The sequence below is a fragment of the Bidens hawaiensis genome, unplaced genomic scaffold (assembly GCF_021521415.1).
Source record: "Bidens hawaiensis isolate Kalapana, Puna unplaced genomic scaffold, B.hawaiensis_p1.1 tig00042962_1, whole genome shotgun sequence".
Classification (NCBI taxonomy): domain Eukaryota; kingdom Viridiplantae; phylum Streptophyta; class Magnoliopsida; order Asterales; family Asteraceae; genus Bidens; species Bidens hawaiensis.
Window position 1 is genome coordinate 68220 of NW_027497619.1, and position 72089 is coordinate 140308.

At 33.6% G+C, this 72089-nt stretch overlaps 3 protein-coding genes across 3 annotated transcripts; all 3 read right to left on the reverse strand.

Annotated features, from left to right (window-relative positions):
- Positions 1-25057: 25057 nt before the first annotated feature.
- On the reverse strand, positions 25058-25930 carry LOC143593979 (uncharacterized). Its single transcript, XM_077073420.1, has one exon. The coding sequence runs from the start codon at positions 25928-25930 to the stop codon at positions 25058-25060; it is 873 nt and encodes a 290-aa protein (XP_076929535.1).
- Positions 25931-27026: 1096 nt separating this feature from the next.
- LOC143593980 (uncharacterized) lies at positions 27027-55776 on the reverse strand. Its single transcript, XM_077073421.1, has 20 exons — positions 55624-55776; positions 55276-55521; positions 55037-55182; positions 54834-54961; positions 54670-54740; positions 54416-54550; positions 54163-54305; positions 53988-54051; positions 41948-42088; positions 41749-41808; positions 41404-41640; positions 38683-38752; positions 38570-38608; positions 37571-37678; positions 36903-37031; positions 36535-36792; positions 29223-29387; positions 28950-29127; positions 28543-28832; positions 27027-27634 (listed from the first exon to the last, which is right to left on the reverse strand). Exons 1-20 carry the CDS (start codon positions 55774-55776, stop codon positions 27027-27029), a joined length of 3369 nt encoding a protein of 1122 aa, XP_076929536.1.
- Positions 55777-64605: 8829 nt separating this feature from the next.
- On the reverse strand, positions 64606-65849 carry LOC143593981 (uncharacterized). Its single transcript, XM_077073422.1, has 3 exons — positions 65291-65849; positions 64939-65111; positions 64606-64824 (listed from the first exon to the last, which is right to left on the reverse strand). Exons 1-3 carry the CDS (start codon positions 65847-65849, stop codon positions 64606-64608), a joined length of 951 nt encoding a protein of 316 aa, XP_076929537.1.
- Between the last annotated feature and the right edge of the window lie 6240 nt (positions 65850-72089).

The following is a 72089-nucleotide window of genomic DNA, read 5'->3' on the forward strand; positions in this document are numbered from 1 at the left end:
TAAATGTTTTGCTAAATTCCAATAGTTGTAAGCTGAGGAGTTGTTCATGTATCTTGGTCAATCGCATTCTAGGTTAGATTAGTGGCAGTATTCTTGCTTGGTTATAGTGTTGATCTGTGTTCATGATGTCATGTTTAGTTTATCAAGTTATCTAGGGTTTAGTGTTTCGTGAGATTGCTTGCTTTAGATACTACTAATTAACCCTATTTGATAACTGTGAGGAAATCAATCCAACTGATTGCTTAAATATCTAATATTCATTCGTTAGGATTTTACTTGATGCGATTGAGGGTTCTTTAGGGTTTGTTAGATGAATATATTTAGAAATCAGTTTCCATATCAGTTTATTTGTCCATTGCTTGATGATTGTTGATACAAGGGATTCTTACCTGGGTAGATTCCTTCTCTTATTGGTTTCAATATTGTGATTTATTGCTTGTTTCTTGTTTACTTGTTTATTTAATTTCTTAGTTTAATATTAGTTTAAAAACCCTGTTAAAACATTAATAATAAATAACTGTGTCGTAAGTTGAGTCTAATTAGCTAATTAACGTAATTTATAGAGTCTTGTGGGTCCGATATTCCGGACTTACTTAGCTTTAATACAATTGATCGGTTCACTTGCCGGTGTTTTGTGTAGTTGAGTCTTAGGTCTAGTTTTTATTACTTGTTTAATTTAGTTAATAATTAATTGACTGTTTTCATCACATCAAGTTTTTGGCGCCATTGCCGGGGACTCTTGGCAATTATGTTATTTGCGTTAGTTGGACTTATTTGATACATACGTGCTATTTGTTTTATTTTCGTTTGAGTCGTAGGAGTCTAATTAAATATTAGTTTATTTTTGTTTTATTTTTTATTTTTAGTCTACTCACTTGCTCCGTTGCGTTTTTCATGTTTATGCCACATCTTCGTTCGCAAGGACCACCGCTAGAGAATCTAGAATTTTCCCCATTGAAGAACGAGGCTAGTTCATCAGCAGAAAAACAACTGTCAGAAGCCAGCTCTACACCAAAGTCGTCACCATCTAGTTCACCACAAGAAAGTCTGAGAAGTCAACCAGACGTTCAAATGGCCGACGATAGAACAATTGCTACTCAAGCATTCGATGGCTTAACCGGAAACCAGTCATGCATCGTCGTTCTCCAGATAGACAACCCCAACTCGTGGAAAATTCCGTCATACGTCATGAACAACATCGTTCAAACAAATCAGTTTCATGGGCGTGATGACGAGGATGCACCGGCTCACATTAACCGACTTTACCGTGTTTTGAAAACTTTTAATTTACAAGGTGCTACTGAAGATGCTATTTCCTTACATCTATTTCCGTTTTCACTTGCAGGTAAAGCTGCTCTTTGGCTTGACACTCAACCACCTAGCACGTTCACTACTTGGGAGGCGTTACGTTCCTCTTTTATTAAGAAGTACTTCTCACCTGCTAAAGCGGAAGTACTTCTTCGTGATCAAATTCATTCTTTTCACATGGAACCAGGGGAAAAAAATTGTCATGCTTGGGAGCATTTTCAGGACATGCTAGCCCGTTGCTCACAGAATGGTCTCACACCATGGGCTCTCGTGGAAAAATTTTACAATGGGTTGAACTACGTAACCTAAGTTCGGTTTGACACAGCCGCGGGGGGAAGTTTACTAGCAAAGAAGAATGTCACCGAATGTAACAAGATGTTTGAGAGCTTTGCTCAATACGATTATGCCAAAGAGCCACATCGCGGGAATTCTTCTCCCGTCACTAGTACATCATCGCCCACTCGAGGTGTACACCAGGTTAATCTGGATACTAGTGTGGCTGTTGCTTTGGAATCACTAACCCAAGAGGTGAAGGAACTTAAGGCCAAGGTGGACAGGTGAGAGTTTTGTAGGGGTGGACATGACACGTTGGAGTGCCCAGTGATGAATCAACAGGTCGATTTTGTTGCTGGTCAGAATAGGTTTCCCAAAACCTATAATAACAAGAGTCAGAGTTGGAACACCTACAAGACCCCAAATCAGAATAATTTTAACTGGCGTCCGTCGGGTGCCCCACCCAGATTTCAAAATTCTTATAATCAAGACACGGTCAGTATTTCAATAATAATAACACCGATGGTACAAATGTTCAAAATAATGTGTAGGATTCGAACGGTGGAATTGGGCATTTGGAAGAGATGATGAAGCAAATCCGGGAGAGAGACCAAGCTACACAAAAGAAGTTCAGCATGACCTCCTTTTTAAGAATCAACAATCTGCTATTCTTGATATTCAAAGGACTGTTGGTGATATTGCTCGTCGATTAGAAGAAAGGCCCCCAGGTCAGTTTTCGGGTATCCCTCAAACTAATCCGGCTGCTAAATTGAAAGCCATCTCCACTCGTAGTGGTAGGGTTTTTGGTCTAGAGGAAGTTAGTAGAGAAATTGGGAAAGATGGGGACGATGAGTTGGTAGATGAGGGGAAAGAGGTAGAAGCTCCGGGTAAGTCACAAAGTACAACACCAATCATAGAGACGCAAGTTGAGAAGAAGCCGGTTGGAGTTCGGCCACCACCACACACCATTGACCTTGCCTATGTACCATACCCCGCCCACCTAAAGAATCAAAGGTACAGGAAAGATTATGGACATTTTCTCAATATATTTAGCCAATTGAATGTCAACCTCCCGTTTGTCGAAGTCCTCCAGCATATGCCTAAATATGCCAAATTTTTGAAAGACCTTCTTAAAGAAAGGATAAGTTGGAGGAGCTGTCAACTGTTTCACTAAATGGAGAGTGTTCCGCGGTGGTTCTTAATAAAGTTCCGGAAAAATTACCCGACCCCGGTGTTTTTACCATTCCATGTCTTTTCGGAAGTGATACGACGTGCAAGCATTGGCTGATCTTAGAGCTAGCATAAACCTCATGACGTATTCTTTATATGAAAATCTAGGCCTATGAGAGCTCACCCCTACTCGTATGACGTTGTCTTTAGTCGATCATTCCGTTAAGTATCCAAGGGGTTTCGTGGAGAATCTGCTCATTAAGGTAGATAATTTGGTTTTCCCAGCAGATTTTGGATATGGAGGCCGACGAGAGAGTTCCTATCATTTTAGGTCGCCCGTTTTTACGTACTGCTAGGGCGGTCATTGATGTGTTTGAAGGTAACATCACTCTTAGAGCCGGTGATGAAAGTGCCACTTATTTGCCGAAGTCCATGAGATATCCGAGTGGTCAAGACGGTCTTATTGATCCATGTCACCCAGTTTACTCGATAGAATCATTTATCTCGGGTATGGGCTCTAGTCTTGACGATTCCCGTTCGGTGAGTATTGGTTTGAAAAAGGAGCAAAAGGTCTCTAGTTCTCGAGTAATGGTGAAGTGTGTTAGAAAAAGAGGTGGTGGAAAACACAAGTTTGAGAAAGTTTGTGGAGTTAGAAAGAAGAAGACCAAGATTGACGAATGGTCAGATCTTGATTCAATATCTTTGAGGGCATTGGAGTTCTACCGAGTTGGAGGGAGCTCCACTCAGTCAGCCACGTGATCCGCATAACATGGGTTCTTGAGTGAAAACTCAAGTGTAGAGTTTGTAGATTTTCCTTTATTTTATTATTATTTTTCTTTGAGTCATTAACAATAGTTTTTGTAGTTTCGTTGCATCTTCGAGTCGTTTCAAGGAATCATCACCATCATGATGAGAGGTTTTGACGAGATTTCAAGAGATTCCAATTTTGCAAGTTTGGAGTTTGTATGAGCTAGAGAGGTGATCCCCAAGGAAGACTTTAATGAAAACGACAAGTGTGGGGATGGAGTAGCAATGGAGCCGTATACTTCATGTTTATTTATTTTCTCCGGATTATTATATTATATATATTTTTTGGTGAAAATACTTTGAATTTGTAATATCTATCAGTTTGATAAGATACATATTAGATATGTTTGTTTTTGTTTTGCCGCTTACATTCGTGTGTGAAAGGAGGAGTTACCATTTGTTGAGCACGTTTCGTAGTTGGAGGACATTCATGAAAGAAGACCTTGGCATCATGTTTCATTCGCATATTACCAGCTAAGTCTTTTCCATTATCTAGCTTATTAACTTTTTATTTTGCTTTTGTTTTTAATTTTTAGATTTTTAGTATTTTGTAGTCCGACTTTATTTATATTTTATTTTTGTATTAAGTCGTCCTTATCCTTGCATTGAGGACAATGCAAAATTTAAGTGTGCGGATAGGATATTTGAGTCATAGTTTAAATTGATTTTTCTTTAAAAAAGTTGAAAAATGATTTAAAAATGTCCCTTGAATTTAGTTTTTTGCGTTAAAGTGGGAGATGATGATACTTATCGGAAATCGGTTTCTCAACTACTAATAATATGAAATAAATAATAGAAAATACACTTAACTTGGGATGTGTCGGTAGGCTTAGCCTTGAAAATGAAAGGGCAATTTGATAAAATGGTTAAAACGGAAATCTTTTGTGGGTAAAGCGTTTTGTCCGTGGAAGATAAGTAATGAAAGGTCGGGCCATACTCAAGCGTCAATTTTTGGTATGAAAAAGTGGAAATATCAGGAGTTTTAAAAATCTGAATACGTTATCATATGATGCTTGGGTAGGTTTAACGTTAGAGTGTGCCGTGTAGCCTGTGATATAAATCTTAAATTGCTTAGTTTAGTGTTTTACACCCCATTGGCGTATGGTTTTATAACCTTAAATCTTATATTGATGGGATGCTTCGGGTCCGGAGACCATGGGTCTGTATGCAATCTATTCATCTGGGTATTCACAATTCCTTAGTGGGGTTGTGGATATTTTAAATAAAGCTAAAAAAAAGCAAACACTTATAATTCTATAAACCATGATCACAAAAGTACAAAAGTACAAATACACTACAGACTTGATCATCCACGCTATTAGTCATGTGGGGTCCCCTTGCTCGCGTCTCATTACCATTAAGAAATGGACCACAAGGGACACGCTACATGTAAGCCCTACAGATGAAATTTAGCATGCTCACCTATGGTGATGGTTTCGGGGTATTGCTTGATAACGGGGGTATGTCATGTTGTGGGGAACACTAGCTATTAATTAAATCTACCTTAATCATATCTAATGGCTGTTTGGTAGACTTTGATGCTTAAGCTTAGGTGGATAAACAATACCCTTGATCGTCTTAACTATTCATGAAAAAAAAGAGCAAAAAAAGTTTTAATTCTGCTAATTTTGAGGTTTAAGTCAATTTGGGGTGGTCTGGTCCGGTAAAAGCTGAAAATAAGCGGGTCTTAAATGTGTAAACCACTGAGTAATATAATTGTCGGATCTTATTTGTCCCGGTAAAGATTAAGGCATGGGTTTAAGTGGACAACAATATCGGTGATACACGAAAACCTAATGATTAATTCAGTCTTATCACGAGAACATTTTAGCAAATTAAAAGTATAAAGGTTATTAATTTGACTTTCAATCAACATCGAAATTTGATATACATTTATTTATACATCTCGAATCCCTTGTAAAGTTGTATTTATTTAATTTTTTGAGTTCAGTTTAGTTCGTGTTTCGTTTATCTTTTATTAATTTAGGTTTTGAGTCAAGTATTTTATATTTATCATGTATTAAATCGTTTTGGTGTTTTGCATGTTAAATCAAATTCTTTCTATCATTTCATATGAAGTTTAAGTTCGTTTTGCTCATCAGTAGTTACATGATTACTTCACTAATGTTTTGTTATGTTTTCATATAGATGACGGCTTAAGAGCTAACGAAAATAACTTCTAGAAATTTATCATCGTTGCTTGGAGTTCAAGAAAGAAATTTATCAAGCTCTAGCATGTTTATATAATAAATAAAAAGAAAATCTCGAACTCCTCTTCTGGTACACGCCGCGCCGTTCGACGGGGGAGGCTAGACCCCGTCGCGCGGCGCCTAGGGCTTCTGATCAACGAATTTTGAAAGTTATTGGCCCAGCTCGCGTTATATAAATATAATTGTAAACCTAAACGAATTAACAACACAAGCCAGCCGTTTTTGGAGATATAAGAGCCAATATTGAAGGTGTTTTAGAGGCTAGGAAGAGAGAAGATCATCAATCTTTCATACGGTTTTCAAGGGTCGATTAAGACGGGTTCTCTCGTTCTTTTTCATTGTTCTTGTTCATTAACTATCATGATTTTTCTCTTTGTTCTTGGTTCTAGTTATTTGTCTTTAATTATGACTATGCTAAGCTAGACTTCATGTATACCTAGGTTTGATGAACATGTTTTAATTTGATTCTTGCTTTGGACTATTGTTTTGATTATGGTTTTGTTGATTTAATAGTAAAGACTTGATTTTTGTTTTCATGATGCATATGAATGTTTGTTATCTTTATTGATTATTAACTATTGTTTCGCATAGATATTTTATCTCTTGATTGTGTTCTTTAGATTTAGGGTTTACGTTTAATCATTACTTGGTGTTTAGATTATTGTGATTGAAAAGGCCTATTAGATCATAGAAGCTTGTTGATAGTTGGTTAGGGTTTTAAATGTTCTGCTAAATTCCAATAGCTATAAGCTGAGGAGTTGTTCATGTATCTTAGTCAATCGCATTCTAGGTTAGATTAGTGACAGTATTCTTGCTTGGTTATTGTGTTGATCCATGTTCATGATGTCGTGTTTAGTTTATCAAGTTATCTAGGGTTTAGTGTTTCGTGAGATTTACTTGCTTTAGATACTATTAATTAACCCTATTTGATAACTGTGAGGAAATCAATCCAACTGATTGCTTAATAATCTAATATACATTCTTTAGGATTTTACTTGATGCGGTTGAGGGTCCTTTAGGGTTTGTTAGATGAATATATTTAGAAATCAGTTTCCATACCAGTTTATTTGTCCATTGCTTGATGATTGTTGATACATGGAAGTCTTACCTAGGTAGATTCCTTCTCTTATTGGTTTCAATCTTGTGATTTATTGATTGTTTCTCGTTTACTTGTTTATTTAATTTCTTAGTTTAATATTAGTTTAAAAACCCCTTTAAGACATTAATAATAAATAGTCGTGTCGTAAGTTGAGTCTATTTAGTTAATTAACGTAATTTATAGAGTCCTGTGGGTTCGATATTCCGGACTTACTTAGCTTTAATATAAATTGATCGGTTCACTTGCTGGTGTTTTGTGTAGTTGAGTCTTAGGTCTAGTTTTTATTACTTGTTTAAAATAGTTAATAGTTAATTGACTTTTTTCATCACATCAAAATTCAAAAGAGATGGTAGGCGGTGGCAGAGAGCAGGGGGACGAGAGGTAGAGAAGTAGGGTATAGTATGTTTATTCATTGAGTTTTGGATTACGATCGGTGGAGTAGGGGCTTGGGACGGGCTGTATGCCGGTGGAGGAGCGAGGGGTGGTGGCTAGGGTTGAGAGTCTGCGAATGAGATTGATGGTTTATGAGGTTAGAAAGATTTTAGAAGAGGTAAAAAGAGGCTAGGACAGATCTTGTAACATTATAAAAATATCGGGTCAAAAGTGCAAAGTTTCAAAGTCCAAGGACTAAAACAAAAATTATGATTCTATGGCCGATCGCGATACACGGCGGCATTGGACCAGCGTCATCGCGTATCTCGATGACGTGGTCTGACACATTGACGCGTATCCCGCCATGTGGCACCGCGTCCGCCATATGGCGCCACGTGGAAGACCATGGTGTGATTCATCATAGCTACGTCGGGATACGCGACGGCTATGTCTTGGCCCATCGGGTATCGCGACGGGGACCTGGAAACAGCCTATAAATAGGGCCATCTAGCCATCTCATTCATCACACAAATTCTCAAACTCACTTTCTCTCTTTAGATATCTCTCTCAATACCTCGTAAAACGTGCCAATCTCTGTCGATTTCCTTGCCATAAACCGACGTCTCCTCGATTTACGTGCCACACACCTATGACATTATCTTGAAGAGTTTGCCATCCCGAGACGACCAGACGCCCCGCCTTGAAGTACGTGCCGACGTGTTATGAAGATTAGGTGTGCCTCGATTCGCATGCCAAGAAGGATGTTGATCAAAGGAAGCTTGAGAAAAGAAAAGACGTCGAAGTGCTGCTCGAGTGTCTAGGGTTGTTATAAGTCAAGAAAGATAGGCATAATGCCCGAATAAAATAATAATAAAATATTAAAAGGCTTAAACCCTAAGTCTAGGGTATACTCGATACCTCGAGATATAAATAAATAAATAAAAGAAAGGAATAAAGAAAAGAATAAATAAGGAATAAGAATATTAATAATTCGTTATTTATAATTATCATTTAAATGATTATTTGAATAATATAAAAGAAAGTAAAGTATACGTTTCTTCTAGAAGAAGAAACGTAGTGTTAGAAAAGTAAATAAGTTCAATTAAAGATTTTTAACTTATAAAAGAAAGAAAGAATATTTAAAGTAAAGGTTTAAAAGAAAATATAATCGAGGTAAAGATTATACAAAAGAGACTAGAGGTCTGAAGCCAGAATAAAGATCTGGTATTAATAAAAGGTTATAGTCGTACTATAGGTCTAAGATAACAAGGAAGAACCGATCAGTGTATTGAAGATAACAAGAAAGTTGAATACGCCCAACTTTATAAAATTGTTTAATCGAGTCAAATAAATTAAATGAATTACATGAGATTACGTATCTCTAAAACATTATAAACAAAAGTAATCGCTGGCCCTCAGGCTGTCATGTAAGTTTGTTTGGATCCTTACATATGTGGTAAAGTCGGTGGGCACACCGCGCCACACTTGGTTATGAGCCTCCGCCACGATGGGCAGGACCTAAGTTACGTCCGAGTGAGGGTAATCATGTGTATACTGATGGTATCTAAGTAATATCGAACGTTGCGGTGTTTGCTGAGTGGTTTGTGTAAAACTTAAGTTTATGATTGTGTTTTGTTTTAACTTGATTATTCCTAATCCACGATGGGCCAAACCTAAGTTAAGTCTCGAGGGGGAATCAAGTAAAGAAAATATTTTAGGCGTCAGCTTATTCACCACCATGTGTTGTTGACCTATTTTCTAAACATTTTACAGGTAAAGGAGATTAGCCTCTTGGAAAGGACGAAGTGGCATCTAGGCGATATGATGGCTCAGATCATTTTGTTAATATTAAAATATAGGTTTCTGTATAAAACAAGTAATCTTTGTAAACGCTAATCGGGTATTTTTAATCCCGTGTTTTGATATATTTTAATCCACACAAACATATTTTCCCCTTTAATCCGCTAACTCTGATTTATTTACACATGTGGTACCAGCTGTTGGTTGCACGCTCAGGCCTTAGATGGGGGTGTGGCAGATCTGCACCAAGAAGAGCCTGCGCATATGTTTTTTAATGAAACATCTGCAAGAACACAAACAATCTGCTGAAGCTCATGTATGCGTGTGTTCTACACGTCATGGACAGAAGACCTCTCGCATAGTTTTTTTCAAAAAACAAACAATACCATAGTCGATGTTGTAAAAGTAGGTCTAAAAGGCCGAGTAATTCCCGAGTACTTGCTACAAGGTATGGTGCCCCTTTAACCTTGCCTAGTTACTAAGAATCGATCAATGATGGGCAACCTCAACCAAAATCATATTTTGTCGGTCAACTTTGGCCGATTTTGACCTAATAAATAAAACATAATTCTTCTTTATATAATATTAAAGAACGTATACCATTTATTTAATTAATAATTAACAACTTTTAGTATAAATTTAGTATATAAATATTTATTTCTCCTATTTTTATTGACATTCGTGTATGTTGTTAAAAAATTAATAAACTTATGATATTTGATATATATATATATATATAATATCCTAAAATTATTTTTCTTTATATTTACCATGTCCGAGTACTCTTTGAGTAATTCGAGTACACCCAACTCCTAGACGGCCGTCTAGGGTTCGCCTAGCGACTTTTGCAAGCATGACTTAGTAAGAGCTCGGTTATACTTACATGCATGCCATATAAAACTTTTATAACTTGATAACAATTAGAATAAGAAATTCATGTTCGCCTAGTTACATGTTTAACTTACCTTTTTACACTTTTTTTCTTATAAGGTCATGTTGCGCTCAGTCAATAAATGATGTGTTTTTTTTTGTTTTAAGGGTGTAATGGTGTTGTAGCCCCATATATATATATATATATATATGTATATATATGTGTGTGAGTGTGTATGATGTGTGAAAAACGTATATAATATTAAATACCAAGTTTTACCGAATTCACCTAAAAAAACCACACAATCGGCAAGTGTACCGGTCGCAATGTAGTTAGCAGGTAAGAACGGATATCGAACCTAGGACACTATGGGTAAACTCTAATTATTAAACCTAAAAGATTACTAACCTAGACTTACTTTTGATTTTTTAGAATTTTTTTATATTAATTAAACTAATAAAACTTAACTAATTAAAATTGAAACTAAAAATAAAACTTCAAAAAAATTGGTTTTTACTAATATGCGAGAAACGACTACCTAGATAATGGAATCCTGCTAGTTAAACATAATAGCTGACGAACTTGACTTGGTTGAAAAACAATATCTTAAAAATATGACACTAAAAACCACTAAAAATGCGCTAGATCGCCTCCCGGCCTCACCAACGACACCCTAGAACTCTAATGACATGTGAAGCTCAATTGTTAAAGGGTTGGATCACCTCCCGGTCTCACCTTACCTAATAATACTATGGTACCCCATAACCCAAATCACCTCACGGCCTCTTCGGATACAATATATATTAATATAAAGGGGGTATTTTTAGTTAACTTGAACACAATTTGTATCACAATAATCTAAGGGACCTAGTATAACTCACTCCCGTGCAATTATTACCCAAACCGCAAAAAACAAAGATGACACAACACTAAATTGCCTCCCGGCCTCTCTAGTGAAAGAATAATAAAAATCTAGTAAACTTTTATAAATAATTCCTACGGTTATATCGACTATAAACCGCAAACAAGTTGAATAAATATTAAAGCAATAAACTAGATTCTATTACGCAACAATATTATGACCAAACCAATTAAAAACTTTACCACAATATTAAATCAACCAACGTCAATTAAATAGTTCGTCAAACCATTAATCTAAACTAGTAATCAACCAAAACCTAGGCAGTATATAGTAATAGCTACTCATAATAAAGTCTAAAACAAATACAAAATTGAAGTTATGATTATTATTCATTGAAAAGATATATATATAAAAAAATTACTTGTGTCTCTCTTTATTTGCTGCTGTGATAAATGGATTTAATGAAAAACCCTATGCGTTGTCTGACTTCTTTGACAGCCACAATCCAATCACCATTCTTTGTTTTGACTTCACGTTCCAATCAAGCACCACAATCAAGTTAGTATATATGTATGTATCTTTCTGCTTTCTTTCTCTTTGAGTCCTTCTCGAAAAAAAAACAAGACCAAACACCCAACACAAATTTTGTGGTGAATTATTTTCTTCACTGTTGACTTCTCGTCCACCCAAAAACTCAAACCCAAATTAATATATATCCTTCTCTTGTTATTTGTTTTTTGACTTTGTGATGCCAAGTTTGTGGGTACAGGAGACGTACACCCCAAAACTAATATCAATCCCTTCCTTTTTCGTCTCTCTCTCTCTATTAGTATATACAGTGTAGGTTTTTATTAATTATCCATAATTAACAAAAGATGAGCGCCACTCCAAACTCCACCAACAAGTTTAATTTCATAGGCCCAATTCTCTTTCTCTTTTATGTTTACTTTATTAGCTTTGGAGTCCATTTTCTCTTAAACCACAAACCGTCTCATAATGTTTCTTTTGTGATGGGCTTATGATCTTTTATTATTAGTTTATGGCCCACCAAGCTAGATATAACACCGGAATCATCTTGATTTTCCTGTCAACATTAAATAAACGGTGGATATTAAGATTTTGACATCATACTTTTAAATAGTAAAATTTTAATAACAATAACAATAATACTACTAAATACTAATATATGATGTCTAGTATTATGTAAAATGAGTTGGACTCATTGCTTATTGGTCTCAAGTTAGTGAAAATACTATAATTTAGCTCATTTAAAAATTTAACCTTTAAAATCCAATTATGAGCCAAATAAAAATATATTCAATAAAAACCAGGCTCAAAATACTAGAAAATTTAGGAAATATTTATATAATAACATGTATATTTTAAACCATATCAAATATCCCCACACTTAAACCTTTTTCGTCCTCGAAAAATATTATATTGCAATGGAATCAGAATTCAATATTTGTTTTCAAAACATATAGATTATCTTTTAAGCACAGATAAACGCAAAAACTGCGATTGCCGATATTGTTGTCCACTTAAACCCAGTCACCAGCCTATCAAGCCCCCAATTTCATTAAGCTCTTTAAGTTCAAAAATCACGGCTACACCTACCCCATCTCAGACAAAGAGAGCTAGAAAAAACTAGAGTCAAAGCAAACTGGTTAGACAAATCACCATAAGCCAAGAACTCGTTGATGGTACTAATTAGATGCACTCGGTGAAATTTGATGGATGAATGGTCCTGTGGAGGTCGTACGAGCTATTCCTAAATATTATTGGACTTTGTCCTATAAATTCCTAATTTGATATTTATTGACTAAGAACCTTCGAGCCCCAATAGTGTATTCTCAGAGTCACTATCCCCAAGGTAACACATAAACTCTAAGTCCCGTATAGTATGTGCATCTTTGGCCTCTTTTACTAACTTTAAAGAATGCTCATTTGGCATTTTACAATACATAACTTTCTTCACAAGCATTTTGCTTTTCTTGAACAACTTTTGATAATACAATACATAACTTTCATAACAAACTTTCAAAACATACTTTTTTTTTCTCTTTTTTTTTTCTTTTCTTTTTTTCTTTTTTTTATATCACCCTAAAGTATATAACTATTTTTAAGCTCGTAAAAAGATGGACATGTGGTGGTGTGATTTGAGTGCTTTTAATTCTTACTATCTCAAAGTTTTCAGATTATGGTAATCCTCCCTAAGCATCGAAATTCGGCTTCACTGTTTTTCAAATTATTATATATATTAAAACTTGCTAAAGAGGACTATCAAAACTAGTTGGGCCTACCGACACATCCCAAGTTTAGTGCGTTATCTTTATTTAATCTCATATATAATAGTAGTTTTAAAAACCAATCTCAAATTTTTCTATCATTTTCCATTATTTGCAAAAAAAATCATTAAAAATTCGGGACATTTTTTTTAACTTTTTTTTAATTTTTTTTTTGTTTTAAATTTTATATTTTTTTCTTTTCTTTTTTGTTTAATAAAATTTGAAACTGTTATTTTTTTATTATTATTATTAAACTTTTTTTTTACCAAAAGAAAACGTCAGTTCCCATCCCCACACTTAAACTCTACATTGTCCCCAATGTATGAATAGAAAAAGATAGAAAATAAAGCAGAATAAAAAAAATGTAAACAAATAAAACAATAAATTAGAACAGATTCCCCTGGTAATAATGCAGTTATCTTCAAAAGTCTCGTTCCAAGGCGACCGTATAGCATTTCATTCGTGGTCGCAGCTTCCGGGTGTCCTCTGCAATATGATAGGCTCAGAAAATCCTCATCCGAATGGAGATTGCGTACGAACAAGAAAATTCAATCCTGCAAAATAAAACTCAAAACAACCCAAAGCAGACATCAAACAGACTCTAAGGACTAAAAGACTCAAAGAAAAATAAAACAAAATAAAGCAGAATAAAAATAAAAGAAAATAATGCAACTAAGTTTTATACAAACTATACAACTCGGGCAAAGTCCCGAGTGTGCTCTCCTCGTCTACTCTCCAGGCGGATCAAGGTAGATCACCTCTTCCACGCGATCACCAAGTGGACCTCCAACATAATGCTTCAATCTATGCCCATTCACTTTCCAAGAATGTCCATCATCAGCCTCTATCTCAACCGTTCCATACGGAAATGCCTCTTTCACAACGAACGGACCAGCCCATCGGGATTTTAGTTTACCCGGAAACAACTTAAACCGGGAATTATACAGAAGCACCTTATCCCCACACTTATACTCTTTGGGACCCTTAATATGTTTATCATGACGTTCCTTTGTCCGCTCCTTATACCCCCAACTTCTTTCATATGCCTCGTTCCGTAGCTCCTCAACCTCATGAATTTGAAGAAAACGACTCTTTCCCGCCGCAGATAAATCAAGATTTACGGCCCTTAAAGCCCAATACGCACGATGTTCTAACTCTATTGGAAGATGACACGCCTTTCCATAAACTAGCCGAAAGGGAGTGGTCCCTATAGGCGTTTTGAATGCAGTAAGAAAGGCCCAGAGTGCATCATCAAGCTTTTCAGCCCAGTCCCCGCGACTGTTCCTAACTGTTTTCTCTAAGATCCTCTTAATACCATGATTGGTGTTTTCCACTTGACCGCTAGTCTGAGGATGGTAGGTCGTAGAAAGTCGATGGGTGACCCCATAAAGTTTCAGAACCTTATCCATCTGAGCATTACAAAAGTGGGTACATCGATCACTGATCAAGGCCTTAGGAGTACCAAATCGAGCAAATAGTTTTCTAAGGAATCCCACTACAACCCGCGCGTCATTTCTAGGTAAAGCTTGAGCCTCCACCCACTTGGACACGTAGTCGACAGCAACAAGGATGTATCTGTTTCCTCTGGACATAAGAAACGGACCCATAAAATCAATGCCCCATATATCGAAGATCTCAACCACCTGGATGGGATTTTGGGGCATCTCAATTCGGTATGAGATGTTACCAGCTCTCTAAAACGCGTCAAACGAACGAACAAACTCATGCACATCATGAAAAATAGTCGGCCAATAGAATCCTGCATCAAACACGCGTTTGGCGGTATAAGTTGAACCAAAATGGCCACCAGTCGGGCCCTCATGACAATGTCAAAGAATACTACGAGCTTCATCACCAAAAACACATCTTCGAATCACATAATCCGAGCCAATACGGAATAAGTATGGATCCTCCCAAATATAGATCTTAATATCTGCAAAGAACTTCTTCTTTTGCTGATATATCAGTCCGGGCACTAACTCACCAGTGGATAGATAATTAGCAAGATCAGCAAACCATGGGAACCCCTCATCACTCGCTTTTAGATACAATAAAGTCTCACCCGGGAAATCATCACCAATCCCCTGTTCCCGGGTCTTGTCCAAGTCGGAATTTTCTAGTCGTGACAAGTGGTCGGGGGCGACATTTTCAGCTCCTCTTTTATCTTTAATTTCTATATCGAACTCCTGAAGCAAAAGGATCCAACGAAGGAGTCGAGGCTTTGCATCTTTCTTAGAGAACAAGTATCGCAGAGCCGCATGATCAGAGAAAATGATAGTCTTAGAAAGCACGAGATATGAACGGAATTTATCGCACGCGAAAACAACAACAAGAAGCCCCTTCTCTGTCGTGGTGTAATTCTCCTGAGCATTGTTAAGGGTTTTGCTAGCGTAATAGATGGGATGAAAATTTTTCTCTCAACGTTGCTGTAACAATTGGGGTTTTCAATTGATCTTTAAATCCGTTACCCGACCCACTCGTATATTCGGAAAAATTTATCGATGTATTTATTATTCTATTTTTGATTTTTATTACATTTATTTATTTTATAGAAATTTAACTTTGAAACATGAACACTTTTTACCTTAATATAAAGTTTTACTTCCTTTTGTACCCATCCCCACATTTCAGGGGCCATATTTGCAAAATCTGGCATATAATATATTACCAACCTGGTAACCCATCAAGTTGACCCGTGTCCATTAACCCGAGACCCGACTAGTAAACCCGCTTACCAAATCTGCCAGCTTGCACCATAATTCTCGATACAAACCTTGGAAAGTTAATCAAATCGTTGATCTACATACTTAATATGGTTATACCGACACTATTATTATGTTAATCGAATAATACGAAATCTGCAAATCTTATTTCTTAAGCCGTCCCAAAACCCGTTTTTGGTTTACCATCATATCGATCATAATAATCTAATTAAACCTACGCACATGATCAAGACCTCAGCGCTAATCCAAACCCTATAACTAATTAAATTGTATCGATCGGAAGACAGCTTGTTCGTCATCATTCATGGCCGCCACTGTTCATATCACCGTTCATTATTTATAGCGCTCCATTTCTGGTAATTTTTACATGCTTTCAGATCGTTTTGAGTCAATTAATCTTAACCCTAAACCAATTTTAACCAACGTCCAGCCGATTGATCAATTAGGGTGTTAGGGTTTGTATTCAATTGGGGCTTGTTTGGTCGTTTGATTATAATAATTTGTTTCTAAATTTTAACGTATGAACTGGTTAGCCTAGTTGGTTGGAACCTTGGTTGCGGAGTGGCAGGTCGCGGGTTCAAGTCCTTGCCACCCCATATTTGTTAAATTTTATTTGTTTTATCGTTTTTAATTGTTTAATCTTAATAATAATAACAATAACTAAGAAAGACTATTTCTAATGAAAAACCGACTTTGTAACACTCGTTTTCTTTTTCGTAAATACATAAAGGCTTACACACGAATATGTAAATATAAATGAGGTATATTATAATTTAAAGACTATATGTGTATATATATAAATATATATATTAACTTAAAATCTAATATTTTTATATATAAATTAAGTAAACTATAGATACTTATATTTATACAATTAAAAGTGATATTTTTCCAAGATATGTTTTATTAAATTTAACTAATTATTTTATGTAATAAATCTTTATGTATAGTATTATAATATTTATTTATTAATATTGAGTTGTTGTAATCGATCTTACCCTTTACTTAGCGTATCCATTTTCTCTTTGTTCCTTATTAGGCTCTAACGTTCACGTGTGATCTCCCGCATTCATAATATTTCTCTTTCACTTTTGTTCGTCAATCGAGGTGAGTACCACATTCCCCCTTTTTACTTGTTTTCCACGTTTTGGGGACATGCGTAAATATATTTTCTCATATATACTTATGCACAAAACTGCAACTTTGTCTTATGTATTAACAACTTATACCTTACTTGTATATGTGCTTATTTTCTTTGTATGCTTCCGCATTCGGAGAGGTCCAACATAATCTCAGTCTAGTATGATCATACGTCAATCGTTAGCCTTTGTGCTTCTCGACATCTCAATTATACTTGCTCATTTGGTTAATTTGTTATTCTCATATGACTTGTTGCAACTACGTATTGTGTTATATATACTATATGTACACTAAACTGGTGTGTTACTCACTCAACATGTGTTGTTGACAAAACTTTATTTTATACGCATATGCAGGTTGGTGAAGACTTAGTGAAGAATTTAGCTAGAAGAATTATTTAATCAAGAAATATAAAATTTGTATTGTTGTATGAATTATGTACTTGTTTGTATTTGATTTATTTGATAATTGAATTCAATTAATAGATAGTGTCATTTAAATATTGTGCATGATAGTAACCTTGAGAGCTGTGACAATCAGTTCGCGCCCTGGCATTTCTGCCGTAGGCTGGGGTGTGACAGTTGCCCTAACACGGCTCCAACAGCAAAATCGCTCGCATCACATATGATCTCAAACGGAAGAGTCCGATCGGGAGCACTAGAATAGGAGCACTTACTAACCTCTCCTTAATCAACTCAAAGGCCCTTAAACACTCCTCACTAAAATCGAATGTCCTATCTTTCTCTAGAAGTTGGATCATCGGACGGGAGATTTTCGAGAAATCTTTAATAGATCGGCGGTAGAATCCCACATGATCCAAAAAACTATGAATAGAATTCACAGAAGTGGGCGGTGGAAGTTTAGAAATGGTTTCTACCTTAGCTCTATCTACCTCAATCCCCGCACTAGAAATCTTATGACCTAAAACAATACCCTCACGAACCATAAAGTGACATATCTCCCAATTAAGCATAAGGTTCGTCTCTTCACATCTAGCGAGCACTCGATCTAAGTTACGCAGACAATTATCGAAGGAATTCCCAAAGACAGAAAAATCGTCCATAAAGACTTCCATGGAATCCTTGATTAACTCATGAAAAATGGCCACCATGCACTGCTGAAATGTATTTGGAGCGTTACATAATCCGAATGGCATGCGTCGGTACGCGAATGTGCCAAAAGGACATGTAAATGTGGTCTTCTCCTGATCACCCGGGCGATGGGGATCTGGAAATAACCAGAAAAGCCGTCAAGAAAATAGTAAAACTGTTGTCCTGACAAACGCTCTAGCATCTGATCGATGAATGGAAGCGGGAAGTGGTCCTTTCGTGTGGCATCGTTAAGTTTGCGGTAGTCGATGCAAACTCGCCACCTTGTTACAGTCCGTGTCGGTATGAGCTCATTCTTTTCATTCGTGATAACTGTCATACCGCCCTTTTTAGGGACCACCTGGACTGGGCTAACCCACGCGGAGTCGGATATTGGAAAAATCAAACCAGCATCGAGCAACTTATTAACCTCCTTCTTAACAACCTCCTGCATGTTCGGGTTAAGCCTCCTTTGTGGATGAACCACAGGTTTAAACTCGCCTTCCATAAAGATTTTATGTGTGCAAAATGACGGGTTTATCCCTTTGATATCCATAAGCTTCCAGGAGATGGCATGCTTATGAGATTTCAGAACAACCATCAACTTCTCCTTCTCCTCCGTCTCCAAGCTCGAAGAGATGATGACGGGAAGTTGAGACCCCTCCCCTAAAAACGCATACTCAAGGTGAGATGGTAAATCTTTAAGCTCTAAAGATGGGGGATTCTCAACAGATGGTTTTTAAATAGGAAACTCTCGCTCTTCAACCGCAAGGACATTAAAAAAATTTGGGAACTCATGATCGGCTCGTGTCCTCCTGTCTCAGGTAACTGCTGCTCCTCCTTCTCCTCTAACTGAAAATCAAATTCTGTCATCTCGAATGACTGATTTTCCACATCGATGATCTGGGTGTCGGACGTGTCTCTCTCGCAGATCTTCATAAGATAGTCGCCTACATGCATCATGAAAGTGTCTATAAAGTAGAGAGTGTCGTCATGCTACTGAGTATGCCACATGGATTTCTGCACGTCGAATGTGACCATGTCATCATGAACTCGAAGAGTCAATATGCCATCGGCAACATCAATCAGAGCGTGTGCGGTGGCTAAGAATGGACGGCCGAGGATAAGCAGGACATTCGAGTCCTCGTCCATATCGAGAATGACAAAGTCGACCGGAAATATGAATTTTTCCACCTGCACCAACATGTTCTCAACAATTCCCCTTAGAAACTTAACAGATCGGTCTGCCAGCTGGATACTCATTTGGGTGGGAAGTAGCTCTCCCACGTTAAGTTTGGCAAACACATAGTAGGGCATGAGGTTAATGCTTGCACCAAGGTCGGCCAAAGCATTTCTAACATGAAGATTACTAATCAAGCAAGGAATGGTAAAGCTGCCAGAATCTGTCATCTTCCTAGGAAGCTTGTTCTGTACGGCAACAGAACACTCCTCACTAAGAGTAACAGTCGAAAGCTCCTCAAGTTTCTTTTTATTAGTAAGCAAATCTTTCAGAAACTTGGCGTGTTTAGGCATATTCGCGAGAGCTTCAATAAAAGGAATGTTCACATGGAGCTTCTTAAGCATGTCGAGAAACCTAGAGTACTGCTCTGAATCATTCTTCTTCACTAGACGACCGGGATATGGCGGTTTTGGCTTATAGACGCGCACCGGTTCCTGTTCAACCTGTTTCTCCTTCTCAACTGATGCACCGCCTGACAGTGAGGTACTTGCTGGGCCTCGCCTTTGGTTCACCTTATCAGGCGGTGTCTCCATCTCCAACTCCTCGTCAACTTCCTCCTCACATGGTGTATATCTAACTACACCTCTCCCACTTGGGGTGGTCACTGCCTTGGCCTGAGCATTTTGAAATGGTTTAGTATAGGTGGGGCTAGGATTAGGGACGGTGTTACTTGGAAGGCTCCCCGAGGGTTGTTGATCAATCATTTCGGACAACTCACCAAACTTGGCCTCTATATTCTGAAATGCGACCTGTTGTCCCTTCATAAACGTCTCATGTTGCAAAAGAGTGGATTTGGTGTTGGCATCATTTTGTAAGAGCTGATTTAAAAATTGAGATTGGTTAGCCAACGTCTCCTCGATCTTAGAAGTACTATTTGGTACAGGAGTAGGGTCGGGGGCGGGTTCTTGAAACAAATTCTGGCGTTGCTGATAACTGGTGTTACCTGCCCGCCAATTAGAGTTAGAATTATTGTTTCGCCACCCAGAATTGAAAGAACGGTTTTGATTAGCAAGAAAATCTACCTCCTCCTGAGAATCAACAGGACAATCGGCTGTCTCGAGATTTCCACGACATATCTCGCACCTACGAGCTTGCAACTTAAGCTCTTTCATCTCCCTCTTGAGTGCCTCCACATCCGCTGACACACTCGTATTCTGAACAACATGATGCACTCCACGTGATGCTGAGATGGGTGCGGGCTTGGAAGCCAAGATGGACCTTCTACTCGGTGTATGCTGATCCCCTAATGCAATGCTCTCGAACATTTCTTCAGCCTCCTCTATGGTGAGTTTATCGAGCATGTTTCCTCCGGCGGCGGTATTGAATCGCTGTTGGGTTTCGGGAGTAAGACCGTTATAGAATTTTTCAACCACAGCCCAATCGTTTATGCCATGCTGAGGACAACGGTTATAAGAGTTTGGAAACGCTCCCACGCGAAATAATATGACTCATCGGGGTCCATATGAAAATAACGGATTTGTTCGTGTAGACGCCCGGCCTTCGATGGAGGGAAATACTTCCTAAGGAACTTGGATTGCAAGTCGGCCCATGTGGCGATTGAGGCGTTCGGAAGAGAGTCAAACCATGTGGCTGCACGACCAGAAAGTGAGAACGGGAATAGCTTAAGATGAATGACGCCGAACGAGATATTATTAATATTAAAAGTTCGCAGATCCGCGCGAATCGGGACAGGTGTCCCGGAGCGTCTTCGTCAAAAATAGCAAGTAAAAGCACCTAAAGGAAAAATAACAACTAAAAAGCAAATAAACAATTAAACAGATCAGATAATCAAGTCGGTTTAAACAAAGAATTTGCCAGTGTCACCGGCAATGGCGCCAAAACTTGATGTGTGAAAAACGTATATAATATTAAATACAAGGTTTACCGAATTCACCTAAAAAACCACACAATCGGCAAGTGTACCGGTCGCAATGTAGTTAGCAAGTAAGAACGGATATCGAACCTAGGACACTATGGGTAAACTCTAATTATTAAACCTAAAAGATTACTAGCCTAGACTTTCTTATGATTTTTTAGAATTTTTTATATTAATTAAACTAATAAAATTTAACTAATTAAAATTTAAACTAAAAATAAAACTTTATAAAAATTGGGTTTTACTAATATGCGAGAAACGACTACCTAGGTAATTGAATCCTACTAGTTAAACTTAATAGCTGACGAACTTGACTTGGTTGAAAAATAATATCTTAAAAATATGACACTAAAAACCACTAAAAATGCGCTAGATCGCCTCCCGGCCTCACCAACGACACTCTAGAACTCTAATGACATGTGAAGCTCAATAGTTAAAGGGTTGGATCACCTCCTGGTCTCACCTTACCTAATAATACTATGGTACCCCAAAACCCAAATCACCTCCCGGCCTCTTCGGATACAATATATATTAATATAAAGGGGGTATTTTTAGTTAACTTGAACACAATTTGTATCACAATAATCTAAGGGACCTAGGATAACTCACTCCCGTGCAATTATTACCCAAACCGCAAAAAACAAAGATGACACAACACTAAATTGCCTCCCGGCCTCTCTAGTGAAAGAATAATAAAAATCTAGTAAACTTTTATACATAATTCTTACAGTTATTTCGACCATAAACCGCAAACAAGTTGAATAAATATTAAAGCAATAAACTAGATTCTATTACGAAACAATATCATGACCAAATCAATTAAAAACTTTACCACAATATTAAATCAATCAACGTCAAATAAATAGTTCGTCAAACCATTAATCTAAACTAGTAATCAACCAAAACGTAGGTAGTATATAATATTTAGCTACTTATAATAAAGTCTGAAACAAATATAAAATAAAAGTTATGATTATTATTCATTGAAAGGATATATATAAAAAAATTACTTGTCTCTTTGTTTGCTGCTGTGATAAAATGGATTTAATGAAAAACCCTATGCTTCGTCTGACTTCTTTGACAGCCACAATCCAATCACCATTCTTTGTTATCTTGACTTCACGTTCCAATCAAGCATCACAATCAAGTTATTATATATGTATGTATCTTTCTGTTTTCTTTCTCTTTAAGTCCTCGTAAAAATAACAAGACCAAACACCCATCACAAATTTTGTGGTGAATTATTTTCTTCACTGTTGACTTCTCGTCCACCCAAAACCTCAAACCCAAATTAATATATATCCTTCTCTTGTTATTTGTTTTTTGACTTTGTGATGCCAAGTTTGTGGGTACAGGAGACGTACACCCCCAAACTAATATCAATCCCTTCCTTTTTTTGTCTCTCTCTATTAATATATATTGTGTAGGGTTTTTATTAATTCTCCGTACCAAACAAGTTTAATTTCATAGGCCCAATTCTATTTCTCATTTTTGTTTACTTGCTTAGCCTTGGAGTCCATTTTCTCTTAAATCACAAACCGTCTCATAATTTTTCTTTTGTGATGGGCTTATGATCTTTTATTATTAGTGTATGGCCCACCAAGCTAGGTATACCACCGGAATCATCTTGATTTTCCTGTCAACATTAAATAAACGGTGGATATTAAGATTTTGACATCATACTTTTAAATAGTAAAATTTTAATAACAATAACAATAATACTACTAAATACAAATATATGATGTCTAGTATTATGTAAAATGAGTTGGACTCTTTGCTCATTGGTCTCAAGTTAGTGAAAATACTATAATTTAGCTCATTTAAAAATTTAACCTTTAAAATCCAATTATGAGCCAAATAAAAATATATTCAATAAAAACCAGGCTCAAAATACTAGAAAATTTAGGAAATATTTATATAATAACATGTATATTTTAAAGCATATCAGTGTATTACACACACAACCTATAATAATAATAATAATAATAATAATAATACAACAAACATTGCAAGCGACAAATACTAGTCCCCCCCCCCCAACAAATCTCCCAAATATCGCCTAGGGGCTGTGTTCAAGCCAAAAGTCGCCCCTTGTCACCCAAAATTGTAGCCCACTACGCATAGTCTAGCATTAAAGACCCGAACACTTGAGATCACCCCGACAAATAGATTACCTTTCCGCCTGTAAAACATAACGTGGTGGCTCGACCCACCCCACCTAGGAGGAAACCTACAACAGGGGAACTCAAGGCTTAAAAACGGTATTATTGCAAGAGAAAACTGGCTTAAAAACTTGTTACTATAAATCTTTGTTGATACACAAACCCTCTAGCTAAGCCCATATTTATAGATCTAACCATAACTTTGTGACCAACACATTGTCGTAATAGTCATATTACAATTATGAAACTAAACCAACTTGACCAACTTATCAACTTAGGTCCTTCCACATTCACCGACTTGTGAATACGGTCCGAAATTACCAACAATCACCCATAGTTTCTATATTGTAACTCAATTGCTCTTGTTCATTAGTCATTGATCCTCTTCAGTTTTTGATCCAATTCCAGCTTCGGGTCACAGTTTACATCTTATTTCCAACTTGAAAACGAAATCTGAATCGATTAACCAAGAAAATCAAACAACAATCTTTCTAACTTGGGCATCAAGCATGGCCTGGATTCCATTCTGCGGTTCCTGAAATTAATAAATAAGACATGGAGGGGCTTCTTGAAGCAATCGTTCGACATTCCCATATCTTCCTTGGCGCCTCTGATCGGTTGACCCTAGAACTCACTCTATACTCTCTCATTGGAAAAAAAACGATCAACCCTAGATCTCTTCACGACGGCGACATGCTTTCATGCGGCAGCTAAATATTGGTATCAGTCCCAGGTAGCACAAGCTTGGACCACGTTTACACCAAGCTCTAATACCACTTCCAGGCACATGAATTATAAACACTTTATTATTGAAAGAGAAACCGACTAAAAACTTGTTATAATAATTCTTTGTTGATCACTCATTTAAACCCTTTACCCAAGCCCATATTTGTAGATCTGACCTTAACTTTGTAGCTTAAACATTACCATAATAATCATATTAATAAACTTAACCAACTTGTCAACTTAAGTCTTTTCATATCCACCAACTTGTAAATATGGTGTGGAATTACCAACAGAAACCCCTACCCCTAACTCAAACCAGAGCAAGTTTTAATGGACAAGATACCACGACCTCTTATAAAGAAAGTCATGAAACTACTATTAAATAAACTGCCATTTGGTTCCTTTTTTGCACTTATTTATGTCCCCATGCGCACACATGCTGACATGCACACAAGCTTGTTGTTTAAAACACGAAAGTTCATATTCATGTTTATTGAAAATCAAAAGGCAATAATTTGTATATTGTATAAGACTAGGTTATTGACACGTGGGCGCCACGGGTGGAAATAATTAAATCTTGTAACATCAAACGATAATTTTAAAGTCAAACACAAAATTCATACATACATATTGCGACAATAATAAAATATACAATTGATAATATCTTTTGTATCAAAATTTAATCTTTATTAAAGATAACTTTCCAAAGAAAATAAAACGATTTTTACAATAAGTACATCGATAAAAAATAACAACTTCATATATTATTAAACAGTTCCTTATAAACCACATTTGTAGTTTGATTTGTAACTTTTCCCTCATTGTCTAAGATAAGCATTTTAACTCCGGCTCTACTCTTCACTCTGTATAAAGCCACATATAACTGACCATGTGTAAACACCGGATGTCGAAGATATATTCCAACTCTTGCTAGGGATTGACCTTGACTTTTGTTAATTGTCATTGCAAAACAAACCGCTATAAGGAACTGTCTTCTTTTCAACTTGAATGGCAATTTTTTATCTGTAGGAGTTAGTGTACTTCAAGTTAAGTAAGTGCGATGACCAATATTTGTACCCGAAATGACCTTTACTTCGATAAAACGCCTACCACATTGAATAACCTGTAATCTTGTTCCATTGCATAAACCGTTTTTCTGACCAATATTCCTTAGCAACAATACTGGCACACCAACTTTTAGAACCAATTTATGATTAGGCATACCAGAAAGCTTCAAACCATTTAGAAAATCCGGTGAGTGCAAGGCTTGATCGAAACCAGGCCCAAAAGTATCAGAGTTGTCAATACTATCCGAACTTAGATATTCAACTTCTTCTCCCGGAATGAAAGTTAAAAATCTGTCATTAATATCTTGGACAACCTCGTTTAAGGGTGCAAGTATGGCCCTTTCTTGGAAATAAGAAATATCATTAAAATTATCCAATAATGCTGGATAAACAAAATCAATAAGTTCCGAAATTGGATCAGCAGAATCATCGATCAAAAGATCATCGGGTATTTCTATAACGGAATTACCATCATTGTTACCACCAAGTGTACCTTCACCAACTTCCAACAACCAATTTGCGAACTGGGAGGCCTCTTCATAATCGGATGGGTTACACCCGACGGTTAACCTCATGTTTTTGGTTAACTTAAGAACTTTACAATTGGACCACAGATGGGACGAACAAAGTGACGAATTAACAATATCACTACGTAATCCATTTTGTATTACGGGTAGTATTTGACGAAAGTCACCCCAAAAAACAACAACTTTCCCCCCAAATGGACGTCGAGAACTATCACGGTTAACACCTTTTAAAACATCTTTGAGACTCCAATCCAAAGCTTCAAATGCATGCTTATGTATCATAGGAGCCTCGTCCCAGATAATCAAATCAGTTTGCTTCATTAAGTTGCAAATATTTGAAATTTTTTGTTATTGAACAGGTAGAATCCTCAGTTAGATTTATAGGAATTAGAAATCTAGAGTGAGCGGTTCTACCTCCTTCAAGTAACAAAGATGCTATACCGCATGAGGCAACATTTAAAACGATTTTTGATTTCGATCGTATGGAAGCAGATAAAGTCTTCCATAAAAATGTTTTTCCCGTCCCTCCATAACCATAAACAAAGAAAACACCCCCATTATTTGCATCAACTGCTTCCATTATCTCGTTATACACATTGCGTTGCTCATCTGTTAACGAATTATAAAGTCGTTCAACTTACCCGTCATAAGATATGTATCGTACGCAAGTTCTTCGTTCATAAAACGATTTGTTGATGCAGAAATTGAATCATCATCAGGGAAAGGCATGGTGGGAAAACAACGCAGACTACAATTGTTTCGCAGCAAGAAGTTTAGAATTTCAAGTAAAGCGAGGTTCTTTAGTTGCGATTCTGAAAGTAACAAATCAGTAGGGAATAAAAAAATTGTTAAACAATTACGTTTTTATAAACATATTTGTTAATAGGTAAATAAATTTATAAAAAATAAAACAAAAATATTTGATACCTTTATTTTTCTGCTCTATTTGTTGTTTGTATAGAATGCCATCAATTAAATACTTCCAACTCTTTTCCCAAACATCATCCGGCCTAGATAAACTGTATGTGATTAACATTGTTGCAAATAAACTGCGTAAATAGTAACCACTTGCTGTATGACTTGCTTCTTCAATAGCTTCTATATACTCGTTGTCATCATCTAGAAGCCCTCTTTTATAACATGCATCTCTATACGTAGCACACACTTCACCATCAACCGTATGAATATCTTCAAAGCATTTAGGACCTCTAACCTTATTTAACAAAATTCTTAAAAAGTATGCTTCATTAAAGGCGGGCGGAACATGATGAATTCGACCGCTGGAAAAACCACGTTTACGAAGCTCCCAAACCCTTGCGTCTTGTTTCCAAACAAATTTTGTTGGAAACTCAGCGTACGTTAGGGTTTGTGCAAGATCATATTTCTGGTTACACTCCATCCAACCAGTGAATCTTGACTAACCAATAGTGGGTTTGTTTAAAACGTCTTCAACATCATCATCATCTGCAAACACAACTGTTTGTTGTCCGGGTAAATGAAACGGAAGTCGAGTAACTGAAGGAAATCTATAATGCACATCAAAAGCAAAAATTCTCCATGCCGCCTCACATGCAGATAGATATCTGCAATCATAAAACACCTTAACTTCGTCTACATTTTCATCTTGATTTGCACCATTGTTTTGTACAAGGGATATAGTAGCATGATCGGGACCTTTGTTAATGTACTTAAACAAATACTTTATTGAACCCTCTTGATTACACCATTCAACATTGATATGGGCTTGATATTTTTTTAACAATTTCTTGTTATAAGGAACAACATGTCTGTTTTCTAAATTTACCCCAAACTTGACAACAACATTACCCAAATCTCTTCTTCGATAAACAGGAAACCCATTAGAATCAACGGACGTCTCATTTAGAAGTTTCTTTGGGAAATTTTTTGAGCATGCGTTATCCACCATGCAATAGCATTTATGGTGAGTAACACCACATGGACCATGCATCATGTGGTCTCTTACAAGCAAATACAACTCCGGATCTTCATTCTTATCTGGAATTTCTGCTGAGATAAAGTTGTCTATATACTCCGGATTATGAATTTTGTGATCAGAATGCAAAAAAAGGCAAATGTGTGCATGGGGTAATCCACGTTTCTAAAATTCAATTGTGTACACACCTACATGATATAAGTAGTTGTGAATTAGATAACTTATTGAAAAAAAATATAATATATGTTAAAAATAAGTGTTTTGGTAGCTTAATTTTGATAATTATTATCAACAATAACTTAACAAACCAATGTTATCATGAACTACAAAAATAAAACATGCTTGCTTGAAGCTTCCCAAACAAAGCTTTATCCTTCAGATCTTTCATTAATGAATCATGCTTCATCTTAAATACCCGACATAATATATCGGGCCTGTCTTCGGACTTTCGATTTTTATTTCGTAAAAATCGTTTGATTTCCGGCCAATTTGGGTTGCATGTTATGGTTATAAAGAAATCGGGATAACAAAACCATCTACATATACTCATTGCATCAAAGTAATTCTGCATCATATACCGAGCACCTCCGGTAAATGAAGAAGGTAAAATAATACGTTGGCCGGCAGAAGAAACGTCAGATGTTCCAGCCGAATGTAGATTTCTTAGGTTTTCATAAGTTTCAGACCTAAGATTTTTTTGTTGTGTGCGTACATAATGCAACCTTTGATTCTCTATCATCGTGTACGAATCTACAAACAGCTGCTGAGTCAGTCTTCTGCCCTTTAAAATCAGTGGGCTGTCTGGCCTATCTTGAAATCTATACGCAAAAAATTCACGCATAGTGCACTTCTTGCGTTTGTTTTTTGTCGAACCTCGAATATCACGATGAAGTATGTCAATACTATAACCATCATCACCATATAGGAAAAAAAATAGGATACTGAAGAGGAACATATGACGGATGCAATTCACTAATACGTTTCAAAGATCCACTCTGAGTTGTGACAATAATATATCTTTTATCAACTGCATCACCAATATCACCAACGACTAATGCTGCAACTTTAGAAGTTGTTGGGAGGTTGTACGTCCTTGCGTCTCCTTTGCGTGTTCCAATTATTCTCAACTTTAAATCCAACTTTGGATTTTGTTGAAAACAATCCCTTGCAATCCGATAACTTTTAACCAACGGATTATGAGAATCCAACATGTCCTTGAGGAAATTAATAATTTGGTTGTCCAACACTTTATCAGTTGAATCTGTTTCCCTACATAAAAACATGGACAGGGCAAAAAATTAAATTACGTCAAATTAAAAAAAATAATATTTTTTATACAAATATGAATGTAATAATTAAAACAATTAAAAGAATTAAGTGACGTACCGAAATATGTCTCGTCTATTTGATATTTCATTTTCAGTATAGTAAATATATAGTTGAGAGAACCGTGGTTTGGTGTCAGGCATTGGAAGAAGACTTCCCAACGAATGATAATTCTCTCCACCAAGTCTAAAAGTATATGGAGCGCTTCCTCGATTAATAGAATTAGCAATCTTCCCACCTAGAGACGTAAAAGAAAACATGGAATTATATCGTCTATGTTTTGAAGAAAATACTTGCTGGTACTATCATGACCAAGGAACAAATTTATATAACTCATTGGTGGAGGCTTGATGTCCGGAAGTTGCACGTCACCGGTACTATAACAGAGTGAGTAACTTGTGACACTGTTGTTTGTTTTTCCTTTGTTGGTCTCTAAATCCCATAATAATGCATTGCAAACTCCACACATGACATTTTGATCTCCATGATCTAAATAATCTGTTGAAAAATGAATAAGACTTAAATAAAGAACAATTTTGATGAATTATATATATATTTTAACTATGAATAACGTAGTTGGAGATATCATTTGTTAGTTAACCATCACTTATAAATAAATAACTTCATAAGAAATCAATAGTTATGAATATATGGTTGAAATTATTTAATTTATAAATGGAAAACTTAATAATGGGTGAAATTATTTATTAATAATGTATAAAATTCTAAAGCACCGTATATCAATTCCATTAATAAAAAAATTATACAAAAACCAATAAACTATTCAGATCTTTCATTTACTTAACATATGTATATATATATTAATAGTTTCCCAAAATATTGAATAAGTTAATTAAATACGTCATGTTACATAATACTATGTCTTATTTAACATCTATATCTATATATACTATTAAAACAATAGAGTTTATGAACACATGACATTTTCTTATATGTCCAACCCTATTATTTCCATATATATCAACCACTTCTTTGATTTTCCTCCCTATTAAATAATTCAAAAAGAAATAAATTAATCAAAACCCATTTATGTTATTTATTGTGTTAAATTAATCAAAACCCATATATGCTATTTATTTTGGATGATTTGTATATGGATGTTTTTTGACTGATGGTTTCTTTTTATTTGGATCAGAAACTGCCTCGCAAAGTAACATATGAAGTTGATTTCGAAGACGACTATCATATATATGATGATTACGCAGGGATAATTATGATTATAAATATTGAAATGGCATAGATGCTCAAGACACTGATAATTAATATTTTTTACATATGAATATTGCTTTTTGAGTCCTTTTATAACACATATTTTTTCATAGATTGACCCAGTTCACCGATTATAAAAACAACCCATTTATTTATTTGTATATGTGTGTGTTTTTTAAAATATGACACGATTTGGTACTTTAAAAGAATATAATTTAGTATTTTTACTTTTATTTTTAAAGAAACAACTATCCAAATTAAATATAATATCTATTGACTTATTCTCTGTAGATAAATTTGAGATAATTACTTTCAAAACACATATCTAAATAGTGCTATTAGCTGTTTTGGTATTTGACCCATGAATGATAACAGGAAGGCTACACAGTTGGAAGGTCTGCCCCTTTTGAAATTTATAAATATTGAATATTTGACTTTTAGATCTAACTTTACATATGGTATTTTATAAAAATAATTTTCCTTTATAGTCTTTATTATATCAATGCACTATATAACTATACTATTAAAGCAATAAGCTTTAACTCCATATACCCCCTTTCTATTGATTGATTCTCATACTTTCCATGTATATCAATGTCTTCTCTAATTTTCAAGTGAATAAAATAAATCAATAATATATTAAAATAAGATTCATCAACGCTATTTAATTATTATATTTCCTCTTTCCTTTAATCTTTAATTTTTCATTTTGAATACTTAAATAATAATATAATAATGTAATACTTTAATATTACATTTAGCTAAAAGTGTAAATTTAGATTAATTAAATAACAACACAAAATATTCTAATTAATGTAATATTTTAAAATCGTAGCTATAGTTTGAATACGAAATATTCAAAATTTATTTTTGAAAATTTTATTATTTTCGGTTGATTTCATTCACCACATTTGTTATTTTTTGGTTGATTTCATTCACCACTTGTGTTAATTTTATAGATAATATATAATAAATAATTTAATTAATTATTTGTTATTTCATCAATAGAAGAGATCACAGATTTAATATAGAGATTACGAATAATATATATATATATATATATATATATATATATATATATAGAGAGAGAGAGAGAGAGAGAGAGAGAGATATACCGATTTAAAATATTATAATTCTGTTAAAATATTATATTATTTATATTATATTTGTCAAACTCGTAAGGAAATTAGGAAAAAGGATGACCCATTTTATTAAGGAAAGATTTAATTACGGATTTGTAAATTTGTAAATTTGATATTCCCCCCTTCCTATTTGAATTAATTATTGTCAAAATTATGGTCTAAATTTGAATGTAAATTTTATTTAATTAACAATCATTAAGTTTTACTATAATTACGTTAGTTGACCCATTGACCCATTGACCCACTGATTTAATTACAGTCATTTACTTTTATGAATTAAAATACAAATCCATTAACTTATTATTGTTTAACAATAACAATTGAGTTACAAATCCATTGTTGACCCATTCACCCATTCACTTCTTATTGTCAACATTGACTTAGAATTAAGATTTACTAATTAATAATTAAGTTACATATATATAACTAAATTAGTAAATTTTTATTTTCACACTTTATATGAATTACAATACATACCATATAGTTAGTAACTTACGTTTTTACATTATGTAACATTGCATTTTACAGAACTACCATTACATAAAATTCAAAAATTTGGATATATATTATTTGTATTTCGAATCTAATTATGTAAGATTGCATATTGTTTGAAAATCCATTAATTACGATATCAATTCTATTCCTTCTTACTATAATTTTTTTTGAAATTTTTTGAAATTTCCTAAATTTATGTTTCTAATCAATTACATTTATATCTTCCTTCTATAATTTTCTCTACCCTAATTCGTTTCGTATAAATATGTACATTTGATAGGCTAATTCTTACACCATCAAAGCTTCTTTAGTAAAAATGAGTAGCTTTTTGCCAAGGTTTTTAGTTTTTGTTGTTTATATATCTTCCATTTTCATATTTTATTTTCGAGGCTTAAAAGTGTTATTGTTATTTAATTTTAATTTTTTTGTGTTTTTGTTAAATTTTTCTAGCAAGATGGGGCCAACAAATATCACTATGTTGAACCAACTTGGTTTTCTTAACAGTGAGTGTATCCTAAAGGTCCGTATTTTGAAACTTTGGCGGCTGAAGGACAACTCAAAGCCCGGGCAAGATTGGTCCATCGAAATGATTGTTTAAGACGAAATGGTATTGTTAACACATTCATTAATTTACTATATTATTCATACAACTTTTTACTAATTTTAATAATAATTTGCAGGGCAACAGAATGCAAGCCTATGTAAGGAAGCCTTGCATTCCTAAACTGATTTAGGTGCTATTTACAATTATTCTCTTAGATATGGTTGATTTAGGTGGTCATTAGAATTATTGTCTTACATATTCCGGTTAAATCCACTGTTAGTTCTTACTAAACCAAAATATGTGTTTTTAATTTAGTATATATAAATTATAAAATTATTATGTAACATTAATTTAGTTTTTATTCATTTCATCTTCTGGTGGTCCAAGATTGTGAATTAGCAAATTGTCTCAAATGAGTGTGGATGTTATTGAAAATTTCTACTAATTGTAAACATGTTTTGATTGTTAATATGCGTGGATGTTATAGAAAATATCTATCAATTTTAAACATGTTTGTCATTATTTTTTTAATATGCTTTTTACATAAAACCTTTTCCAGCTTTATTACAGAATTACTTTATAAAATACAAATTAATGACTTCAATTGATATTTAAATTTCAAATGAAGATAGTCATTTGACTTTTCTTTAAAAACTTACTTAAAATACAAGTCTTTGTTTCTTAAATTTTGCTTAATAATCATGACATAATTAATCAAGATTAAGTACGTATAAAATTAAAGTATTTTTGATGCCTAAAATTTGTTCCAGCATTATTACCGAATTCCAGCATTAATGATTTTAAATACATAGCTTGACCCAAATATAAGTATTATCTTTGTTGCTTAATTTATACTTAACTAATAAATAATTAATATTCATAACATATATATTTCCAATTAAATACGGAATTTTACTAATTACGTACTAACAAACTTTTAAAGCCTTCCATATTCTTCAATGTCAACAAACTTTCCATTGTTTATATTTGATCATTTTTAATTACGTATAAATGTTAAAATTAATGTCTAAAAATAAACCCCCCCCAAATTAATACTTTCAATTTTCTATTCGAAATTCAAATTAGAATCATTATTATAACTTACTTTTAATTTTAATATTACTGAAAATATAGTAAGCGTTGCTTAAATACGGAATTTTAGATAAATCATTTCGAATTTATATTTAAATTTCAAATTCTAAATAGTCATTATAATTGCTTAATTTATGGTTAATAGTCATAACATATTTAAACCCGATTAAATACGGAATTTTATAAATTAAATACAAGCTTTTAAAACTTTTCATAGTCTTCAATCTCAACAAACCTTCCATTCTTTTATATTTGACCATTTTTATTATGCCTAAATGTAAAAAATAATGTCTAAACTAAACCCCCGATTATAATGCTTCAAAAATCAAAAACCTTTCCATAATTTTTTGAAGTTGACTAATTAACCATTTTTTTATATTTCATTATTATTTTGAAAAAGGTTGTTTTAATTTTAAAAGAATATCAAATTTGTTCGGTATGAATTCGTGTCATCACAAGTTATTTTTAAGATATACTATTTTTTTAACTAAAAAGACATATTCATTTTTCATATATAAATCATTTCGTAACCAAATTTGACAAAATATGAGTATTCAAATTAAACCGAAACTGACACACGTTAATATTCAAATTTAATATTCATATTTAGAAAAAAACTGACATCGTAATTAATTCTATCACATCCTTACAAAGTTTATCTAAATCATCCATAAATAAAAACCGTGTAATAATTTTGTCAAACAACTTCTATTAAAGCGTATGACATGATTACTATCTCTATATAGTTCTTATCATAAAATTCATTCATTCATTCATTCCAAGGATGTATATAAAGATTTATGATTTGTTTATAAGCTTGTGAATTGTATTTGTACATTTATTTCTCTTATTAACAATATACTGAATTTGATTTGTGGTAATTTTAGTTTTCTTCTTTGCAAGTATAAAAATTACAATACATTTCTTTCTATTTTGATGATTGTTTAATAAACAAGACTTTATTACTTCATATATCATGATGTAGTATTTATTGATATATCTTTTTGGCCTCATGGTTTAAGTTAGAAAGATGTTATAAGTTGACAATTTACTTTGTATGTTATTTTGTTTTACTAAAAACAACATTGTAATACCTTCTAATGAATGTAAAATTATTTGTTCTTATAAATATTACACTATCAATTTTTTATTATTATTATTATTATCAGCATCATCATCATCATCAATGTCGCTATATATATTTATATACAATTTTCACGTGTATGATACACATGTTACTAGCCATTGAAAGATATTGAAATTGTTTATTATTGTTTGAGTCTTCGTCTCCAATTCTTCCAACGTTATAGAAAGACATTATTTAATATGTGACAACATTTTTTTTCTAAAAATCATTTTTATACACATAAAATGTATATAATACCGGTATGAATGTTTTGTTTTAAAATAAATCAAACACCAAGGTTTGTTTGCAAATTATAATTTATAATTAATAGTATATAAATATATCAAAAACTTATTATAAAAGTCATAAATAAAGCAAATGATCCAAAGAAGGGGGTATTTTCTTTGTGTACGGTTATGGAGGGATGGGGAAAACTTTTTATTTGGAAGACATTATCGGTTTCCATAAGATCTAAAGCTAAAATAGTTTTAAACGCTACCTCCAGCGGTATATCTTTGTTACTTGAGAGAGGTAGAACCGCTCACTCTAAATTTTTAACTCATATAAATCTAACTACGGATTCTACATGTTCAATAACAAGGAATCCAGATATTTGCAACATAATGAGTAAAACGGATCTGATTATTTGGGACAAGGTTCCTATGATATATAAACATGCTTTTGAAGCCTTGGATAGGACTTTAAAAGATGTTTTAAAAAGTGGTAACCGTAACACTTATGAACATCCATTTATGGGGAAAGTTATTGTTTTTGGAGGTGATATTAGACAAATCCTACCAGTAGTACAAAACGAGTCACGTAGTGACATTGTTAATGCTTCACTTAGTTCATCCCACATTTGGTCCAAATGCAATCAGGCATTAGATTTGGAAGAGAGCAGTAGATTTTGTCGAATGGTTGTTGGAGCTTGGTGAAGGAAAACTTGGCAGTGACAATGACGGTAACGCCATTATAGATATACCAGATGATATTTTGATTAGTGATTCATCCGATTATTATTGTAAAATTTTAATGATATTTCATCTTTTCAATAAAGGGTCATACTTGCACCTTTAAATGAGGTTGTCCAAGACATTAATGACAGATTTTTGTCTTTGTTTCCTGGAGAAGAAGTTGAAAATCTTAGTTCTGATAGTATAGAAAAGTCTGATGGCGTTGGTCCTGGTTTCGATCCAGCATTACACTAACCGAATTTTTTAAATGGTTTAAATATGCCTGGTATGTCTAATTATATATTGGTTCTAAAAGTTGGTGTGCCAATAATATTACTAAGGAATATAGATAAGAAGAACGGTTTATGCAACGAAACCAGATTACAAGTAATTAACTTGGGGAGACGTTTTATCGAAGTAAAGGTTATTTCAGGTACTAACATTGGGTTTCGCACTTATATAACTCGTAGTGGTCTAACTCTTTTAAATAAGAAACTGTCATTCAAATTGAAACAAAGACAGTTTCCTGTTGCGATTTGTTTTACAATGACCATTAATAAAAGTCAAGGCCAATCACTAGCAAGAGTTGGCATATACCTGCGAGAACCGGTTTTTACACATGGTCAACTATATGTGGCTTTATCACGAGTGAAGAGTAGAGACGGTGTTAAAATGCTTATATTAAATAAGGAAGATAAATTACAAATAAAACTACAAATGTGGTTTATAAGGAACTATTTACTAATTTGTAATTGTAAAATGGATGTTATTTTAGTTGAATGTTATGTTTTTACATTATTTATATTTCACTTGATACTAGAAAAGTGTGTATGTTACATTATTTATATTTTTCCGCCCGTGGCGTCCACGGGTCAATAACCTAGTATGTATATATATATATATATTAATAGTTTCCAAATATATTATGTTAAAAAAGTAGGGTTTAAGAGAATCATAAAGAAAAAAATAGAACACGAATACATATAATTCAATGAAATATGTTAAAAAGGATAAATCATAAATATAGTAGCTAACAAAACCAAATGTAACTGAATTCACGTACCTGAAGATATCGATTTGTAAGGATTAATAGACTCGTTTTCAACGTTAAACGTATCAAATTGATCTAAGTTTGGCATGCGTATGGGATGCTCAACATTAAAGCTTCTGTGAGATGCGCGATGCGTTGATGAGGATTGACCATACAACATTGTAGATGAGGAAGAACATCCAGGCCTTGATATATTAGATGAAGAAGTAAAATGCTGGTTGGTAATATTAGACAGTGTTGTCAAATGATAAGTAGATGTCACATTCACACCTAAAATATAAAATTGGTTGTTAATAAACAAAAAACATACAACATCATATATAAATATTTAAATATATAAATAAGATGTGTTAAAAAAACATTATTTGTAGTTGTGTTACCTGGTGACATAAACTGTTGTTGTGGATTTGTAGTTTGAGGACTAATAACGTTGAGTCTTCGGTTTATAAACAATCTCTGATTTATTTGGTTTTCCATTAAGCAATCTTTTAATGTGTTTGTTGGTGAAACTACATAATTATTAATAATTACAATGTCAGTTAAAAAAATAAAGAAAAAATAATATAGATAAAACAAATAACAAATCAGATAGTAATTATAAAAATACATATTAACTAACCTATGGAACTTTCACCGGTACTGTTAAATGTAATAAAGGATGCGATGTTTGATGTTGTTGGCCCATTGGTGAAGTATTGGAATTAGTTGATTGAATGATTGTATTCAATCTACTACCACAATTAACTACAAACACAATTATTCAACATTATTAAATTAATTTAGTGGTTTATAAGAAAAATATTAGAAACCAAACTTTACCGGTTTATGTGTTGTTTATATTGTGGTTGAATATTTTATTTCTCCTTCCGTCAAGAACCATCTTTCTATGTCTTCGATTATCCTTGGCAATTGATTCTTTGGTATTTATCGTGACAACTATTACATATGAAAATTAAAATTCGTTAATTAAAAGCACGGATATAAAAAATATATGTAGTGAATACATATTTCAAATATATGGAAAAAATAAATAAATCTAAATAATTACCTGTGTTACTTGAGCTTGTGGAGATATAACCTTCATTAGTTGTTGGGGCGTGATTTTCTTCTCCATTGTAGAATTGCGTAACATTAGATGATGTCAATGGATGAGACGCTAAATAGTTTTTGTCATTAGAATAACATCATGAATAGAATATAATAAACCATAAATACTTCGAAAAAAATTAGTGTGTATACTAAAACTTTGTTATATTTACTGAAATACGTTAATCTCATATTAAGTAATACGTAAATGTAATTAGTTTTGTTTGTGTTTGTTGCACATATCAAAAACATAATATTAAACATACATATTTAAAACACAAGTAAATATTGATTCGTTTTCCTTTTTTAAATTGTAGTAACCATAGTTGATTCTGTACAAAGGAAGGACCGAGAATTTTGTTAATAATGACATTTATTCTCCCAAAAATATTTGATAATAAATAACCAAAATCTAATTACCATAATTTTTTGACTATTTGAACGAAAAACTTAAATCAAATTACATTTAATGATGAATTTGGTACAAATTAATATAGCATAAAATACACATCTATAATTATGTCACGTATACAAGGTTTCAATTAATATTGTTTTTTAACACAAGAATATTTTTTGTTATACGTATTATTATTGATTTCAAGTCAAAGTTTTAATGTAGATACATGTTTTTATCATTAATACTCTTGTGTTATGCTAAAAATCACGACAGATATATGTAAAATTTATAACATATTTGATATGTTATAATTAAAACATATATAAAATAGATATAAAATTGGAAATAAAATTAATAAAACGATATTATTATATGTACCTTTTATGTGAAATATGATACTTTATATTAGTTTTAGTAATGAAGTCAATTGCGTTGTAAAATACACGACGAATAGCAAAAATGTTAAATTCCGTATATCTCATAAAATTTAAGATCTAATAAAAAAAGACGGTCAAAAAATATAAACATTTAAAATCAGTTAATGAATTATAAAAAAATTATTACCGTTTGATATGATACGCAATGGTTGTCTAAACGATGACACTGCACGTTTTTCAAACAAAATTAATATTATTAAAACATAGTATTTAGAGAGTAACCTTAAATAACTCACTAACCATTTGTATTATTCCTCTTATTGGAAGATGAAGATTGAGAATCAGTGCGTCTTTTGGATCTTGAAGACATCTAAATAAAAAATTAAGAAAATACGATTAACATGTGAAATTTAGAAATCTTATATGATGTAGATAACAATAATTACAAAGACTATTATATAATTCTAGCGATTATGTAAAGTAGCTTTTGTTACAAACAAATCTTACATACCTTCAAACTTATAATACTATTCAACTTAAAATGTTATCATAAATTTCGAATGAATGAATGGCCGAGTTAATAACCGAGCAGGTATTAGGAGTGCATATTTTTGAGTGACATATTTTATGAGCTCAAGTATTTAATATATAGACTTGAAGTTTAGACGTGACTGTTTATGGTAACCGTATTTTAAAGTAAGACCAAGTTTATATGGTAAGAATAAATTATGTTCTTTATATATAAATATAAAATAGTTGAATAAGTTATGAAAAGTGTATTTGTTTTTTGTTTTTAGCCGTAAATTAAGTTGCCGTATTTGAAACAATGATTATGATTGTGTAATTTTTGTGACCAAATAAATATACTTCACCCCGATTTGACTTTTATATAATATATAATATTGAGTCGGTTATAAAATTAATGTTGAACTATATTTAGTACCAATTAAAGGATGGACCGAGAATTTTGTTAATAATGACATTTATTGTCCAAAAAATATTTGATAATAAATAACCAAAAACTAATTACCATAATCTTTAATGAACATTTGAACGAAAAACTTAAATCAAATTATATTTATTGATGAATTTGATACAATTTTAACTAATTAGATGTGAAAGCTAAAAAATTGATAATAATTTACATTTATTGATGAATTTATTCGTATTATAAGGGATATAAAGTTAAAAACTATATCAAACACTGAAAATAAAACATTACTTAAAATTTATATTGAAAATTATCTAACAATTCTATACAACAAATTCCATATGTGAAAATATAAATTTAATATTAAGTTCTAAAATATACATTATTGACTAAATAAAGACTAAACGATAACTAACTATTTAATTTAAAAATGGAGAACTTAAATATGGTTGAAATTATTTATTAACAATGTATAAAAGTCTAAAGCAACGTATATCAATTCCATTAATAACAAAATTATACAGAAAGCAATAAAGTATTCACATCTTTTATTTACTTAAACATATGTATGTATATGTTAATACTTTCCAAAAATATTGAATAAGTTAATTACACACGTTCGTGTTACATAATACTATGTCTTATTTAACATTAGTACTGCCCTAGTTAGTTATGTATAATTTAATTTAGTTTATATGTAGACAATAATTATAATTATAAGAGAATATTAAAGTAAGGTAAACAAAATGATAAAAATAATAATTGTCGGTAGTTTATTTTTGAAATAATAATTATATGTATAACTGTATATTTATTTTTGAAATATAATTGTCGGTAGTTTATTTTTAACATAAATATAATTGTAGGTATTGTTATATGGTTGTTTACGGTTTACAGTAACAACGTATTAAAAGGATATCTAAAATTGATAACTATTAACATTAATTTGTAGTTTTATAATGTTCGGTTTCACTTACAGAAAGTCAGTCGTGAAACAACACAGGTTTTTGTTAGTTTCATAAATCTAATGTTAATACGTTTTAAAAACACATAAAGAGATAAATATGGTAAACGTAATTCTCATTTCCGTAATGTTTTTTTGTAACATAAAACTAAGTATTTTAAAAAATTTTTGGGTTTTATTAAACGTGCTTGTTAGATAATTATTAATGGATTTCATAAGAAAGTCTAAAATAGTAGTTAATGGTAGACAGTTAAATTTAGTTGATGATTTATGGTAATAGGTATATAATTCGTTTTAACTTTTGATAGCTACATTATATTTAAAAATTATAAATTGCATGTTCAAGAGTTAAATTTGTATATAAAATAAGTTTAGGAAGTATAGTTTATGTAAATAAATGAAAAGATGATTGTTTAAATCAATACATTTATTGATCAATATGGTCAACTTTTAATTAATTAGATCTAACACATTAAAAAAATCTAATAATATACATTTATTGATGAATTTATTTCTATTTTAAGTGATTGTTAATATTAAATTTTATGTAATTATGAAAATAAATAAGATGTTTATATTTGTTCATTATCTAATAATTTAACACAACAAAGATATGAAACTATAAATACGTATATTAATTTTTAAAAATATACGTATAGAGTAAATAAATATTATTAATGATGAAGTGTGAACTAACATATAGCAATGATTATTATTGTTTTAAAGTCTAAACTACCATATAGAAATGATGAAGATTCCACAAGTGAAAGAAGAATCACACTGATGAAGATTTTATAATTCAAAGTGGTATAAAATAAAAATGTTCTTTGTAAACAAATAATATAGAAAATAAAAAACTTATTGATCTGAATTTTTAACATAGTAATATAGATAATAGATGATACAAATATAAAAGAACACATAACATAAGGAAAACACAACTTCATTGATATCTATATAAAAATCAAGCAACATAAATAAAACTCAAATCACAATGTCAAACAAAGAACAATAAAACCAAACACATCCATAGTCAAACAATTAAAAAAGACAAACAATGCATGCAAGAAACTGCATTTATTAATAACTTGCGCCTTTGTCCATTTTATATGTTGTTCATTTGAACGATATCCCCGTCAGCAACAGTTGCATCAACAGTTGGTTGTTCGTCAACCTTCGTCTTGGTTGCAGACATACCAGTGTCATCCTGACCATCATAAGTGTCATCCAACTTTCGCTTGAGCTTTACATCAATCATTGGTAAAGAAATATCATTCCCATCAAGCGATGAAACACGATCAGGAATTACATCTTTAGAATTTGAAATAGGAGTCAAGTGGTTGGATGAAGGCATCAACAACTCCTACGAATCAGTTTATCATTCATGATTTTAGTATAAACATATAGATTTATAAAATTATTATATTAAGAGAAACGGATTAATAATCCAGAATTATGTTAAAGGTGTTACCTTTTCGGTTGATTTCATGCCAGAGGTTGATCCAACTGTTAAAGACTGATTGTCATTAGGCTGCACATGAAGTTAAATTTAATTATATTATAAATGAAATAAATACACAATTTGGTTATGTACATTTGAGTAATTTTAAAAACGGAAATAGTAATCATACCTAACCATGAGCAAGCTGTTTATCAAGATCATTAAGAACGTCCTCGTCATCTGTTAACTTGCTGACACCGTAAACGTCATACGAGTTTCTGATATTGTAGTCACTAACCTCAACAATGAAAGCAAACTTTTTCTCTAATATAATATTGAGTTCTTCCGGAAATGTGTGCATCAGATCAAGCTGCAACATAACAATTAAGGAAATGATTGTAACTAAACATAATCAAAAATCATTTAAGGGATTTCAAAACTATAACAACAGAAAAGTCTAACGATTTGAAAATCAGGTTCAATCGGATAGAAGTAGTTTGCGTTTTATTTTATGTATATAAGATATTAGAAAACTGATGTTTATAAAAAATGAAACAAAAAAACAATATAATAAACACAATACTAATATATTGAAATCAACAGTGTACAAAAGTGGAGTCTTGACAAATAATGGATGATATAACAAAATATAAATTGACTTATTATCTAAGAAAGTCATACCTCAACATCACTGGTAAAAATTCATCAGTAGTCTTATTGAACAACTGTCTAGCATCACGATCTGTAACACCCCGTAACCGCAGCGGAAACGTAAACGGGATGCAACAGACACGTCTGATATCAACAGCATTGCTTATAAAGAAAACACCATTACATTAATTTACATCATATTACATTGTTCCGAGTTTAGTTACCGTCTAGGCGTTAACACATAAGTTTTACCAACAGTACATTAACATATTTAATACAAAAAGATCATAAAGCTTCCACAAAAAGCACGCATCGTCAAGCATGTAGCACTTATTCCAGTTTGGGAGTACCTAGAAAGTATGTAAAGAAAACGGGTCAACAACGAATAGTTGGTGAGTTTCACTAATTTAAACAACAGTGACAAATCATTATAATAATCACATATTAGCGATGTAATTATGCTGAGCCCACAAGTGAAACATCTGACTATCCACATACAACCCCGTGGCATACTCCACCCACGAACCTGCCCCAAACCGCTATGCCTAACATTACATAGCAAAATATATATAACAATAAAATAGACACGTGCAACTGGCTGGGAAACATCAGCAAATCCATGCCGGACCAGTTGGGTTTGTCAGACCAATAGTACTATTCACACTCTACCGGCTTTCAGTTAATCACTCGTGTTGCGGGGCCTTACAATGTTAGCAACTCAGACAATTACCATCTTAGTACATTTCCGTACGATTCCCGTACAATAAAACATATATAAATACACGCAATTCCATGCGTTCAGTATATACTTAAACATTTCAGTAATAACATGCTTTCCGCCCCGGGAAAATATTTAAAAACAGTTCAGTAAAAAGGGGCTCGTGAAACTCACCTCGTTAGTTTAGTGTTTAGTTCACTAAAAGTTTCAATTTAGACCCGAGGTCAGCTGCCTTCACACGCCCTAAACGCGTAAGATCAGTTAGTTTCCGTTATCGACTAGAAAGTCGATTTATGCTAATCGCTTTCACCCAACTAGCCGTTTCGTTTATTATATTTGTGTCGGTCGCTTTCACCAACCGAACGTTTCGTTTAATTGTTGGACGACGCGTTGGTGATAAGTTTTTATAAAAAATATTATGCGCTTGGATAAATATTATGAATACAACTCTTATTGATGTCAGTTTCCCTTAGACATAACCGATTAATTTGGTTAGGTAATAAATATATATTCAAACTATATACTTATTTCAAAGTAATATTTCTTTAAGTTATGATTGTAAAACTTAAGATATTTATACGCTTGTTCAAAAACTCTGAACCGGCTTTATTTACCGTCTCAGTCGTATAACTCGTAAAAATAATAATTTGTTTACCGTCTCTGTGACCGTTTTTGACACAGAGTGTCGCTATTACAAATAATATTTATTACTTGTCGTTTTATATATATATATATATATATATATATATATATATATATATATATATATATATATATAAAAACTTCGTTTTATACAAGCATCATATTTTATGTTTTGTAGAAATATATAAAGGTTTTTTTTTAAAATAATAATGTAGAAAGCTCCATTTTTGTGTATTTAAAATTTATGAATTACATTTTATATGGTTTAAACACGTATATATTTATATTTAAACCAAACATTTTCTAACAAAAGTATTCTTTCATTTATGAAATCATAAAACTATATTTTCATACCCGACTTTATATTTTTTTCCCCCAGAATGTGTATGTTCCACTAAAAAAAAATTATCGATATCTCTATATTCTTCGCTAACCGAGTTATTGAAGTAAAAATCACGTTTTACTCGTTTATTCCCACTTTTTATAACTATATTTTTATCTAAGAAATATATATATATATTTCCAACAAATCCCGTATCTAGACATAATATACATTTTAAAACCCAAGTTCAACTCATAAAACTCATAACAAGTGTACCCTCTTCAATTTTATGTCTAGACATACTAACACTTTTACACCAAGTTTCAACCATAAAGTCACTTTTAAGTCATGCTTAGTACTCCATTTTATATCTCTAATACTTTTTAAACATGTTAACATATTGGCGGTGAAGATGATTATTTTAGGTGAAAGCTTAGCATAACCCATAAAATAAGTTTTAAGAAAGGTGTAGCTCACTTAGTTTTAGGATTAGGGTAGAGAAAGGCTAGAGGATCTTGAGCTTGTTTCTCCACATGAAGCTCGTTTAACTTTTTGGAAGAGATTTCCTACACCATTTTATTCTTAAGATAGGGCGAGAGTGTAGAGGGATTCTAGAAACAGGAAAGGTGATGGCTTGTGGTGGTTAACGGAGAGAAAACGTTTTTAAAGAGAGGGAATTTGGTGGCGGTTGATGATGGTGGTGTGTTGCGGTGACGTCATGGAGTAGTTTAATGGTGGTGGGGGTTTATGCCATGAGGGAGGGTGGTGGGATGGACCAGTTTTGATAACAATTAAAAGAGGGAGATTGTTTGTATGTATATGTAAACCGAGAGAGTTGAGTTACGGGGATGCAACCAGCGCAAAGAAAGAGTGTAAGAAAGAGTGTAAGGAAGAGTGGTTTGAAGAGTTGTGGTGTTTACTTGAAGTTTTGTGTAGATTATAAGGAACAAAAAGTATGGTCCTTCAACTAAATAAATCATGCGTGTATATATGTGGAGTTTGACTATAATATTGGTTGAGAGAAAATGGAGTTTGGTTGGTGTGCATGATCCACTGATGGAGAGGTTTGTCAAGATATTTGTTTGTTTGTTGAATAATGGATATGGAGTATGGTGTAAAGATTAAGGGTGATTGATTGAAAGACTTGAAACAAATGGATAGTTGGTTTTTCTCATTAGGAGCATGGTGGGGAAAGATGAGTATTGACTTTTGCACCCTATGCCATATTTGTGAAGATATTTTTGATGATGGAAGTTTGATAACTATTTCTTTGAAATTATGACCACACTCACGTGCATGTTCTATAAACTTCTTGATATTATTATTATTATTATTATTATTATTATTATTATTATTATTATTTTGTTTAAGAAGATTGACATGCATGGATGTGGTAGATTTGATGTATTTATTTTAATATACAATGAATATGGATAATTATATTCACAACTCATGAAATGTGGGTATAAATACTGTAAACTGGTTAATAATAAGCGGAATGTTGGGTTGCGTTAAGTGGTATTACTTGATTATTTGATTTTGGTTAGTAGCATGCTAGCTACATGATGGTACGTAATAATTTATTTTTGGGTTACTTTTATGTTTAGAGTATGTGTATTTAAACGAGATCACATCTACTTAGTGCATAACATTGTGTGCTCATATATATGTATCCAACGTGTGTCATCAATGTTTGTATACATTTGTGTTGGTGATATCTAATGATATTGGTTTGTTATTATATTAATAATAATAAACGCTCATGGAATTTATTTCGTCTTCGTTTGTAATGTTCTACAAAATATATCTGTGTAACATAAAATCAAACCTTATAGATTCGTTAAATATATATATCCGAGTTGTCTAAAAATAATAATAATATCACCAAGTTCGTGTTCAACGAAACTAATCCAAAATTTTGAGTAATAAAAATAAATTACTTATATGCAATGTATCGTGCATATGTGGGCCTATGCTATACTTGTCGTTATTAAACTTAATAAAATTTAATCATGTGGGAATTAACGTTAATATATCATGATTAAGCTTCGTACGGAAAATGTCATATTTAGAGGAGTGTCACATTCTCCCACTGTTATTAGAATTTCGTCCAGAAATTCAGTTTAGTTTAAGTTTTAGTTTTTTTTTTTAAATGACTTATAAGAATGATCTTTTGGGGTATTGGTTAATGAAAATGAGTAAAGTAATCTATATGCCTATGAAAAAATGAATTGCGTGATTTGAGTGTTTATATGCAAGACACAGAGGTCGGTCTTGCAATAAATACGTGATTTGAATTCCTAATAAATACGTTTAAATGATTGCAATTACTAGATCACAGAAATGTTTAAGATTTAAAACATGCATCACATGCATAATGCAAGTGCTTTCTTTATTCCTTTTATGTCGAGGAAATGCCATTGAAAGGTGGCAATGTAGAAAGAATTAATGTTTTATGCTCTTCTTTACTTTTTGAGTAAATCAAAATATCGTCAATAAACACGATGACGAATTTGTCGAGGTAGGGTTTACAGACTCGATTCATGAGGTCCATGAACACTGCCGGCGCATTTGTTAGCCCGAAAGGCATAACTAAGAACTCGTAATGGCCATAGCGAGTCCGGAATGCGGTTTTTGGGATATCTTCTTCCTGAATTCTAACCTGATGGTATCCCGATCTAAGATCGATTTTTGAGAAATAGCTCGCACCTTGCAGCTGGTCAAACAGATCATCAATTCGGGGAAGAGGGTACCTATTTTTGATTGTTAACTTGTTCAGTTCCCTGTAATCAATGCACATTCTAAGGCTCCCGTCCTTCTTTTTCACAAATAATACAGGTGCACCCCACGGGGAATGACTAGGACGTATAAATCCTTTATCCATCAATTCTTGCAACTGATTGGATAATTCTTGCATCTCGGACGGTGCAAGTCGGTAGGGTGCTTTGGCAACAGGGCAAGCTTGAGGTATTAAATCGATTCTGAATTCGACCTGTCGGGTTGGCGGTAATCCAGGAAGTTCTTCTGGGAAAACTTGTGGAAATTCGCGTACCACCGGGATATCATCCTCCCGTTTTTCCTCAGAATCTGTGGCCGTCAAGCTCGCTAGATATGCCACGCATCCCTGGCGTATATATTTTAACACCTTGAGGTGGGATATAAATGGTATCATTGTGCCCGACTTCTCTCCTTGCACTAACACCTCTTCGTCATCCGACACCCGGATCTTGACGATTTTCTTTTCATAGTTTATTTCTACTTTGTTACGTGCTAACCAATCCATTCCTACTATCACGTCAAAACTACCTAATTCTACCGGTAATAAGTCAATCAGGAAGGATTGATCGTTCAGAATAAAAGGGCAATTCCGAACTATCTGATTAACTATCATGGTTTTACCGTTAGCGACTTCTACGGTATAAGGTTCTATGGTTTCACTAATCGGAAGGTTTGCTATCGATAGGAACTTAACGGAGACAAAACTTCTATCGGCGCCAGTATCAAATAATACAGAAGCGTAATGATCAGAGACGAGGAATGTACCTGTCACTACGCTGGGGTCCTGGCGTGCTTCGTTCGCCCCCATCACAAATGCTCGGCCTCTCGCCGGATTGGACGACGATGCCTGACCCACGGTTTGCCTCCCATTCCCTCCCTGGTTCAGTTTCGGACAGTACCTCTTGAAATGATCTGTGCTGCCGCATTCAAAGCAAGCACGGCTGGTGGTCATCATTTGGTTTCCTTGTGGGTATTGTTGTCGGGCTGGTTGGGTCCTAAATGGCTGCGCACGGATAGGTTGCGGTTGTCGATTCAGATTGTTCAGGTTTGTCCTACAACTCGGTGCGTAGTGCCCAATCCTGCCACACCGGTGGCACACTACCTCCTTGCACACGCCACCATGCTGGTAACCGCATTTTCCACACTTAGGGAACGTCCCTTTCTGTGATTCCTGCCTTCCACCTGAACTAGTCATGGCGTAGTTCTGGGCAGCGGGCCTAGCACGTTTATTTTGCTGCTTCTCCTGGATCCTATTGTCATACGTACCTCGCTTTCCCCTAGCAGACTCTCCTGCCACCTTCAGTGACCCACTCCTCACGAAATCGTATGTGACGATACCAGCTTGCGTCACCGCACCCTCAAACGTCTTGTGTCCCCCCAGAGTTGACTATACTCCTTACTATTGGAGTTAGTCCCCATATATAACGCTCAACCCTCTTTGACTCTGGGGTGACCAACCATGGCACCAATCGCGACAATTCATTAAATCGGTTTGTATAACCCAAGTGGTCTGCCCCCTGCATCTCCAGGTTCCATAATTCGTTTTCTAACTTCTGCAGTTCGTTTTTCGGGCAGAAATATTCCAGTATAAGGGCCTTGAGTTCTGCCCAGGTCATGCGGTTTGTCGCTGCCTGACCACGAGTTTGCACTACTGTGTTCCACCATGTCAAGGCATGGTCCGTGAACGTGCAGGTAGCATACTTAACAACGTAATCCTCAGGGCAGTTGCTGATGTTCACAACAGCCTCTATTTTCTCAATCCACTTAACCAACCCATTTGGTCCCTCAGACCCGCTAAATTTTAGGGGCTTGCACAACATAAAATCTTTAATTGAACATCCCCTTGTTGCAGGAGTCGGTTCAGTGCGGTGCGTTTCTACACTAGGTATAGGGCCATTACTGTCTGTAACGACCACCCTAGGCGGTGCGTTATTACTCGGAATCGGGTTACCGTTCGGTGGAGGGTTCACATTTTGTTCCCCATCATTATTGGTGGTCGTTTGATTGCTCGCAGGGGCTGGATTGGTCGTATTATTAATACTGGCGGCGATGCGCGATACTATATCTGGTATCGCCGCCTCTAACTGTCGAGCAATCAGACGGTCCACATCCACTTCTGACATTCGAACTGACCGTTTTGGTGCCATTCTACACAACATTAAGAAAGTACATATAATTAATACAAATTCCAATCTCGATACACAACACATATTCCATTCATTAATAAACATCAGTACATATTACATAAACATCAGTACACATTACATAAACATCAGCCCATAGATTAAGTTTTCATACATCAGTCCTACATCGGCATCATTTCGACATAACCCGCTATGGGTCAGTGCTTGAATGATACATCAAAAGTATCTACAATGATATCCCCAAAAAAAGGCCCCCTATGGGCTAGTGGCTGTAATATAACTACCCAAGATTCACTCTATGTTAGCATTGCCACTAACTGCTTACACAGAGTATCAAAAAGCGGACCCTGACTACTACCACCCTAACATGACTAAACATGGTGGTATACCAACCACACCAACACTACCACCATCACCACCAACACCGCCAGCAAACCCCGGACCCGTGTGTCCAACCGGTCAATCATCCACTGGGAGTACGCGCCTCAATCGCATACTGGCTGTCCAGTATGCAGTCCGCCAAGTGATTCCTCCTCTGGATACCCACCGTCAAGGCGATGGTGTGCTCAACCACCTGCTCGTGGAGCACTCGGAGCCATGCAGCCTCGGAGGAGGGACGCTCATCCCTCTCCAGCCTAGGGGTACCCCACACGGGTGGAGGCACAGGCTCGGGCTGGGGGCGGGAGGACTCGCCCTTGTGGAAGGTAGGTCTGGGTGGGGTAAGGTAGGTGGGACATAGGGGACACTGAACCGCGCCGTGAGGCGGGGTCCAGGTCTGGGAGGGGTAGGGGTGACCTGTGGTGCGGGTGGGGTGGGGGATCTGGCAACCCTAGTAGGGGAGGACAGGCTAGCACTCCTACGGCTAGTCTCACTAGGCTCAGTGCTGGATGCTAGGCGTAAGCTCCTAGAGTCCCCGAAACTGGTCTCCTCCGGGTCCTCCTCCACTGACAGACTTCGTGATCTCGACATCCTAACCTGTACACAAGTTAGCAAACATATAGTTCCTTCCATATGTAAATCATAATTAATATACACATACTTATACAACTTTGTCACATAAAAATATTATCATATTCTTACACATATGTTGCCGATTTTTCCTATTAATGTTCCCCGTGACTTCCCCTGAATTCCCTCGTGCGGACAAGTCTGTTATTATGTTCCGGACCATAATAACTCACTTGTCCATCCAAGTTCATCCAGATCTCGTCACTATAAATTATTAGTTGATAGTCAGATCCTATAATACTTGAGCTACTGGTTATATTTTAGGTATCTTTTAAAGACATCCTAATTCTTTATAACCAATGGCTCTGATACCAAGTTCTGTAACACCCCGTAACCGCAGCGGAAACGTAAACGGGATGCAACAGACACGTCTGATATCAACAGCATTGCTTATAAAGAAAACACCATTACATTAATTTACATCATATTACATTGTTTCGAGTTTAGTTACCGTCTAGGCGTTAACACATAAGTTTTACCAACAGTACATTAACATATTTAATACAAAAAGATCATAAAGCTTCCACAAAAAGCACGCATCGTCAAGCATGTAGCACTTATTCCAGTTTGGGAGTACCTAGAAAGCACGTAAAGAAAACGGGTCAACTACGAATAGTTGGTGAGTTTCACTAATTTAAACAACAGTGACAAATCATTATAATAAACATATATTAGCGATGTAATTATGCTGAGCCCACAAGTGAAACCTCTGACTATCCACATACAACCCCGTGGCATACTCCGCCCACGAACCTGCCCCAAACCGCTATGCCTAACATTACATAGCAAAATATATATAACAACAAAATAGACATGTGCAACTGGCTGGGAAACATCAGCAAATCCATGCCGGACCGGTTGGGTTTGTCAGACCAATAGTACTATTCACACTCTACCGGCTTTCAGTTAATCACTCGTGTTGCGAGGCCTTATAATGTTAGCAACTCAGACAATTACCATCTTAGTACATTTCCGTACGATTCTCGTACAATAAAACATATATAAATACACGCAATTCCATGCGTTCAGTATGTACTTAAACATTTCAGTAATAACATGCTTTCCGCCCCAGGAAAATATTTAAAAACAGTTCAGTAAAAAGTGGCTCGTGAAACTCACCTCGTTAGTTTAGTGTTTAGTTCACTAAAAGTTTCAATTTAGACCCGAGGTCAGCTGCCTTCACACGTCCTAAACGCGTAAAATCAGTTAGTTTCCGTTATCGACTAGAAAGTCGGTTTATGCTAATCGCTTTCACCCAACTAGCCGTTTCGTTTATTATGTTTGTGTCGGTCGCTTTCACCAACCGAACGTTTCGTTTAATTGTTGGACGACGCGTTGGTGATAAGTTTTTATAAAAAATATTATGCGCTTGGATAAATATTATGAATACAACTCTTATTGATGTCAGTTTCCCTTAGACATAACCGATTCATTTGGTTAGGTAATAAATATATATTCAAACTACATACTTATTTCAAAGTAATATTTCTTTAAGTTATGATTGTAAAACTTAAGATATTTGTACGCTTGTTCATAAACTCTGAACCGGCTTTATTTACCGTCTCAGTCGTATAACTCGTAAAAATAATAATTTGTTTACGTCTAACATGTATATATTTCTTCAAAATATATATTTATGTAAAAATGACCGTTTTTGACACAGAGTGTCGCTATTACAAATATTATTTATTACTTGATGTTTTATATATATATATATATATATATATATATATATATAACTTCGTTTTATACAAGCATCATATTTTATGTTTTATAGAAATATATAAAGGTTTTTTTTTAAAAAATAATAATGTAGAAAGCTCCATTTTGGTGTATTTAAAATTTATGAATTACATTTTATATGGTTTAAACACGTATATATTTATATTTAAACCTAACCCTTTCTAACAAAAGTATTCTTTCATTTATGAAATCATAAAACTATATTTTCATACCCGACTTTATATTTTTTCCCCCCAGAATGTGTATGTTCCACTAAAAAAAAATTATCGATATCTCTATATTCTTCGCTAACCGAGTTATTAAAGTAAAAATCACGTTTTACTCGTTTATTCCCACTTTTTATAACTATATTTTTATCTAAGAAATATATATATATATATATATATATATATATTTCCGACAAATCCCGTATCTAGACATAATATACATTATAAAACCCAAGTTCAACTCATAAAACTCATAACAAGTGTACCCTCTTCAATTTTATGTCTAGACATACTAACACTTTTACACCAAGTTTCAACCATAAAGTCACTTTTAAGTCATGCTTAGTACTCCATTTTATATCTCTAATACTTTTTAAACATGTTAACATATTGGCGGTGAAGATGATTATTTTAGGTGAAAGCTTAGCATAACCCATAAAATAAGTTTTAAGAAAGGTGTAGCTCACTTAGTTTTAGGATTAGGGTAGAGAAAGGCTAGAGGATCTTGAGCTTGTTTCTCCACATGAAGCTCGTTTAACTTTTTGGAAGAGATTTCCTACACCATTTTATTCTTAAGATAGGGCGAGAGTGTAGAGGGATTCTAGAAACAGGAAAGGTGATGGCTTGTGGTGGTTAACGGAGAGAAAACGTTTTTAAAGAGAGGGAATTAGGTGGCGGTTGATGATGGTGGTGTGTTGCGGTGACGTCATGGAGTAGTTTAATGGTGGTGGGGGTTTATGCCGTGAGGGAGGGTGGTGGGATGGACCAGTTTTAATAACAATTAAAAGAGGGAGATTGTTTGTATGTATATGTAAACCGAGAGAGTTGAGTTACGGGGATGCAACCAGCGCAAAGAAAGAGTGTAAGAAAGAGTGTAAGGAAGAGTGGTTTGAAGAGTTGTGGTGTTTACTTGAAGTTTTGTGTAGATTATAAGGAACAAAAAGTATGGTCCTTCAACTAAATAAATCATGCGTGTATATATGTGGAGTTTGACTATAATATTGGTTGAGAGAAAATGGAGTTTGGTTGGTGTGCATGATCCACTGATGGAGAGGTTTGCCAAGATATTTGTTTGTTTGTTGAATAATGGATATGGAGTATGGTGTAAAGATTAAGGGTGATTGATTGAAAGACTTGAAACAAATGGATAGTTGTTTTTTCTCGTTAGGAGCATGGTGGGGAAAGATGAGTATTGACTTTTGCTCCCTATGCCATATTTGTGAAGATATTTTTGATGATGGAAGTTTGATAACTATTTCTTTGAAATTATGACCACACTCACGTGCATGTTCTATAAACTTCTTGATATTATTATTATTATTATTATTATTATTATTTTGTTTAAGAAGATTGACATGCATGGATGTGGTAGATTTGATGTATTTATTTTAATATACAATGAATATGGATAATTATATTCACAACTCATGAAATGTGGGTATAAATACTGTAAACTGGTTAATAATAAGCGGAATGTTGGGTTGCGTTAAGTGGTATTACTTGATTATTTGATTTTGGTTAGTAGCATGCTAGCTACATGATGGTACGTAATAATTTATTTTTGGGTTACTTTTATGTTTAGAGTATGTGTATTTAAACGAGATCACATCTACTTAGTGCATAACATTGTGTGCTCATATATATGTATCCAACGTGTGTCATCAATGTTTGTATACATTTGTGTTGGTGATATCTAATGATATTGGTTTGCTATTATATTAATAATAATAAACGCTCATGGAATTTATTTCGTCTTCGTTTGTAATGTTCTACAAAATATATCAGGGTAACATAAAATCAAACCTTATAGATTCGTTAAATATATATATCCGAGTTGTCTAAAAATAATAATAATATCACCAAGTTCGTGTTCAACGAAACTAATCCAAAATTTTGAGTAATAAAAATAAATTACTTAATGCAATGTATCGTGCATATGCGGGCCTATGCTATACTTGTCGTTATTAAACTTAATAAAATTTAATCATGTGGGAATTAACGTTAATATATCATGATTAAGCTTCGTACGGAAAATGTCCTATTTAGAGGAGTGTCACACGATCAAACAACGTAAGCGAAACAACACCGGTGGTATCTTGGACACGAATTGGAATTCGGAATCTGTAACATAATGAGGATTATTTAAAAAATTCTTATAAAACACCTTTTAACTTTAGTATTATTAAATGAAAAAGTATTAGTATTGTATATTTTAAATCTATAAAATAGTACCTTGGTCCAGCGTTTACGCCTACAGAATTACAACTTGAATTCTTACATTCATAAACCTTCACTCCATCAACAAAAACAGAAGTAACTTTACGACTACAATGTTTACATCCATTATAGTACCATTCCTTGTTACCCACTATTGCCTTAACGGTACCAATTATGATGATGTTTTAGCCTACAATATAACACATAATGAACTTTTTAGTAAAAATAAATTGAACATGAGTTTTTATAAATACAAATGGTTATATACCTCCGAAATGGTACAAAGATCACTGATTAAATAGAACGAATACTTCTTCAAAAACTCATCCTTAATAGTTACCAGCATAGATGAACCAACCAGTTTAGGTACTTCGACATCGACTTGAGAGGATATTTCAAGAACCTATTATTTAAAAAAATTATGTCATAAGGTCTTCCATCTAAATAATAATGTACACATGTAATAAAATTAGATTATAGTTAAAGAGTTATAATAAATTACCGTTTCTTGTAATCAGTCACTTCATACAAGTAATCATTGATCATCAACCTTGAAACAGCGTTACCATAGGAGTTTTGAACATATATATTTTCTGCCAAAATCATATACACGTATGTAAAATTAGAATTATTAAGTATTAAGAATTTTAAGGATAAAATATAAAATATTCAATTTATAATGATACCTCCATAGTACTTGACTCGTGCGAATTGGAGGACGATAATGAGATACTCCTCATTAGGGTTGTCAGCAACGTATTTGGTAAGTTGTTTAAGATAGTCATCCCATAAGGTGAGGAAAATCTTATTGCCACTGGTCCATCGAAAATTAGAAGTTAAAAAAATTAATTATTTAATTACACATGAGAATATATATTTTTTACAATACCTCAAATCAGCAAATTCCATGGTTCTTCGATTCTGATGTTGTGACTCTCGGAAGAATGAGTTTTTATTGGTAAAAAACTTGCTGACATGACCGATTACATCTGGGAAATAATTTATAATGAGGAATGAAAGATATATTAAACGATCCTATTTAAATGTCGTCATTTAATGTATAGAATTTAAAACTATATTTATTTAAAAGATACAAAAGAGGAAACCTATTGTTCCATTCTGAGTTACGTTCTTGGTTTTGATATCATCAAAGGTAGCAAACGACAATCCATAAATGTGACCTTTAAACTCATCACAAATCGAAAGTCGAGTTTCTGATGTGAAACAGAGCTTATGTGGGTTGTCAACATAACGGTATGTTGACAGATTTGCACCAAGGGAAGGTTTTCGAACAATCAATGACCGATTCTCAGCTAGCCAAACATCATGCTTCGGTATGCAAGTTTTCCTTACATACCCCTGCATTCTTTGACCCTGTTATATTATTAATAAGACAAACATTATAACAATTAATTTTATATAATAAGAAAGAAATAAAAAACATATAAACAATTATTGTATGCATAGTTTGCATACAATCTCATCTTGTAAAATCATTTCAATGGACCAGTCCTCTCCTAGTTTATTGTTGTCCTTCAAACGCCACAGTCTAAGTATACGAACCTTCAATACACAATCGTTGTTCGAAACATCCAAATCGTTGAACATGGTAATAATTGATGTTTCCATGTTGCTGTGTAACAAAAACAACATTCAAGCAAATATTCAAGAATCAGTAAATAACATTTACATGAGTGAAAAGAAATATTTATGTGTATGAAAGAAAATGAAAAACCTCGACAATGAAAAAAATATGAAACGAATACCAAGAAAGTGAGAAGTGTGTGTATGTCTTAATTATGATTATAGTATATATAGATACAGAGTCTTAGTTGCAAACTTTGAATCGTTAAAAAAAAAAGGAAAGCTCTAAATATAGTTAATTGACGGAATACAGTCAGGGATTTAAAAAATTGTGTTGATATCAACTTATTTTGGTAATACTATTTTGGTACTACGATTTGGCTACTACTAAATTTAGTAAAAGTAAATAATATATTATGGATTTGTAATTGTATTTGTATTTTTATAATAACCGATTAACAACTTTTCAAAATTTGCAGAATGTAAATACGGATATATTTATAACCAAATCATAATAACTAATAAGTCATATCTGACTACGAATTCAAATTTGAAAATTAAGTTGACTAAGAATTCAAATTTCGAATTTGAAAAGTTGTTACGTATTATTAATGATATTAATCAATACAAATCAAAATAATATCATTCTAATTTGGATTTAATTACACATTAAAAAATAAAAAAAATTAAGAAAGACAAAAAAACTTAAAATTGGAAACAATAAAACATTAAATTGAAAATTCAACAATGAAATATAATGTAAATGAAATTGAAATCGGCTATGAAACATATAATAAAGTACGAAATAAGTAATAACCAGTTAGTATTAAGCATAGGAAACATAGTTGATGTTAAATTACCAATATAAAATAATAACCTAGGTAAATTAATTACACATACCTTAAAGAATAATACAAAATACTAAGCTAGTTTTATTAAACATAACATATTAGCCAATATAATATACTTACCAGAAAATAAAATACATTGACGACAGTGAAACCGTCTCCGAAGATCTGATTAAGAATAAACATGGATCTACTGAAATCGTTTGAGGGATGTAATAAGATCAATGATTACAATCGCCGTTTGGATATATTTTTCATATAATAGCGTATTCCGGTAAATATCATTCGCCGTAGTTTAAATGGAAGACGGTGTAAATTGGATTTGTAGGATGCAGAAGTATGATTGTACGATTAAGATGAAGACTTGAGTTTTCGTATCATTGTCCGATTGAACTGTAATAGCGATGGTTGATTTTGTTGATTAGGTTTAGGTTGAATATGAAGAAACTGGTATAATGAGGTGGAAAGGATTGAATCCTAAAAATCCTAAAAATCGTTAATATATTAATATTGAATATTGAATTAAATGCATTAACTATTTAGGAATATAATTTCTTTTTGATTTATTTAAATTGTAAGAAAAATAGAGAAGTGATGGATAATTATGGAATGATGGGAATTCGTCCAATAGGAATGGGGCAAGTGGCAGCAAACTCAATTGTTTTAATATATAGTAGGATTAGTTTAAAATCTAATAAGCTAACCTTGGTGGGATTGAATACGGCTCCTAAAATTGTGAAACAAATGAGGTTTCTGTCACAAAATGAGGATGGTTTGATATTCCTTTCCTCCCAAAAACGTACCACTCTAAAAGAAATAGTTAAAATAATCGTCACTGTGAAGAAAAGCTACTTTAAAAGGAAAAAAAAAGAAATGAAAAAATGATCAAGTTTGTTTTAGAGAAGGTTTTGACAATTCAGAAAATTAAACGGAAGATACGTTTCGTAATTTTCTATTAATACAAAAATAGATGCATATCTTCATAGGCGGACCCACATAGTAAGGATCGGGTCCCGGGACCATGCCCTTTTTTTATTATATGTATTTTTTATGAGAAAAATATGTATAATCAATGTATTAACACAATTACATAACCACTAGTTTGGTATAATGTTAAAAGATTATGACATCGAAGCAAAAGTTTGTGGGTTATAGTCATATTTTAGACATTTGTAAGCTTAATTTTTTATACAAGAGTTTTTACATAACTCAAATCATAACCAAGTAAGCGCATTTAAAATTAAATTGTTTAAAACCAACAAAATGTTCATTTTGCTTAAGGTCTTAAACAAATTTCGTCATTGGCCCAAAAATATTTTCACCTTCTCAGAGCCAGCCCTGCTCGAGACACCAAAATTTTTCTAAAATTACTTAGAAACGATATATTAATTTTTTTAATGACCATCAAAATTAATAATTGGAACATATACCATTGATATTGATGTGGCTTGGTTGACTCTCCCTTATTTTTCAAAGGTTGCCAATTCAATCCTTAAAACACTTTATTTTTATTTTTTTCGTTTTTCTCAATTTTTTTTCCTTAGCACAATCTGATTTTGTTATAGCTCGTGTAAACATGGGATGATCTAAATAATTAAGTTACAAATAAAGCAATACATAACGTATATAGAAGAATGGATTACATCTATGTTTGTATCATTAAACATAAATTGATTTTATTTATATCATAAAATGAATTTTTTCAAAAAAATATGAACTTAATAAAAAAAAAAGTAGTGCACGTGCAACAACATAAGCACTCCATCTATTAAAAATTTATTCTCAATATCATATATGTATAATTGAAAGAAATTTGGTTATAACCAATTTCGGAGAATACTTCTCATATAATAATAGTTTTGTGCTACACCATGAAAAAGATTTTGATAAGTTTGAGAGATTTCTCGACTTTGCAATTAAAAAAATAACACGTTAACCTTTTCAATTTTGTGAATGTTTTGCTTTACTTGAGCACAATTTTGTACGACATGCCTAACATAAAACATGTTGATCACTATCCAAGGAAAACACAATGCTGACACAAATTATTATAATTTGATAAAAGTTAGAAGCATCGATAGGCCTGGAGGCAGCATGTAGGAAATGTTTGTCATTTTTTCTTAAATTTTATTAGGCATAGGAAAAATACTCAATATGTCCCGAATCTTTTGACTATTTTCTAAAATGTCCTTAAAAATAAATACGAAACCCAATCACATTTAAAGTCAAAACTTTGAACCCGTAACAAGTTTTACGATAAATCTAGATGTATTTTCAAATTTTTAAAAATATTCAGATTGCCCATTTTTTACTCGTAACAAATTTGAGCCAAATGTAGTTAATTTGTACCAGACGATCTATTTACCAACCCTTAACCCGTAAAAATCCAACTTAAGTTCCATAAAAAATACGAAGAAATATTTGATAAAAAAACCAAGAAACTAAATATGATAAACTTTATTATATTTGAAAATGACTAGTATATACTATCCTTACAATTTAACACATATATATATATATATATATATATATATAGTTGACTAAATTAGCTGAAAAAATAAATAGATAGATTTAAATCATATATTTATAATTTATAAATTTACATGACAATGTACAAAAAAAAACAATAGATAAATGAATTTATTTTAAAAAATGGATCAACTTTGAAGCATATATTTATAACTTAATGATAAAAAATAATTACTTGTAAATTAAAAGCATATTAGAGTTTTTTTTATATACAATCTTCAATAATATACATAGTATAGTTAATGATAATGTTTAAAATTATATTCTTTTCGATATTTAACAAACACGGTTTGTTATTGATTTCTAGATTTTACCAAGTATGTTGTGAAATATATTTTAACAGTGTATAGTAGTATAATATGTAAATATGTATTTTTATAAAAGTGTATAGATATAATATAAATAGAGTTTAGAAAAATGAATAATTTAATCATGTTATAAATATAATATTAATGAAGCTGTCAAGTTATTCTACAAAGGGTAACAAAAATGAAAAGTTTGAGAAGCCATAAATAATTGACATGTGTCAAGTGGGGACTAAAAGAAAAAAGGGTATACAGGTAATCGTACACATTTTCTCTCTCCACATGCAATGCAAATGTTAATACCCCCATCATTTTAGAACGTCTATAAGTTTTTCTAATGATTTAAAAAAAATCATCATAATAACAAGCGTTTTTTATCTTTAATCTGAGTATAATTTGTTATATAAAATTTAAAACAAAAACTTACGTCATTGTGTCTTTTCACATATCATTGTGTCATTTCGCACACCATTGTGTCTTTTCGCTTATCAATGTGTCTTTTTTCTTCATCGTGTCTTTTCGCACACCATTGTGTCTTTTCCCTTATCATTGTGTCTTTTCTCATCATTATGTTTTTTCATCATTGTGTCTTTCAACTCATCATTATATTTTTTAAATACTAATAACACCGTTGTGTAATAATAATATGTAAAAATAATGATAAAATAACAACAAATTATCTAATACATAAAACACAATGATAATACATGTTACACAATTACTTGAAACGTAAAACACGATAGTGAATACGTATAACACAAAGACATAAAAAGTAAGACACAATGGTGAATACGTATAACACAATGACCTAAAACGTAAGACACAATGGTGAATATCTATAACACAATGACTTGAAACATAAAACACATTGGAAACAACATATTACACAATGACTTGAATGTAATATACAATGAACGCAATACTATTTTTCTCAAATTAAATGAATTTTCATATGTCAATCCGAATAAAAGACAATGAACGCATTACACAATGACTAAAAGTTAATGACGAACAAAACGACACAATGACGTAATGTTTGTTTTAATTTTTGTCTTTAATATGAGTACCAACTGAAAAATATAATGATCAAAATTTATAATACAATTCATATGAAAACTCAACTAAAACACACAATGGTCAACAAAAAAACACAATTAAAAAAATCCATTTTTTATATAACACTATGATACTCATATTAAAGATAAAAAAAACGCTTATTATTATTGTGAATTTTTTTTAAAAAAATAATGTCGTACGAAAAAGTTATAGACATTTTAAAATGATGGGGGAATTGACATGTGCTTTGCATGTGGATAGAGAAAATCAACAAATGTGGGTTATTACCTTCATGCAATTTCCATCAATTTTTATTTATTAAATTAATCTCAGTCATTCAAATCTAAGATCAATGGACTGGATTCCTTCTCACCCTTCTCATTTTTGTTGTCATTTGTATTTTAACTTTACCCATAAATGAAGTATAAAAGGAATGAGAATAATTATTGATCTATAACATATATTGGTTTTGGAGGAAAAAATTGTGACGATTAACCAGAAACCGACATGTTTCTAAATTTATTTCACCTTATTCGAATAGGTAGATTGTTTTGAATGACATTGTATTTTGTGTATGACTTTATTTTTTATTATGTTTCTTGTCTTAACCCGACCCAAACAATAACCGACCCAAAATAATTTAAACACCAAATAAAATGAGACCCCATTGATCAAAAATCTTGGGTTCACCGTTGCATATCTTACATGAACATCGTTATGTAAATATACTTTACAAACAATCATAGTGATAGTTTTCCCTTTCATTATTTCAAGTTGATAATTATAACTAGCAAGGTCAATAATGTTGGGGTTGACAGAATGTGTTGTTCAACTTAAGAACGAATCATAATCTTATTGTCACACACACGACTTGGATTATCTTTATACAACAACAATTAATCAAATATGTAAGGCCTTGTTACCAGTAGCCATACTTTCGTGTTGGATTTATTCATAAACGCAGTTCTAAATATCAGAGTTAATTAAAACATTCGCGGAACATTAAAAACTTTCATAAAACATTTCGTAACAATCCAAAACTTGTCTTAAACAAACAACTTGTCTTTCAAAAACAAAGTAATTAAAACATATCACGTCTTGAGCCTTCTGATGCCAGCCTCTTATTCAATGCCACGTGTCTCCTCAAGCGAGCTGCCTCATCCTACTCACCTGCGTGCATACTAAAAGTCATCTACGCTGAGTGAGTTCTAGTTAATCATACATTATACAATACACATAAACTTATATTCTTTCAATCATACTTTCTTTTGTACTAACTCGCTTTCATATCTTACGTTATAAAGAGCATTACGCCCTACATTCCTCGAGTATTATTAGGGCTCGGTACCCTCCTTCCTCGAGTATTATTAGGGCTCGGTACCCTCTTTCCTCGAATATTAGTAGGGTTCGGTTCCCTAGTTCTCGAATATTAGTAGGGTTCGATTCCCTCTTCGTTACCATACAACCATACATCATACCTCGAGTATTATTAGGGCTCGGTACCCTTTTCGTAATCATACAACCATACAACCATCCTTTCCTTCTTTTATTAACTTTATCACGTTCATACACATAAGCATACATATCATACTTACCTTATATATAGCGTTACAACCTGACAGTACGTGCAATATCCGAAGATCGTTCACGTACCATCAAGCAATCATTCATAAATTTCACATTATTCACATAAGGCATACAATTATCTCTTAGGATAAGCGTATTAACAAACATATTGAGTATGCACACAGCCCCGAAAACATAACACATAAATGGGGCTAGAAACTCACCTGGATCCTGTTACGCTCTCCGTTAATCGTTATTCCTTTCTTGAGCTGTGCACGGCTAACTGTATAATATTTACATGTATCAATTAAATATCACTACTCATATCATCTTTCTAGTCTTAGCTACTACCCACAACGAACGGCGTCCGGGGGCAGCGCCCCTGGCAGCGGTGTCTAGGGGCGGCAGCCCCTAGCAGGGTACAAGGGGAAGAGCCCTTGGCTGGGGTCGAGCTGCCAGGTCAGCTTGGAAAAATTTTATTTCCATTAACTGTCTTAACACATTTTCCATTAGCATTTTGAATCATTGAATAATATGTTACTTAAAAGTTCAAGGGCTTATTTGTAATTAAATCATTCTTTTCTAAGTCCAGGGACCATTCTGTCATTATGTTAAACTTCTAATTCGTCCCTGTCCTTTAACGAATGGGGTTCATAACGAATGAACCCATTCGTTACCTTATAACGAATCAAGCCTTATTCGTTTGATCTGGTTAGCGAATTGAACCCTATGACGAATTGAACTCTTAGCGAATCAGTCCACATAAAGAATTAGTCCATATAACGAATTAGTCCATCTAATTCGTTCTCTCTTCTAACGAACTGGCTATAACGAATCAAGGGTGATTCGTCATCCCTTTCCCTTAACGAATTGAACACGAACTGTAATCGGTTCGCTATGTTCCCATGGACGAACTAGCTAGCGAATCACCTTTAATTCGCTATATTCCAATAGCGAACTAGGGTTAGGTCAGGAATGTCAGAACATTCCCTGACATTCCCTCCTTAACCTCGTACCACTTTCCGGCGCCGCCTTTCTGGCGCCGTCATTGCCGGAAAGCGGAAAAACGCGATTTCGCCGGAAAAACGGGTTTTAGCTCGTTTTTCACCGTTTTTCGTCCCGTTCGTTCCAGATCTGAGCTAGGGTGACCCCTAAGCTCATCATAGGTTCGGTTTATACCCGATTCCATCTGGATCTCGTGACTTAAACGGTTTAACGGTGTCGTCTCGTCGTTTTGTGACTATATCTAACGGTTTAAGCTAATAAAACATCATACTAGTGTTACCTCGGGTCGGTGCTCGGTTTCCTTCTTGGTTTCGGTGTAGATAGGGAAGAACCAAAGAGAAATCTTAAGTGTGTGTTTTGGGTGGTGTATGGAATGTGTGAGAATGAATTAAATGAGGGATTAATGGTTTATATAATTATGGATCATGGGCTTAAGCCCATGGTCCTTTCCTCTTTCTTTCATAATCCAAGTCCATAATCCATATCCATTTAACCCAACACTAGCCCAACTCGTATTCTATTTCTCTAAACCGATAACGACCCACTATAAAATAGACGATATTTATTCTATTAATAAAACCGAAATTAGGATGTTACAAAATACAAGTAAGACTTGCTTTCAGTGTGATATTATTAATTAAGTACAAACATCAACTAACAAATACAAATACAAAAACAAAAATCATCATTGTGATGATTTGACTATACAAGAATTCAGTGGCGGATCCAGGATTTTTTTCCAATGGGTTCACTGTTTTTAAATGCTCTAATTTTATACGATCGGCCATAAAAATTTCGGGTCGATTCGAAGGTTTAGGTCGGTTCAACGGTTCATGTCGGGTAAGGCCGTAAGGTTCATTACATAACAAAAATATGATAAATTAACAAAAAACAAACATCGTCATAGAAAGGATAACATACAAAATAAAGATACGATTGTATTTTAAAACAAATGAAAAAAAAACTTACTTATAGCTGTTTTCTACGAGTTTTCATCTTTTATAAATATTGCATTACATCTTCAATCGAAACTTGTTGAAGGAACTCGCTTTCAATGTAACAAATTCAAGAATCGTTCAAGAATCCATCACCCATCCTATTACGCAATTCCGTCTTCAAATGCTTCATTGAAGAAAAAGAAAAACTTCTTTCAACACTCCCCGTTGCAACCGGTAAAACTAACGATAACTTGATTAAACGATAGACCAACGGGAAATCAATGTGTTTTCTTGCTTCCACCATCCTTTTGGCAAGCTCACTTACCCCATTCAAGCCGTCAAACCGTGTATTTTCTTTCACATTAGCAATGTAGTTGCCAAGTTAATAGATAAGCTTGTCTTTTTCATCAAAATTAAAATCATATGGATACATCTCGGCCAACTTTAGCAAATTTAGTTTATCAAAGGCTCCAAAATTAAGACACGGGCTCAAAGAACTCATATAAATATGCAAGTTAGTGGTTACCTCGTTAAAACGGTTACCAAACTCTTGAATTTGCATGTCGAGTAGCGTGTTAAAATTGTTAACCACATAATGTTGACGATTAGTGATGCCGGTCTTCTTTCTTAGATTTTTCGGTCAACATAAACGGCTTCCATGTTAACCATTTCAATATCATACTTTTCACAAAAGGATGTGACATCTATCAAAAGTGAGTCAAAACCTTCAAGTCGATAGGTTTGTAATTCATCATTAGTAGTTTTGACTAGCTTAACCGCATTCAATATATCTTGATCTTTTCTTTGAAGTGCTTCACACAGTGTGTTAGTAACACCCAAAATGTGCTTCATCAAATGTAGATAAAATACAAAAGTATATGTTCTCATGTATAATTGAAGTCCATTTGCATGACTTTTGTGAGCATCAAGATCTCACGAATTTTCTATATATTCAAGCACGTCAATAACACTAGGATATAAAGAAACCAAACGGGTCATCATTTTTTCATGAGAACTCCAACGTGTATCTTCGGCTCTTGCAAGTGATAGTTCTTGATTTTGTCCACTTCCCGTTTCAAATTCCGGGTTCAATCCCAATCTTCCTCTTTGACTTTCTCTTATCAAATATACCACTTGCAAGATACACCAACAACATTTACTAAACTTGATACTTTATTGCAAAATTTAAAAATTTCATGATGTTTGTTTGCAAGAGCCACAACAACAAGTTGAAGTTGGTGAGCAAAACAATGAACATAATATGTAGATGAATTTTCTTTCAAAATCAAAGCTTTCAACCAATTAAACTCACCGGACATGTTACTTGCACCATCATATCCTTGGCATCTAATCCTACTCAAAATCAAATTGTAGTGAGCAAATAATTCATCAATGGCCTTCTTAAGAGATAACACGGTTGTTTCCATTACATGAACAAGGTCGACAAATCGCTCTTTCACAAATCCAAATTTATCAACATATCTCAATACCACATCCATTTGTTCCTTTTTAGAAACATCCCTCGATTCATCAACTAATATGGAAAAGACATCATCACCAAGTTCATCGAATATCTTCTTTACTACTTCTGCCACAGAACAATTACAAATCTCTTTTTGGATTGATGGAGCCATCATTTGGTTATTCTTCGAAACATTGCTTAATATAACTTTACCAATTTCTTCATTTGTTACTCCAAATAATTTTAAAAGCTCTATGAAATGCCCTCTATAAAGAGATGTTTTGAACTCATCATTACCACGAAAAGATAAAGCACCATTCAACAAACCATAAGTGGCTAAGATCGAAGCATTTACTCGAATCTTATATTCCCTTTTGTGTTTATCAGTTTTTTTTATCAAGTTCCACATGTACAGATTGAGCTTGATTAAGTAAGTCTTCTCCTATTTTACGCGTTTTGTCGTGTAAACAATTGCATTTACCGGCATGAGTTGTAAATCTTGAGATTCTATGCCAACACCGTACCCCCTTCACTCACAAAAGGAACATTGTGTCCAATTTCCTTAAACAAGTAACAATATAAGCAATACACTTTATCCGTTTTGACACAATATTCCAACCAATTTCCATGCTCTTGTGCGTACCAATCCTTATTAAAATGTCTTGCTTTACCACTAAAATCTGTTTGTGGAAACTCATGCTCTGTTGGTTGACATGGACCTCTAAGCAAATAAGTTCATCTAATTTCATATTTTTGACTTGGATGATAAGATGAAATTGGTTTCCTTTCTGAAGGATCCCACGGAAGGTCATTCAAATCTATTCTTGAGGTTTGTTTACTACTTGAAGATGATGATTGAATGTTTGATGGTTCACTTGAGAAATATCTTTTAATATTCATAATGCCTACAAATAAAATTTAAACATAACTAATTTTCTAATTCAATTAACAAACTTCAACATAACCATTTAACAAACTTCAATATAATCATTCTTTCTAATTGTAATTTTAGTAAACAAAAAAGAATAATTGAAGCAAAACATCAAAACATACCTTACTGTGAAACTGGAGTGAAGGAGAGACGGAGACTAGGGATGGAGAGGAAGGCCGACGACGGTGTGCGGAAAGAGAGACGGCCAGCGGTGGACTGCGGCGGCAGTGGTGTGTGTGTGTGTGGGGGGGGGGGGTTTGGGTTTGACCTGCGGCTGTGGTGGGGAATTTGTGTCATGTTTTTGTGTGTTGCACCGGGTAAAAATAAAACCTAACTTGCTGGATAAAAAAAAGAAAAAAATTGGAAATAAAAAAAAACTAAGGCACTGCAGATGAGAATCGAACCCGGGTTGACAAGAGGGTTTGTGAGATTAAAGGGAGGAGTATTACCTCCAGACTAGAGATCCAGATTGTATATGGGATCACTCTCAAAATATATATGGGTTCACTCTCATAAATTGTACGTATATTCTATATAAATTTCGAAACTCAGTGGGTTCCCGTGAACCCGTATATGACTTTATAGATCCACCCTGCACGAATTCTCAAGAATCAGAATCAGAGAATAATAACAATTGGGAATTTGGGATGAACGAAGCGTCTGACTAAATATATAGAGGTGCACAAATCAGGTTTTACAAATACCTGGTTTCGGGTATGGAACCTGTTCCGGGTATGACCGGGTATTGGTAATACCCGGATTGGATTAGGGTCGGGGTATTGTCTCTAAAAACCATACTCTATGCATTGGGTTCGGGTCGGGTATAGAACTGGGTATTCTAAAACCGGGTATTTGAATACCCTATTTTCGGGTATTGAAAAAATCCTATTTTCATGTTTTTTTCGAGCTTTTTTCCGGGTATTTTTCAGGTATAGATTGAATTTTTTAAAAATGCTACATTTTTAGGGGTATTTTTAAGGTATTTCTTGAGTATAGATCGGGTATTTGAAATACCCGGTTTCGGGTATTGGAAAAACCTAATTCCGGGTATGAAACCGTTTCAGGTATAAAAAGAAACCGGTTTTGACTTTTTTCGGGTCCGGTTCCGGGCTCGGTTTTTTTGTGCACCTTTATTGGTAATACCCGGTCACTTGTTTTACATCAATAGTAACTCGTATAGGCCAAGATCCTCAAAGCAAATACCCATGACCCACCTAGCTCCTGCCCATTAGTTTCCTAAGCCATCATCTTACAAGCCCACAACTAATCTCCAAACCCAACACTCGTTCACTATCACCAAATATGCAAAATACATATAATAATATTAACAATTAGAAAATGTTTAATACAAATTTAATAAGAGAATGAAATGTAGAAAAAAAAATTACCTTTCAACACTCCCCACCATTTATTACTTGAACATAGCGAACAACCCTCTCTCTTTACAAATATACGACTCATGTTCTACCGTAAACACTCCCTTAGCAAATGCCTCAATAATTTGTTCTCCGTACTTTGTTTTCACCACTTAAGTAGTCCCATTTGAAATTCTTACTTGAAGATACAACAAATCAACCTCAAAATATTTACTATGAAAATAGCAACAAAGTGATCACGCAACAGTTTTATAGGTAAAGTAACACTGACTTTTAACTTGGTCAATAAATTTATCAACCAAACAATTTCATCATTCACATAGACTGGTACTTATAGAGGTAGGGTACCAAAAAAACCCAAATACCCTTAAGTACCACCCGTGGGTCAAAGGTAAACTCCTCATATGTCACCTACGGGACAAATGGATCACCTGCATGACTCAATAAAAGAACAAAGATGCGTCCTAGAGACTGTGCGGAAGCATTCAGGTACCCTCAGAATTCATCCGCAGGGTAGTATCCCCACCCCGCTAAGATGACCAGAAGGCAATGTCATAGGACAGCTGTAATTAACTAATTACCTTCTCTAAGATTTGCCAAGGTCTTTTCTTTGAGAATACGTGACCCACCAGCCAATGAATGGAGGACATCTAGCCAGGTTGTTATAACCATGCACATGGCCAAAGTTATTTTGTCCTATCATAGAGAGACACGTGTCCATGTTGTTATAACCATGCACATGGGACGTATAGCTCAACCTATCACATGAGGGCACGTGTCCAGACGGTTACAAGAGCATCTTCTAGAAAGGGACAACTGGACCAATCACATTCCCACACCCTTCGGTTATAAATACTTCATAAACTCCATGAGGTAACACATTGACTCTCCACTATCTACTCTAAATACTTAAGTACTTTCTCTCCATCAGAACTGTACTTATTCTCACGCCGGGGGGTGGTTACGGGAAGATCCCCCCTGTTTTCCATCCCGTAACGAGCTTACGGTGCTTGTTTTGCAGGTTTCCGTCACTGGACTTCTGGAGGTTGTGCTCATATCGTTGGTGAGTTGTGTTTGACCCATACCTGTGGACTCAATGGATCCAGGACCCGTTAAGGGGATAGGATCCGTGTTTCTTCGTTGGTGCCATCCGTCATTGTGTTAGAACTGCAAAATTTTTCTGTTGGTTTTTGGTTCGTACGATATGAGTCAAGCTTCCTGAGACGTGGATGGAAACTCCTATAATTGCTAGACGTTCCACCAATGTAGAAGCACTTATAGGTTCTACTCTGGGTAACTTGGAATGTGTCATGGCACTTGTAGGTCCTTCTCCTGGTCACTTGGGATGTATAACGGTGCAAACTCGTCGGACTCGTACAGAATTGGGTCTGGAAGACGATTCTAACGATTCTGAGTCGGTGAGGACCAACATCGAATTCCAGAGCTAGAGGACCCTTATCCCCTGAGGAATAGTTCCGTATCCAGCAGGAAAATGTCACAGCCGAGTACGAGCGCATGGTGCGTGAAGAGAGACTTCGTGCTCGTATTCTGAATTATGATGATCTCCCAGGAAGTCTCCTTCTCCTCCAACAACTTTGAGGAATAGTCAAAAACGCAGAAGCCTTCAAACTGAGGGGTTTCCCGAATATGAGTTTGTTAGGAGAGGACGTGGTTATCCTCGCAGGGTTACACATCCACATTCCTACAGAGAAGAATTGGAAAGTTTTGATCCGTCATACCATTCGAGCGCTGTTGGCTATTATAGCAAAGATAGCAGACTCCATGGTTGAGAAGGGACTAGTCGCCCGCGTGCGACCGTTTCGCTATGCCGAATTACATAGCAACGTGGAGGAGGACTTTACCAAGCCATATCGCCCTGCAACTTTCACTGAAAAATCAAAGTTCATTGCACGTATTGCAACTGCTCCATTCCCGGTCAATGCGAAAATCCCAACATCCATAGGGAAATACGATGGGATGACTGATCCAGTGATCACTTATTATACTTTGTGGCTGTAGGAGGAGTCAGCGGTTGGACTCTTCCTACTAGTGCCACATATTCGCATTAACATTCACTAGTGCAGCACGGAGTGGTCTGAGAAGTTGTCGAACGGACAAATTTAGAGCTGGGATGACTTTTTAGACAAATTTTCCCAGCATTTCAGTCAGCAGAAGAAGCACACTCATGATCCTTCTGAGATATTAGACGTGGTGAGACGAAACAATGAATCCATTGAGGACTTCATAACTAGATTCAACAACAAAGTCTCATATCGGCGGATCAGCGAAGATATGCTGCCTAAAACGAGGAAAAACAAGTAAAATAGGGAATGTGGTACTCACCTTGATAGACAAACAAAAATGAAAAGAGAAATATTAAAATGATGATTCGCGGAAATCACGCGTTGACGACAAAGGCCTATAAAGGAAAATAGAATATAGATATGCTAAGTTAATGAACTAGATAGATTAAGAAAGCTCGACATTATAATTATTGTTAAGTTACTATTATATCGTTTTTAATCATAATTAATATAATTATATTTAAAGATATTATATGAAAAATTATTAGTTTGTTAAATTGTTATAAAAGTATATTAAAATATTTTATTATATAAAGTAAAATACATCTTTAAAATATTATTAGTTTATTAATTATAAAGTTTACTTGTTGTGTGTGTGTGTATATATATATATATATATATATATATATATATATATAGGATTAGTATAATTATAGAACTCTTAAATTATTTAAAAACTTGAAGAAACCATTGAAAATTAACGTTTTTTTTATAATTTTTTTGTATGTTAGTGTTATTTGAGTGTAGTTTTATCACTTTTTATATCTATAATTACGATTACAATTATGAAAATTAGTTTTTACACATATCTAAACTTTTTTCAGCATATATGTAAATTTGTTATTACATAAATTTTACACATATGTAAACTTGTGATTTATATATGTAATAACAAATTTATATATAAAATATGGTAAAACTAGTCTTAAACATGTTAATATATGAAAAAAATTAAAAAAATGTTTGTTTCTTATGAGTTCCAAGAAGTTCTTAACTTTTTTGGAGTTCTCAAATGATACTAACCTTATTATATATATATATATTAAATCGTAATTATTAGTCTTCGTGATATTAAATATACGTATATATACATATATACTCACATATACGTACATACACGACGAAAGACGCGAGAAAATACAAGTTATATAATCGGTTTTTAATAAAATACTAGTTAATTAATATATTTATAATAAAAATATTGTTTAAAATTTATTAATATAATGAATTAGATGAACTAAAAATAATAAAAACCCAAAAATCCTACAAAAAACGGGCTGTCGGAACTCGAACCCGCGCCGGTAGCCGTTTCCCTCTAAACACACACACCAGTCCAAACCATCTGATCTATCAAGTATGTTGTTTATAGTTTGAAAATAAAAATACATGAATATAAGTTGTAAGAACCCAGAATTCACATGTGAACCCTAAAACCTTCAATCGTCCAAATCGTTAAACGATTGACCGATTAACGTTAGGGTTAATATAGAGGACAACTAGACGAGTAAAACATGAATTAAATACCTCAAAATGTTTTTTAAAGATGGACAATATACCGAGGAACAGGCCGGAGCTACCCAATGATGAACATGTGCGAACAGGTTCTAAAATCAAATTAAGTTTGGGGTTTATATGGCGAGGTTGAGAGGATTGCTTCTGCACGTTTAATTGCATTTATGTTAATGTGTATATGTATATTAATATAGGGTTATGTTCGGCTTATAAGAAATACGAATTGCATATTCGTTATGATTTGATTACCATAATACGAATATTAGTTAGGCAGAAATTAACGTAATTATCGTATTTACAAGATCACTTTCAACTTACAAACGAAAATTAAGGTCCAAGTAAACTAATTTTATATTCGGGTACAAGAAAACTGAAATGGATACGGGTTCGGATCATGGGTATCCAGTTAGAGATATTGGTTATAAACAAAAGTTCATTTTAACCCTGGGGTTTAAGGATGGGTACACAAAAGGGTAAAAAGTTTAATTCAGGGTCAAAATTTGAATAATCATAAAAGTTATTATAGTTAAATTAAATATATGAAATAAATAAGAAGAATAAATAATACTAACTCGATAAAGGTGACGTTTTATTGATTAAAAATTCCTGAAGAATGAAAATGGGTTGATTAGTATAGACTTGAAATATCCGAGTTGTTACACACTCCGGAGTTAAAAAGAATGCCCAATTTATGCTCAATGATGGCAAAGTATTTCATGTGTTCAACAAGCAAATCATCAGATAAT

Bases quoted from the DNA above. Each gene is read 5' to 3' on its own strand.
- LOC143593979 (XM_077073420.1), bottom strand. From the start codon at position 25,930: ATGAAGCAAACTGATTTGATTATCTGGGACGAGGCTCCTATGATACAT.
- LOC143593980 (XM_077073421.1), bottom strand. From the start codon at position 55,776: ATGGAAACATCAATTATTACCATGTTCAACGATTTGGATGTTTCGAAC. The intron at 36,793-36,902 runs GTAACACAACTA...TTTATATTTTAG, and splicing joins ACAACAGTTTATGTCACCAG to GTGTGAATGTGACATCTACT. The intron at 28,833-28,949 runs GTACGTCACTTA...GTTTTTATGTAG, and splicing joins AATAGACGAGACATATTTCG to GGAAACAGATTCAACTGATA.
- LOC143593981 (XM_077073422.1), bottom strand. From the start codon at position 65,849: ATGTGGAACTTGATAAAAAAAACTGATAAACACAAAAGGGAATATAAG. The intron at 65,112-65,290 runs GTGAGTTTAATT...GTATCTTGCAAG, and splicing joins TGGTGCAAGTAACATGTCCG to TGGTATATTTGATAAGAGAA. The intron at 64,825-64,938 runs GTGCTTGAATAT...CATTTGATGAAG, and splicing joins TATATCCTAGTGTTATTGAC to CACATTTTGGGTGTTACTAA.